The 61,287-nt window shown below is 30.0% G+C and overlaps 3 protein-coding genes and 2 pseudogenes across 3 annotated transcripts; 3 read left to right on the forward strand and 2 right to left on the reverse strand.

Moving 5' to 3' along the window:
- The window catches only part of LOC130981329 (cullin-associated NEDD8-dissociated protein 1-like), a 5,676-nt pseudogene extending 2,579 nt beyond the window's left edge, over nt 1-3,097 (reverse strand).
- Nucleotides 3,098-6,966: 3,869 nt separating this feature from the next.
- LOC130979997 (glutamine synthetase nodule isozyme) lies at nt 6,967-11,509 on the reverse strand. The gene is made up of 12 exons (XM_057903586.1): nt 11,282-11,509; nt 10,898-10,937; nt 10,649-10,752; nt 10,372-10,420; nt 10,132-10,238; nt 9,784-9,871; nt 8,849-8,977; nt 8,536-8,610; nt 8,382-8,435; nt 7,647-7,684; nt 7,401-7,560; nt 6,967-7,323 (listed from the first exon to the last, which is right to left on the reverse strand). The coding sequence occupies exons 1-12, from the start codon at nt 11,356-11,358 to the stop codon at nt 7,171-7,173; spliced, it is 1,074 nt and encodes a 357-aa protein (XP_057759569.1). The 5' UTR covers nt 11,359-11,509; the 3' UTR covers nt 6,967-7,170.
- Nucleotides 11,510-36,519: 25,010 nt separating this feature from the next.
- LOC130979513 (NF-X1-type zinc finger protein NFXL1) lies at nt 36,520-40,590 on the forward strand. Its single transcript, XM_057902971.1, has 2 exons — nt 36,520-36,666; nt 36,954-40,590. Exon 2 carries the CDS (start codon nt 36,985-36,987, stop codon nt 40,306-40,308), a length of 3,324 nt encoding a protein of 1,107 aa, XP_057758954.1. The 5' UTR covers nt 36,520-36,666; nt 36,954-36,984; the 3' UTR covers nt 40,309-40,590.
- Nucleotides 40,591-46,425: 5,835 nt separating this feature from the next.
- LOC130981868 (pentatricopeptide repeat-containing protein At1g62930, chloroplastic-like) lies at nt 46,426-49,753 on the forward strand (annotated as a pseudogene).
- A 2,796-nt stretch (nt 49,754-52,549) lies between these two features.
- LOC130981330 (mitogen-activated protein kinase kinase kinase 20-like) lies at nt 52,550-52,963 on the forward strand. The gene has a single exon (XM_057904926.1). The coding sequence runs from the start codon at nt 52,550-52,552 to the stop codon at nt 52,961-52,963; it is 414 nt and encodes a 137-aa protein (XP_057760909.1).
- Nucleotides 52,964-61,287: the final 8,324 nt, after the last annotated feature.

The following is a 61,287-nucleotide window of genomic DNA, read 5'->3' on the forward strand; positions in this document are numbered from 1 at the left end:
TAAAATCTAAACAATCAATTGCAAGCATCAATAACATAAATTGAAGAGAGCAATCATAAATATGAAATACCTCAAATTGTATTAAATAGAAAATTAAATCTAACATGAGAATTCATAAACTAAAGTGGATAAATAAATAAATTACCAAGAGAAGAGAAACTAAAGTCCTAGAATAAATAAGAATAGAAGGGAAACTAAATTAAAGTAGAGAAGAAGAAGAAAATTGAAAATAACTAAACCTAAGAATCCTAAAACCTAGAGAGATGAGAGAACCTATCTCTCTAGAAAAATACATCTAAAACCTCACTAATGTGTAAAAATGAATGAATGATTGAATGCCTCCATCTGTTCCACTCTGCAGCCTCTAATTTGGAATTTCGGGCCTGAAATTAGGTCAAAAAGGAGCCCAGAAATCGCCCCCAGCGTTTTCTGTGAATTGCAGCACGTGACGCTCCTCACGCGTACGCGTCGATGAGTGAAAATCCTTGTCACGTGTACACGTAGTTCATGCGTACGCGTCGCATGTATGATGCGCCAGTCATGCGTACGCATCATCCACGCGTGCGCGTCGCTGCCAGCTTCTCAAAACTTCACTTTCTTGTGTTCCTTCTGCTTTTGCATGCTTCCTTTCCATCCTCTAAGCCATTCCTGCCCTATAAACCCTAAAATCACTTAACACACATATCAAGAAATCGAATGGTAATAAGAGAGGATTAAAATTAGCAAATTTCAGGCTAAAGAAGCATGTTTTCAATCATAGCACAAAATTAGGAAGGAAAGTGTAAAACATGCAAATTCTATGAATAAATGTGAGAATAGTGGATAAAATTCACTCAATTAAGCACAAGGTAAACCGTAAAATAGCGTTTTATCACCCCACTTCTCAAAAAAGAGAGAGAGAGAGAGAGAGGCTTCCAATCTAGGTTTTGATTAATTTCAATGCAAGCTTCAAATATTTTCATACAATCAACAAATCATAAATCTTTACATTAGCAGAAAATAGTGTTTGCAGAATAGACTTAAGCAGCAAAAAAATTATGTAAAGCCAAAATGGCTTACCCCTGCAACAAGGAGCTTTTAATTAACGTCAGAGCTTGAGGAAGAACTTTGTTTCTGACAGCCAGACCAACACTAGGACTGAACCTCTTGTCACTCATTAACGTGCAGCAGAGTTCAAGGGCAAGAGCTGTTATATGTAAATCAGAATCACTAATTAGTCCCGAGAGTTCTACAATAATAACTTCATATGCATAAGAACCAATCATATCACCATAGGCAACTATGAGTGAATTTAAGGTTCCTAAGGTTGCCTGCCTTAGTGCTCGATTAGCTTTCCATAGAAATGCAGTCAACTTTGCTATTACATGCTCCAGAACACGACAGATCCACCCGAAGTGGAGAAGCAGCAATGACAGCAAATGCCTTGATAGCTGTAAGACGAGTTATCTCATTTCCCATTCGTTCAACAAGTATAGGAAGGCATGTTGGTAGTTCTTCATTTAGATTATCACCAAATGTTGACACAATGAGGCCAATGCAGGAGATGGCACACTCCTTAACCTCCTGATCCTGATCTTGGTTTATTATGCACGACATAATGCCATTATAAATGGGATGGATGTACGGTCTGAAATCAAATCTAGATCCCTCAATGCTTGGGCGGATAACACGTACAAGTTCTCTGCATACCCTCAAGGCCTCAGCAGTGACCTTATAATATCGCTCACCAACAGCTGATAGAACAGGAGCAAAAAGAGCCTTAATATATGGGTGAAAAACATCAGGAGAGTGTGAAGATAATACCAATCTAGTAAATATGAGAGCTTCAATATTCAAATTTGATGTAGATGATGTCATGTAATGCTTTTTCGATTCCTGGAATGAGTGACCCAATGTGGTCTGCAAGACAGTCTGGCAAGACAACCACCAATTCTTTTAGAACAGAAAATGCACCAACCTTTGTCTTGATAGATTTCTCACGCAACTACCTATTTATAGATTTGACAATCTTTGAAAATTCTTGCTTCAACAACCATCTAGGACTCGTTTCATTTGCATCAATCTGCCCTTTAGTTACATTGCCAATTTGACGCAAGAGCTCAATGAAAGTATTAAATACATCCATCTTGACATTTTCTTCTCTCTCTTTAAATCTGTCGATCAATTTGGGACAGGCCTCATCATATAGCTTTGAAAGCATTTCAGGGCGAGAAACAATCAATGCTGCTAGGCATTTGGCTGCTGCTCTTCGAACTTTTCAGCTGACATCTCAATTATATCTAAAACTTCTGTATCTTAATTCTTAATTGCTTTTGACACAATCAATCAAGTAATAGTACCATATCGGTTATATTAAAACAATGATTATTTTCTTGATGGAATCTAATGGAAAAAGAAGTAATGAGGTAATAATGTGCAAAAAGAAAGTAGAGAAGTGAAAGAAATTGATACCCATCTCTGGTGCATAGAGGGCAACGTCATTGTTCTGCTTTATGTACCTCTACATCAGTAAGAAAATTAAAATTCCATGGAACCAAAACCAAAATTAACAATCAAGTAGTGGCACAATCACAAAATTAACAATCGCAGGGAGTGGACCAAAATCAGAATTTGATGGAACCAAAACCAAAATCAAGAAGAGGGAAACCCTAAATTCGGTAATTTGACAATAGCACATCACAAGAAGAACCGAAATAGAACTTCCATGAAATTACTAGGAAGAAATAAGCAATAAAGAGCATCGAGTCAATTATCAAAGCCTCATGAAAGATGAAATGTTAGAAAAAATAATTAAGAGCGAATACAAAATCGAAATCGAAAACATTATTGAGAGATGATGTAATTAGAATAATTAGCATATAACAATCATTGAAGTTATTAGAACAAGAGGATATGAATTTAGTTACAGATCTAAAAATGAGAAGTTAGGACTCAAATTGAGAAACAGATCGAGGAGGCGAAGGCATGTTAATGGATAAGGAGAAGCTACCAGAACAAAAGCTCGTGGAAGGAGGAGAAGCTCGCAGGAGCAAAAACTGCGTTTTGCGAGGTGACGGCGGAAGCAGATTGTGTGGCGGCGGCGGATTAGTCCTCGCATCGTCTGAGGCGTGTTGCGGCAGCGAAGATAAGCGAACGAGAAGAGGAAGAGGATGAGAGAATGGCAATGATTGAAATTGGAAGAAAAATCCTAGCATTTCCCAACTTCTTTCGCTGTGAACAACTCCCCGGCATCATGATCCGCTACTCAGATCAGATGCATCTATAGTAACGAACCGCTCTTCCGCAAACCATAAGGTACAAGGTCTAGAACTTTTATTCTACTAGGGTTCTCTGAATCTGAAATCAAAAAGAAAAGGAAAAAAGTTAAAAACCAAAACTTTGAAAAATCAAAATCTAATTAATAATTTAAAAAAATGAAATATATTTTGTAATTATTTTGACGATGGTTAATGATATTCCAAAAAAAAAAAAAAGTAAGGAATCCATGGTCTAATTATTTTCGTTAACTCTAGATTAATATCTTAATATTAGGCAATAACTCATGCATTAATAACTTTTGAACAGATTTTGTCTCCGCATATCTTATTAACCTCAATACGTATTAGATTTACACTTTATTAACGTTTTTTAACACCAGTCGAAAGAATCTTTCATAAATATCGTAACAAAATCCACCACTTAAATAAAATCACCTCTTATATCTTCACTTCGTTAGAGTATCCGTCTATCCTTTATTTTGGACCAAAATAATCCGAAAGCTTAGCTCCTTTATCGATCAACAAATAATTAAGAAAAATAATATAATTCATTTGTTGATTGATTGTTTATCTTTCAATTCCGTTGGATAGTTTAATTTAGTTAATTGATCCTTTCTGTCTATCTTTGTTTTAGTATTGAGAATAAATCATTGAGAGGCCAGATGATAACAAATATCTAGCTTCTTCTGATATAATATAAGTCTATCTTTATTCATTTGGTTTTTCTTACTATTCACATGTGGAAAAGAGGGTGAACAAAGTGAAAATAAATAAAATAGTTTTCTTCAAGCAAAAAATAAAGCAATTAACTTTAAGATTTATTGGTGAACCATGCATAGGTACAAACACATAAAAAATTATTTTAGTTCGTTTTAGAAACTTTCCTCCAATCTTATGTAGCTAGCTAGTTAATGTAAAAAACAATTTGTTTAATTTTATTATTAGCTTGTTTATTGGGGATAGAAATAATATATATTTAATTATATTACATAAATATAAAAAAAAAATCAACTAAGGATCAACTATTTATATATAAATATATATTAGAATAAAAAGACCAAACATTCACTTTCATAATTAAATTTTATAAGCAATAATAATCAAACTATACAAATAATATAATCAGACATGATTTATACTTGTAATTTAATTTTATAAATAAATATAATCAAACTAGATTTATATTTATAATTAAAGTATGAATAAAAATACAAAAAAAATAGTGTTGGATAATTTTTTGTTTTCATAAAATATTTTATTATTCTATTGTGTAAAATTTGATTGTTTTATTATATAAAAAAAAGTATTTTAGAAAATATATAAAACGATATATATAAATGTATAATTGATTTTAATATTCACAGAATATTATATATTATCCAAAATAATTTAAAAAGAAATTAATATCATATGAAAAAGATATATAAATTTTATTATAATATATTTAAAATACTTGAATATTTTAAAAATAAATAAATAGAATCATTGTCCCATAATGAAAAGTGCAAAAGAACATTATTTGAGGTATATCTTCATTTATGGAAAGCCTAGAAGTGCATTCCAATTGGGGGTGGTTCATATGAGACGACCTTATAAGTGTAGAAATTCGCATTGGCTATCTTAGAGGTAGAGACATGGTGATAACAGAGATTAGAATATGTTCTGTTCTGCCAATAAATAACATACGGCATATTTAACTTGAGAGATCAGCCATTGGAGCTGTCTTTACTTTACTTTAATGGCCATAAACCAATCCAATGGAATTGAATTCTTATAAAGAGGATGAGATAAGACAAACATGTGCGATTTTGCAATGGATCATGCCCACATGCAAAATCTGACTCACTGACACACTTCCTTTATTTCCCCGATACAAATTATTGCTACATATATATCATCACATGACAATTGCACCCTTCTCAAATCTCAACCAAATTAATTATTACGCCAATTTACAACCTGCATATGTCCGTACGTTTTTGTAGAAGGATGCACTCTACACTACATATCAAAATTGTACATAAAGAACATAGATTTTTCTTTTACTATTTTTGATTGTACGAAAAAAATTTCTAGGGATTGAACTTGTTAATGGTACTATTTGATTTTACAAAAAGAAAAAAACTTTTCTGTATAATAGAAAATAACCACAAAACAAAATCTATACTCTGATGTCTTTATATAATTTTAATTTGTACTGTAAAATACATCGTACAAAATATTAATAAAATTTTAGTATAATAATATTGATTTTTATAATATTTTTTAAAATTTTAAGAATATAATAATATATTTTTTTATGTATTGACAATATATTTTTATATATCATATGTTTAATATTAAAATATATAATATACTTTTTGTATATTGTTATTTAAATATTAAAAATATAATATGTCTTCTGTAAATTGTTTGTTCTCAGAATTTTTAAAAATATAGTAAAATATAATAATTAAATATTACACTAAAATTTAGTCAATATTTTAAAAAATTATCCGCGCGCATATGTCACCCAATTTTCTAACGAAAATACATGCGAAGCTACCTTGAAAGAAAATGACAATTTCTTAGTGAACTGAGGTTGAAAAGTAAAGATTACTGGAAAAGTGCAATCTTTCCTATCACTCTTTCCTATAGCGTTTACCTAAGAAAATAGGTCCCTTTAGTTTTATATATGAAAACTTTATCGTTATTGAATAATTGATAGATACTTAGGAAATTAGTAAATCAGTTTTCAAATATTTATTTTGTTAGACAAATTAATTTTAGTGATCTAAATATTTTAAAAAATTTGAGAGACCATAATGTATTTGTTAAATAATAATAGAGATTAAAGCATGAGACGTATTCGTGTTATATTGTGTTTTAAGAGCCGTATTCTATCCGTACTAAACTATTTGAATTGCATTATTTGATGACATTATTGGAGGGAGATTATTCAAGACAACTCTTACTAGTTTCGTTACACATACAATATTATATTTTTTAACATCACAATTAAATAAATCCTCTAATTTTTATGTGATTATTAATTTAGTCTATAAATTCTTAAATTGTTCAAATTTTCCTTTTAATTTCAAACTACTAATCATATTAGTTCCTATGCTATGTGACATAACGTATTTCAATTAATTTAATTTTTTTGGATAAAATATTATTTTAGTCTCTAATATTTAGACTAAATTTTAAATTAGTCTCTACTATTTTAAACGTTTTATTTTAATTTCAAAAAGTTTTAAATTATCATATTATTAAATTTGACACGAACAATAAATATATAAGTAAAATTGGCTCTTTAACAATCACCAATATAAATAATTTTTCTTAGATTTTGGAGCATTAGAGGTTTTATACAAAAGGAGAATGAAGAGAAGAAAGTGTTATAAGAAAATTTTAGTTATATTTTTCTAACACACAAAAATAAAAAAATATGAAGTAACTAAAAATGTTAAGATTTACGTCACTCCTATTAATTATTTTATATCAAATTTAGGTGAAAAAATATTAAATTCTTAGCCATTTTAAGAATAAAAACATTAATAAAATTTCAGTTTTCATCTAAAAAATTTGAGTTTTTTTGTCTTTTAAAAATACTGAATTTTTAGCTAACAAACACAAATAAATCCGAAAGCCCAAAAGTGGCAACAAACTTGAGCGGTCCCCTTCTTGTTCCGAAAAAAGCAGCAACGCGTGATTAAATCTATGAAAATTGAGAAACGGGGAAGCAATTCATGTTATTAGCAATGATGATATGATAGTAATTATTGTCATCCAACAACAAAATGCACACACATGGTGCACAAAATGCTTTTGCATATAAAAAAAAAGAGAGACACTAAAATGATGGGATTAAACACAACATTTATGGGGGTTTTATATATGGTGGCGGTGGTGATGTGATGAAATTGACGATTCATGGCTTCCAGAGGATGGTGGTCTCCGCAATCATGGAAGTTACGACATAAGGGTCCATGTTAGAAGCTGGCCTTCTGTCCTCAAAGTAACCTTTTCCATTCTTCTCTGTGTCTCTTCCAACTCTTACTGATGCTCCACGGTTTGCCACTCCCTGTATCACACCCCAATAATTATAAATAATTGTTTTTAATTTAATAAGAGAATTTTTTAAAATGATGAAAAACTTACCCAAGAGAAGGTGTGGATGTCTGCAGTTTCATGTTTTCCAGTGAGGCGTCTCTCATTGCCTTCTCCATAGGCAGCAATGTGATCTTTGTGCTTCAATTTAAGCTTCTCAATCGCCTTCTTTATTACTTCATACCCTCCATCGTTTCTCATCGATTTTGTGCTGTCAAATAAATCAACACACATACCTAATTAATCTCAAAATTAATATCACATTAAAATACATAGGATATATTTATTGCTATGTACCTGTAGTTAGTGTGAGCACCCGCACCATTCCAGTCTCCCTGGTAACAATGAATTTAAAATTAAAAATTAAAAATAAATAACAAAAAGTAGGATGATAAATTAAAATATTCCTTATCATCTACGTGTTCACGTGGTTGGTTAAAAGCTTAAGAGGAATATTGTAGAGTTAAGGTTTTTTGTTAAAAAAAGAAAAACAAGTTGAAGCAGAAATAAAAGCAACTTGGCAATTATGGCAAATGCCGGAGAATCTTCTCTAAAATAAACCCATATTTTATTTTCTCTAAAGGCAATTTTTAAAGAATAAATTTTAAATTAGTCCCTAATAAATTTCAAGACATTTTAGTTTTTAATAAACTTTTATTACTTTACAAATTTGAAAAATTATTTTTATCATATTATAAATTTTATTATACTATAATTAGGTCCCTGCAAATATTATTATAAGATATATTAATTTTTTCTGTAGAGAGATTATTTCGTCTCAAGAACCTTTAAAGTAATAAAAGTTTGTTGAGCATGATTTAAAGCTATCTAATTAATTAGAGACTTTGTTGGTTTCTGTTGCGTGAAAAAAGTGAGCAACAAGATTCATTAAGATAAGATAAATGGATATGGGAGCATGAAAAATGTCGGTTTTTTCGGTAGGTTTGGAAATGGTGTTCTCTGTTTCTTAAATCTTAAGGTATTATTTAAATATATATATATATTTTGATATTTGTTATGGTCATTTCTCACCTGGATAGGCTTGGGATCAAATGAAACAACCACTCCAGCAATTTCCGTGATCCTCTGAAAAAAGAAACATATAATTAAACATTAATATATGTTCACTGATTTTCACTAATTAAAAAAAAATAAAAAAGAAAGAGTCCAATAAAGGTAAAATTACCTCAAGTATGTAGCGAGCAGCCCAAACCTCATCACCAGCAGAGATACCAACAGAAGGACCAACTTGGAATTCCCACTATAAATATTATTACAAAATTCACATATGTTATGATTATCACTAAAATATAGTAATATTTTACACCCTTGGGGTGCTTAGTGGCCAACAAGTATATCACAAAATCACAAATGAAATCCACATCATTGTTAACAAAGATCAACATCCAGATGTCACTTTGAAAAGATTAAATAATAATAATAATAATAATTTAATGAGAAAGAAGCAAGAAAGAAATGGGAACAAGAATGTTACATACCTGGCCAGGCATAACTTCTCCATTGATGCCACTAATGTTGATGCCAGCATAGATACAAGCCTTGTAATGTGCATCAACAATGTCACGACCATAGGCTTTATCGGCACCAATGCCACAGTAGTATGGCCCCTGTTTCATTTCATTTATTAATCATATTAATTCACTATAAAGGATTCCAGGAATCTGTTAACTCAATAAATATATCAACTTCGGTTACACAATTTTAATTTAATCACAACTGTACTACTTTAATATTTTTAGTGTACTATGATTATTTTAGGACTAAATTAATATTTGCATAGAAACTCGTTCGTATATCAGCAGTATTATATGTTAATACAGGTCATGTTTTAAAAAATTACTCGTAGTCAACATATTAATAATGAGTACAAACATAAATATATTATAATTATACTTTTCATGTGTGGTTTCAAGAATTGAGATTCCTACCGAACAATTTTTTATTGATTTCTTCTGGTTCATAGTATCAAACACTTTGATTATTTATACAGTAGTTAAAAAAATCAAATCAAGAATTAATTACAAAATTGTTTATCCAAGTATGCTTTTTAAATAATTAAATATTATAAATTCTTTTTTATATTGTGTAAAAAATAAAAAAGAGGTTGATAAACACTAATAAATTAAAATATATATGTGGTAGGTGAATGGTGATGTAATCTTTGCTCATAGTCATAGGTACTATTAATGACATAAATTAAGGAAAATTCAATTCACACATGAGTGGACAATTGCGTAAAAGACAAAACAAATTACTAAGAGTTAGCAATTTGAGGCAACATAAAATACAGAAATAGAGGCAACCCTGGCTTAAATTGAGACAAACTCAAAAAAAAAAGGAAAATTCAAAAAGGGTTATAAAAGTTCATCAAAAAAGGAGATTAAAAAATAAAAGGAAAAGAAAATTGGATTACCTGTGGTCCAGGGTAGCCACCAATTGGCCACCCAACTGGCCAGTTAATGTCTTTCTGTAACAAAGTATACTCTTGCTCAATACCATACCTGCCACCAAATTCTTACTCATTTTTAACATTTCATATATAAGGTGAGATATTATCTAAAAAAGGGTTTCAAGAACTTAAAAAGAAAATATCACTCAAGTGGCATGGGATTTGCATTTTTATTTTTTGTTTTTTAAATTTTGAGAAATAAAAAATAGTAACAATAATAAATTAATATTTTTTATTTTCACATCTTTTTTTTTTTTTGACAAAATTTTTAAAATAAAAAATACTGAAAAATAAATTACAAACTATATATACCATGGTTCTTCAGAGGCTACATCAGGGTGACTGAAGATCTTGGCAGCATTGTATCTCTTGTTTGTAGGGATTGGCTCTCCAGCTGGGGTGTATGCATCACAAATAACCTAAAAAATATAAAAATTTTATTTATTTTATTTTTCAACCACAAGGTTAATGAATAGTTGACCCAATAATTGGGAAAAAAATAAATTAAATTGAAACCAGCATTATTTACAAAATGAAGAAAAAGAGACTTACAAGAATATTCTCTCCCCTCCTGAATGGGTCCTTAAAGATGGCTTGTGGGCTTGTTCAACACAAAAAGCAAACCCCACTCATCAGTTTCTTGTGAAAATAAAATATCAACGGAAGGGTAGGAGTGTAAATAGAAAAGTAAAGTATTTTTTTTTATTTTAGTTTTTAGTCCTCCAAAAATTCTGACTTGCAAACACATCACAAGCTAACAAACAAAGAAAAACTAAAATCTAAAATTTAAATAAAATTAAATTTAAAAAAAAAGGGTCATGGATCATACTATAGGATGACTTCACTATCTTCACCAGGGGCTTGACCAGTGCTAGAACCGTCATAGTTCCATTTTGGAAGCTTTGAAGGATCACTCACTGGACCAGAGATTGTCTGTGTTTTTATTGAAACAGATAAAGAAATTAAGGTCAATTTTCACAAAGGAACAAATCAAAAGAATCACCATGAAAATTGATAGCTTTTCACACGTATCCACATGTGTGATTAAGCAACAAAAAATTAAAACTAAAAAGATTACCCTTGCTTTGCTTCTGATGTCCATGCCAGATCCACCAATCCTGTTTTTCACCGCATCAAAAGCATTAAATATTTATACCAAGAACAGAGCAAGAAGAACCAAAAGAGAAAGTTTACAAAAATATCCCTGCTTTTTATTATGTGTATGATGAATGATCTTTGATCCCATAAAATCATGGTACCAAAAGTAAGAAGAAGACGTTTCAAAAAATATGAATTCCTCCCAAAAAGGAGGTTCTGATTTTTATTTTTATTTTTTTGGGTAGAAACTTTGGTCAAAGATTTCATAAAACCAGAGTCCCCTGTTTTCAAGAGGAAAAAACAGAGCCCCCTGTTTGAAACAACAAATTAAAAGATGAAAGTAAGATGCACGAAAAAAGCGAACCATATGTATTCAGCAATGATCTTCTTGGTGCCGGATTCGGAGAGGTTGAGGTTGATGAGATCTGAGAGCAAAGACATGGTTGCTAAGAGTGTGAAAGAAACAAGAGTCGACGACTAAGAAGATGAAGAGTAAACTCTTTAACTCTGGTTTGTGTAGAGTGCAGTATTTCTAAACCCTCTCTTTATATAAAAATTTGGAGTTAAGTAAACAAACGGAGAGAGACGTGCGTTAATGTGTTTCAGATTTTTCTTTTCTTTTTTTTAACTCTTTTTTTAATTTAAATGATTATTTGAGTTTTTCAAATTTCTAATAAAAAATAAGTTTTGTTCACTTTCAAAAATAGAATCAAAATTACATGGTTGGTGGAATTTCGAGCACGAAACACAATAATTTCGCTTTTTAACTTTATCAAAGTTCAAAAATCTAACCCCAATGGAAACATTATCTCTTGGTATGGTAATTAATTTCTGTTAACTTCAATTTAGGGTTCAGAATTTTAATTTTTAATATTTATTGGTGAGTTTAATAGAAATATTAAAAAAGTTGGTATTCAACCTTTTTTTAATACTTTTTATTATAAAAAAATGGTTATTTCTAAAATTTAAACTCAAGTTTTTTTTAATTGAATTATAAATTATTTTTCATCTAAATTAATTTAATTTTGATTATTTTCATACACGTTTAATAAATACAAGAATAAATGATAAAATGTACGAATTACATAATAAAATATTTATTTTATGAAATATATAAAAAATTCAAAGATTCTATGATGTGAAGAATCTAGTTTAGATTAAATTAAATCTGTTTATGAAAGCGTGATTTAAGGTGGGTTGGAGTTGTACGATTACTTGAAATTATGAATGGTAGGTGCTGAGTGCAACTTGATGAGTTAGTCAAAAAGAGGTATCTTCAACTATAACCTTAAAATATTATTTGCCGCTGGTTTTCTTCTTCTTTTTAATTTTTAAAAAAAAGCCCAGCAACTTTGTTATAAGATTCTTGAGAACTGAAAAAATATTTAACATAAAACTGGTAAAACTTGAATTTTTTTCTAACAACTCTAAATTTGTTCTAATTCAAATAAATTTTTTTTAAATGTACCTAACGTTCTAGTAATTTTAATTATTAATTTCAATTAATATATATTTATTATAATTAAGATTAACAATTAAAATTATTAAAATATTAATATTCTAGATATATTTAAAAATCTTCCTAATTTATAAGTCAGTGTATTTTTATTTTAATTAAAAAACTATTAATTTGTTTAGTATACTTTAGATAGGATTAGAATATGTTTGGATAACACCATTTAAAATTTATTTTAATTTTATAAAATATAGTAATTCCGTTTTTAAAAAATATCAATAACAAAAATTATTTTTTTAAAAAATAATTATATTAGATATACACTAAAATTAATTACTAGTTTATTAAAATAGAATATACAATATAATATAAAATATATATTTATGTATAAATATATAGGAATTTGATTTTAGTATCCAAATAATATGGTTGTTTTTAAAATTGTTATCCGATATGATCATGTATTTAAAAATGTAATTTTTGTTGTTATACTTTTTAAAAATATAACTTTTATATTTAAAAAATCTATTAAAGACAATGCAAATACTAATGCATTCCAAGTAAAATAAAAAAAATATCACATTTCTTAGAAAATAAAAATTTTATTAAACACAAATATTAATACATTTCAAATAAAATTGAATATAATATTTCTTAGAAAATAATTTAAATAAAGTAACAAATTATGTATGATGGATAAATAAAAATTTTACCAATTAAGTCTTACTTAATAAGAATATTGGTAGATAAATATTTTATTAAATCATAACTTCCAATTTAAAATTAATGCACACAAAAGAAATTAAAAATACATAATAAATTATGTATGGTTTAATTATCCTTCCTTAAAAATCAACTTGTCATTAAAAAAGAGTTTTCAATATTAGCTTGATATTATTCAGACCAATAGACATATTTTATAAATTCACTTATTTTCCCACAAGATTCAAAATATTTGAGATGTGGCCCCAGAAAAAGCTAGGTTTCAAAACTTGGTCTCAATCCACCCGTTATTATTATTGTTAAAATCCAACGACCCACAATGTTTCGCTTATCTATATCAATTATCATGTGACATTCTCTTCCTATGTTTTATTTTCATAAGAAGAAGCTCACAGTATTTAATTTATTTATTATTTATTTATTTGTCACCATTAAATTGCTTCGTTCGGCGCACTTCGAGAATTGCGGTGGTGTCCGGCGAGGAACAAAGTCTCAAAATTGTAAGGAAACTCGTTATTTATCTCATTCTTATCTAATCAGTGTTATTATATTCTTTTCTTTCTTTTTTCCCTTTCTAGAATGAATTTATTCTGCTTTTTCAAAGATAATATTATTATTTCTATTTTAATAATATTAATTTGTATATCCACTCTTATTTGAATAATGTGGTTCTTTATGAACAATATTTGTACATTGTTAATTAGCATATTTTTATCATATTAATTAAAATAAATAAAAATAAAAGTATATTGTCAAAGATACGCAAAATATTTTTTTATTGAGATGGAAATCATGTCTTTTAGGATTATAGATTATAAAGGTGTTATTTTTAAATGTGAAACTTTTTTATTTAAAATGTGAAATTGAGATCCTTTGATATTTTTGGGAATAAAAATCGGACCATTCGATTCGTTAGAAAGAAAATTGGACCCTCCAATTTATAAATTTTTTTTTAAATCACAACAAATAAATTGGACCTTCCGATTTGATATTTAAAAAATTTTAAAAAACAACTTATAAGTTAATCAGATTTATCAATTACTGATTTTCATACCAAAATAAAAATATATGCACCACTAATAGAATTAAATTACACACTTTTTTTTCATAATAAAAATTTTTAGCCTCAAAGATAAATATGGTCATATGCACTCTTTTTTTTTATATATTTATATATTTATTATATGACCTTATTTATACTGAGGATGTACCTAATCTGAAATATCAAACATACAAAGTAAAAATATGGAATGATGATAATTGAAATATCTGAAACAGTGCTAATTATATATTACATTCTTCTCAAAATTTGATAAAGAAATACATATCGTAAAACTATTATTCCTATTCAAATTCATTATCTTCTACCTCTGGTTCACCATCCTCCTCTTCCGAAATAGTTTCCTGATCATCGACCCCGTCATCTTCTTGAAAATCGTCGTCCTTAGGTGGTAGTGTGTCGTCATCTATTTCAAGGTCAATGATGTCCTCATCTGTAACAACTGACTTAAGCGTGATCCGCTCACCGGTATCAACTACCATTTTTGAAGAAATTGGGCCATCAATTTGGTAGGGTTTCTGACCCTCTGTCCTATCATCAGACTCGATGTGGCCTATTAGCTTAGTCTTAACTATAATCACTCAATTAGACTTGGATGAATTCGAATAAGGAAAATAATATACTTATCATGGATTTTGAGGTAGAATAAAATTATCATAGTACCTATATTTTCTGGTTACATTAACTTCAGTGATATCATAGTCCTTGTACTTTTGTGTTCCTTGTCGCGAACTTAGATCATTCTATTCACATTTAAACACGGTCACCTTGTACGTAGTGCGAAAAAAATACTCTAATTCAATTATATTGTGCAACACACCAAACCAATCAGAATGACCCCACCTGAATTTCCATAAACCGAAATTCCAGTATTATCTGTTTTTTTTTCAATTGATCACTGTAAGGTATGAAACCGATATCGATTAACGTTGTATATCAGTAGCTAGTTCCCTTATTTATTGGGTCCCAGCTAAGTGCAACTAGTTTTAAATCTGTTGTGTTAGTTAAATGCACGCTGACGTATTCTCAGAACTATCATAAAAAATTGTTCAATGAGGTAATAGGATTTGCCTCCTGAAATAACCTATATGATATAATAGGATAAATAAATTTTGATTAGATTAAGAAATTATAATCTTACTAATTGCAATATTTACAAAGACTTAAAAAACTCACATGAGGTAGGATGAAATGTGATCATAGTTAAGTAACACATGCATATATGCGACATCGATTTCCTTCTGCTCTGTCTAGTAGTCACTGCCCACACCCATTGCAGCTTCTTTTAGACCAAAGATTGGGTATGTTGTTTCACTTGACGAGGATTCTCCCATATCATTGTTTCTTGCAATCATTGTTCTATGCGACTCAACATGAGACTTAAAATAGAATGAGCAAAATGTGGATGTTTTCTTAACTAGGAATGCTTTGTAGATGCTGCCTTCATTCCGAGCTTTGTTTTTCACAGTGCGCTTGAAAGAACTAATCATCCTCTCAAATGGATACATCCACCAAAATTGGACAAGTCCACATAATATTGCTTTGTATGATAGGTGGATTACTAAGTGTTCTATAACGTCAAAAAAGAATGGAAGAAATATCCTCTCTAGCTTACAAAGTATGATGTGAGTGTTCTTATCCATGATTTTGAGATCGTTAATGCTATATTTTGTAGCACATAACTCCCTAAAAAACTCACTTATTTCTGTGGTTTTCAGATGTTGGTTCAAAGTTCTCTGAACGCGACATGAAGCAAAGACTCCATGACGACGTGATAATCATGACTCTTTAACCTAACAAGTCTACCTTGTGACGTATTTGCACACCTGCTTAAGTTAAAGGCGTAACCATTAGAAAATCTTAATCCTCTAATCTAGTTACAAATATTTTGTCTCTGGTCCTTCGTTAAAGTGAACACCACCTTTGGTTTAGCCCACCGTCCGTTATCAAGTATCTTTAAGTTCAGATCTAGCCGCTTGCAAATGTTCACTTAGTCTAACCGTGCCTTATCGTTATCATTTGTTCGCTCATCGTCTATTACCGTGTGCATGATATTATCAAACACGTTTTTTTCAATGTGCATCACATCAAGAGAATGTCAAACCAAGTTGTCTTTCCAATAAGGCAACTCCCAAAATATACATTGTTTAGTCCAATTATGCTTGCTCCCTACCATATCGTGGAGGTCTCATACCTATCCTGTTATCAATTATCTTTGGAATTCTACTAATACGATGTCAAACTTGTCCACCACCCAACCTCACGGGTACCTCTTATTATTTAGTTGTATTATTTTTGAACGAGTCCTTTTTGCACCGAAAATGATTATCCATGTCGAAGAATCTTCGATGGCAATCAAACCATGAATTCTTACCGCCATTCGTCAACCAAAATGCCTTTAGTATCCTCCATACAAATGGGACATGCCATTCTGTCTTGAGTAGACCAACCTGACAACATCCCATATACAGAAAAGCTGTTAATGGTCTACATCAACATAGCACACAGAACTCCTTTAACATATCCTCCAAGGCCTGCAAGAAGATATCTATTTCGGCTTTGGATTATTGGGACCAGATATGTTGCAAGTTAGGAATATGTATGGGTCTTTCATGCACATTTCGTGACTCAGGTTATAAGGTGTCATGACTACAGACCAACAAGAGTATGCGTTATTGAAATTGAAATTCGTTGCGAACCCGTCAGAGCACAAAACTAGTCTAACGTTTCTTGGCTCGCTCGCACGTGTGGGATGGACCCGATCAAAATGCTTCTAGGTTCTCTGTGTGACGAATGCGTCATGATTCCATCATCTCTCTTGTTATTACTATGCTAGGTCATGTGAGTGGCCAAACTCATCGATGCATACAATCGTTTCTTGTGCATCCGTTTTATTAGAAATCTCTTTAACGGGCGTTTACCAATTTGTTATCTCTTGATTTGAAATCTCGGTGGTCTATAAAATCTGCATTCAGTTAGGTCTACATTTCTCTTCTAATAGAGCATACAACCATTCAAACAATAATCAATTTTTACCAAATTTAAACTCAATTTCAAAACTAGCTTCTTTGTTTCGTAATGGTTTCGAAGAATGCCAATGGTCCCGACATGTACCAATTCGTTGCAAAAGGTGACTCACTTATCAAAAGACTCTTGGGTATAATTTGACTCTGACTTAATACTCATCATTCTAACACATGTAAACAACTTCGAATGAATGTACCCCTTGAATAAAGGTTTAGAGGTAGATTCTAACAAATGATAAAATTTCTTTGCCTCCGGGGTTAGGCTCTTATTCAGCCTTTTCCAATTTCGTAACACCTGTTGCATCAAACACCATCTCGTTGTATCTCTCTTGGTTGCCATCCCAAGTTATTTCTTTCATATTTAGTTCTCTCACCACCCGAACTCTCGTTGATTGACAATCAGACCTATTCAAATTCTGAGGCAAACCGGTTAATTTCCTGCTCGTCCCCTTCTCTGTATTCCATCCACATCTAATACCCATCCTTGAACCCGTTATGGTAGAGGTGATGCGTTATATCCCCAGATCCTAACCACTTAGTCAGCCGACACTTTTCACATGGACACCTAGATACCCCTTCAGACCTAAACAATTTCATGTTGAAGACATGCGCAACAAACGCATCAACTCCCTCAAAGAATTCAGGTTTTAATTCCCTCGTCCACTATTATCCCTATCATACATCTATAGACGATAATTTGGAATCATATTGAAACACACCCTTATAATTTAATGAACAACACAAATTATTAATTTTTTTAGAAAATTCAGCAGAGTGTACCCTATAATTAGAATCTTTTGTCAAATATAATTATCATTTTCTAACAAACCAAACATGTTTTAAAATAAATTAAACGAAATTTTGGCAAAATTTTTCTTTAATTCAGAGACATCCATCAAATAAATATAACAATTTTCACAGGAAAAATAGCTGCAGGTATAAATTAGAACAAACACAAATTCAATAACACATGAAATCTTAACCGTTCTAGTGTGCAACTCTTTATAACTCCACAATTTTCTAACATACAAGGATTTCGAAAAGGCGCCTCTACGCGAACTTCTTCCACTTCCGTCCTAAAACACTATCCTAGAAAAAGTAAGTCTAACATAAAATTTAAACAATTGATTTAGTTAGAGATGAAAAATCTACATGAAACACTGATGCACAGAACACAAAAGAAGTGAAATCCAATTGATCTTGGAAAAATAACACAATTCTAATAAAAAAGAAAATTTATTAAACTCACAAGGTGAAACTAATTAATTCAACAAACTACACAAAGTGTTCTAAGAATGTCAAGCACTCTTAATCTCATCGTGCTTAAGCTACCTTAACTTAATTTAACTTCTATTTACATTAAGTTAACATAACAAATCCTAATCACAAACTTCATTACCTTAAATTAATTAATAATTCAATAATAAAATACATATCAAAACCTTAAACTCACAAAAAAATTTGAAAAATTAAAAATTAAACTCACAAAAAAATTTGAAAAAATTAAAAACCATAAACCAAACCCTAATAACAAATTTCATTACCCTAATTTAATCAATAATTTAGTAAAATACCTAACAAAATTCTAAATTCACAAAAAAATGAAAAAACCCTAAAAAAAACTATCCCAAATTCTAATCACAAACTTTATTACAATAATTTAATCAATAATTTCATAAACTACTTAATAAAAAAATCTTAAACTCACATAAAAATTTAAAAAAATAAAAATATGCCAAAATTACCTCTCATTGCGAATGTAGGATGGTGGAAGCATGCTAGTAACAGGGAGCAGCAGTGACGGCGACAATGTCACTATCACCGACGGTAGTGACCACGAACGCAAAGAGCGGTAGCATTCCCGACGGTTCCGGCAGTGACCGACAGCTCCAGCGGCGAGAATGTCCAGTCGCAGCGAAGGCTCCAGCGGGTGACGGTGACGCCAATAGCTCCAGGGCCGACGTGAGAACACGAGAGAGAGAGAGAGAGAGAGAGAGAGTGAGTGAGTGAGAGAGAGAGAGAGAGAGAGAGAGAGAGAAAGAGAGGGAAGTGAGAGAATGAGTTCGCAGAAGTGAGAAGAGGGGGTTTGCATGCGTTTGAATTCTATCCCAATATTGCCGTTGGATTTATTGGCAGAACATTCTAATGATAAATTTTGTAAACACAGCGTTTCACTAAAGCGAGTTACCGTCGACAAAATTCGACAGTAAATCAGCCGGTAAAGTTGGCACCACTAAAATAATATTTTGCGTCACTTATTAATGTCAAATTTGGAGTCGGAACATAAATCCAACAGTAATCAATTTAAAATGGATCCTGCTAGGGAGACAATGGATTATTTATACAATGTGTACAATGGGCTATTGAGTTATAAAATGAACATCCTCTATACTATCTAGAATAACCATCCGAGTACTAGGGATAATAAACATCTTCTCAAAAAATTAAACTAATTTTGGAATTCACCAAGAATCGAACTCTCGAGCTTTCGGATCTAGCGCTCTAATACCATGTCATGATACCACTCATCCCAAAAGTTTCAGTTGATGGAAAAATGTAACACTAATGATTATATCTCTAATACTCCATAAATCTCCATTGTACACATTGTATAAATATTTCATTGGCTCCTCATACTTTTCCATTTAAAATATCAAATCTGACCCATATCAAATACAAAAATTAATATTAAATCTGACGATGTTCAGTGTATTTTTTATAGTGCTTGTAAACAACTTTTTTTCAAAGAACCACTCTAAAAATAGATACTTTTCTTTTTCCTTCATCCTTACAACCAGTATGCTCTGCACCTCCTCCTCCTCTATCCTATCTCCCTCTTCTTTGATCGTAAATCATCGAGAGGCCTGCCAATTCTTTTAGTAAGTTGATTGGTGTAGGGATTTTTAGTTTGAACCTTCCACCAGTTTCATAATAGCCGTATTAGAATTAAGATTCTCTTATTGATTATCTTCTCTCATTCCCACTTGGTCAGCTCGCAGCCACCCCCGCCCCCTTTTCTCTTCTTTTACATTGTCATTTATAGCTAAAAGAGGAATTGAAAACCCTAGAAAACTATTTTACAGTGAATCCAAGCAGAAGGAAATTGAAAAGCAGAGGATTATAGAATAGAGAAGATTTCTTGAGAAAAATGAAAACAATGAGTTCTATTGAAAAATGTAAAATCAAAAGAGCTCTAAAATCCCAAATCTGCATTTCTTACACCTATTTATAATTCTTTAAGTATTCACTAAACAGTTCTCTCAATACTCCCCCTCAAATTGAGGCACGATTTGTCTCGAAGTCGCAGTTTGAACATGTATTTCTGAAACGAACTTAGGGACAATGGTTTAGTTAAAGAATCGGCCACCTGATCTTGAGAGGGTATATTAACAACATAGAGAGATTTTCTATGATGTATACCTTCATTTGCAAGAAAATCAGTGAAAGCACGTGACATAAATTCCATTCCCAAATCCATTTGTAAAGCCTTTATTTTCTGTCTAGTTTGATTTTCTATAAATGTTTTATAATTCTAAAAATCTACTAAAGACGAGATTTATTTGTGAGTAAGAAAATGCATGTGTATTTAGAATGTGCATCAACAAAAGAAATATAATATCTAAATCCACTTCTTGATATTACAGGAGCAGGTCCCCAGATATCCACAAAAACAAGTTCTAAAGGTGTCATATACATAGTATCATTTAAAGAAAAATGTAATTTATGCATTTAGCTAAAGGACAGATTTTACATACATGATTAGCAACAGAATAATAACTAAAATGTAAAGTAATTTTATTCATAACATCCATTACAGTTTTAAGAGAATTATGGCCCAACCGTTTATGTCATAAATTCACAGTGTTATTTTGATTACATTTGGAAACAGGATATGCACTAAAATATAAAGACTGATTAGCTAGCTGTGTAGTAGTAGTATAAGCACTAGAATACTGAGATCTATAACTAGACAGGTTATCACTAGACAGGTTATCAGGGATCTGTACTGAGGTATTAGACAAATTTTTTGGTACTTGAAGATTATCAAAAGAGTAAGTGCCATTTCTAGACATGCCTTGTAGGAGAAGTTCTCTGGTATCCTGATCATGAATAGCACAATAATCAGGCCAAAATTCAAAGTAGACATGATTATCAGCTGCGAATTTAGAAACACTCAATAGATTTTGAGTAATTTGTGGTACAAGAAGTAAGTTCTTTAAACGAAAAGCAATATTTGAGGAGGAATAAAAAAGAATTGAAGAACCAGAATGAGTAATTGGAATACCTGACTCATTACCTACAAAGAACTGATCATTATATGAAGGATTTGGTGATGTTGTGAGGAGATTTCCTGGATCTGAAGTGACATGATTACTCGCTCCTGTGTCCGGTAGCCAAGAAGCTTCACTTACTGAAGAGAAATGGGTAAGATATGCCCTAGGTTGATGAAAATTGGAGGATGGAGGGGGTGGTTGTGTATTACTATATGGAATTTGCATTGGGGTAGAGTTGGTTGTGGAATTAGGCTAAAAAGCAGGATCAAAACGATGGAAGCAGTTCCACACAATATGTCCTTGCCTTCCACATAATTGGCATTAAGGACGATTTTGGGTGTATCCAAAACGTTCTCCACGATTATTGCGGCCACCACGGCCTCTTCGAAAGCCTCCACCTCTTTGATATTCAAACGATGAGGAGGATTGAGCATAATGAGCTACAGGCATACCTACATCAGGTTTCTTGAACCTGTCCAGCATATCATCAAACGCAAGCAGATAAGATTCAGCCTCTGCAACCTTGAAGGTTCCAAGCCTTGACATTACCAAACCAATGTATACAGTGTAATCTTCATTAAGACCATCAATTATTATTGCTTGTATGTGATCTGAGTCAAGTACCTCATAGCCGAGAGCAAAAAGGGCGTCGACCACATTCCGAATCTTGTTCAGAAAATCAGAAACATTTTCATTTTTTTTGCATGATTTGAGTTGGGATTTCAAACTCTGAATTCGTGAAGTGGAATCATCTTCAAAGTATTTTTCAATTCTTTCCCAAACTTCATAAAATTGTGAAAGATGAATTACCTTGTTCTTAATGCTAGTAGTCATCGATTCTATAAGCCAAGTAGTGAGAGTTAAATCTTGTAATTTCCATGTCTTGTACTTTGCCGATTCATAAATTGTTTTGGTCGCTTTATCAGTCACGAACTGCGGCAGAATCTTGGAGCTGTATAGCTGGTTTTTCATGGAGAGGTTCTGAATTATTAACATGGTCGTGTGTTTCCATGTGCTATAATTGTCTTGAGTGAGTTTGTTTGAGATAGGTGAGAAGGTCTTTTTGGAAGAGTCAGAGAGAATAATCTCCATGATAAAGATGAGCAAAATTATAGGCTTTGGATACCATAAAAGAGGAATTGAAAACCCTAAAAAACTATTTTACAGTGAACCTAAGCAGAAGGAAATTGAGAAGCAAAAGATTATAAAATAGAAAAGATTTCTTAAAAAAATAAAAACAATAAGTTCTATTAAAAAATGTAAAATTAAAAAAACTCTAAAATCCCAAATCTACATTCTTCAAACCTATTTATAATTCTTTTAAGTATTCATTAAACAGTTCTCTCAATAATAGCATCTTGTAACTGATTTTTGCAAATTTTTTATTCGTGACCTATGAATTTACAATCATTACAAAAGTTCCTGATTTTCTCATATTTCAACTTTACCTCTATCACCTTTTGATCCGGACAAGCTATTTTAATAACATCATATTGTTATGGACTATTGAGCGATGGGGGTTGTGCCTTTTTTATGCTTTATTTTTAATTTCTTAATACTATAGTATAAATGTGATTTTGACCGGTCAAACTGCAACACCTAACAATAAAATGGCGTAAATCACATTCCATACTAAAAACGGGCTGATGTTTAATTTACTGAAATCACATATTCTTTGAGAATATATATATATATATATATATATATATATGTGTGTGTGTGTGTTTGTATATTTAAGTTTAATTAATATAAAAATATCAAAATATTTTTTTACCAGATTTATGTAATTGATATCTTTTAACATTATGAAAGTAAGTGTTTATGTTATCATAGTAATTCGATATAAATTTAAAGAAAAAAACAAAACTTACTTTATTTAATCTTTATTAATTCTAATAATAATTAATAAATATTAAATAAAATAAATTCTAATTTTTTATTAATTTTTTGTTATCAAATATTTTTATAAAAATAATAGTTCATATAAATTAGATTCTAATTACTTTTTATACTAATTAATGTTCTCATTTGATTTTCAATATTTCAATGATTAAACATGCTTGTGATGGCCTCATTATTAGGGCTAGTCAGTTCGAATTCGACTCGTTAATAATTCGATAAACTAAACTCGTGAGTTGGTGAGCTAAGTTTGAATCTGAAATTGAGCTCATAAATTAAATGAGCTGAGCTTAAACTCAGCTCATTAGCTCGTGTGCCGGCCCGATTATATATATACACATATTTTATATGCATTTAAATTATACTTTTAATATTTTATATATATATATATATATATGAAATAGTAATATTTAATTATATATATATTAATAATTTTAATTATTTAAAATTTATTTTTTATATATATAATTTTATTATAAAATATAAATAAAAAAATTTATAATTTATTGATAGATAAATAATATATAAAATTGATCTTTTTAAATATTTTTTAAAATATATAAGTTGTAATTTATTGACATAAAATTATAGATTATATTCCTATTATTTGAGTTAGTTCGTGAACTTTTGATGAGTCAAACTTAAACTTAAAAAATAAGCTCGATTATTAATAAATCGAATCATAATCTAAACTTAAACTTAATCTAATTCAATTCAATTTGACTCACTTCTAATCCTATTCATCATGGTCCATCTTCTAGGAGTGTTGTTCCTCTTTGAATGTGGTGAAAGGAAAAACATGCCTCTCAGAGTCTCACTTCTTCTTTACCGAAGTATTTAGTTTGTGATTTGAGAGAACTCTACTTCTTTGTGGCTCCCTTTAATTTATTGGACTAAACAGGGACGGATCTACTTGTCCTAGTGTGGGGGGCAATTGTTCCAGTTGATTTTTTTTCAAAATTAATAACAAATATATGTGTATAGATTATTATTGCTGTTATAATAATAATTTATTTGTCCTCATGCTTCAAAAAAAATTAATGCATAAGAAACATTTATTAGGGCTTCACACAGATTAGATCGAATCGGATATAACTTAAAATTTTATTCGATTTATACTGCATTCATTGGATCAGACCGGATATGATATCTACATTTTTTAGGTCGAATCTGATTCGATCCGATCTGCATACTTGCGAATTGGATCGGATCGGATATCGGGTATATTCGCATAATTAAAAAAAAAAACTATTTTAAGAATTTGTTTGGCTATTTTTACCAAAAAAAATCCAAAAAATTCATTTTTCACCTGTTTAACCTTATTTACTTCTAAAATATTATCAATAAAAATTCTCTTGAATAACAAAAATAAAATAATAACATAAGATTTAAATTTAATTACTCTAAGTTGAAATATAACATAAAAAATTAAAAATAAGATACCATAAAATTCATAAAATAACACACTAAAATTCATATCACATTAGAGTTTACTTTTTTAAATTATGCTATTTATATATATGAGATGTGCGGATATGCGAATTTGCGGATCGAATCCGCGGATATCACTGCCAAATCTGCAATCCGACCCTATTATAGTACGGATCGGATAATATCCGCAAAATTCGCATCGGATGCAGATAATTAATTATCGCGGATATGCGGATATTATTCGACCATGTGCAGCCCTATCATTTATATTATTAGATATTAATATAATGATAAAAATTATTATATCATATAAATTTAAAACAAATAATAACTAATAATAATTTAATTATTTAATTACCTAAAGTTAAGCTTAACCTTTTAAATATAAATGAGATTATTAATATATTAATATTTTTTATAATATATATCATATATTTACTTTTTATTGTTTTGTTTAATTTCATTTTGTTTATACATTTAATATTATTTTCATCGAATTTTTTTTATCGTAATATTACAAAGTATCAGCTTTGTAATTAAATATCAAAAAATTAATTGAATCTTTGCTTGATAGAAAAAAAATATTTTATCTATACCTATATATATAAAGAGAATTGTGGTTCTTTGATTTGAATTTTTTTTCTCACAAATTTGTTGTCCCACTCTCACATAATTTTAGTCAAAATTCAGACATCAAAATAAAAAATAATAAAAATTCTAAATTAGTTCATTCAAGTTATACTCTTTATAAATTTTTTCGTTATTGAGTTATTATTCTTTTTTGTATCATATAAAAAATAATCAATAAAAATATAATGTGATGAATATTAGATATTCTTAACTAAGCACTAGTATTAATAATAAATGTACTACTCATATAATATTACTAAAATATTAAAATAAAAAAAATTTAAATTAATATATTTTTAGATGTATTAATTATATTTATTTATTAAAAATTTGATTAATTAATATACTCCAAAATTTAAATATCTAAATATATTAATGTTAACAGTTTTTATTATTTTACTATATTATTTTGTCCCCACTTCAAAAAAATTTTAGATTTATCACTGAACTAACTCATCATTGAAAAAACTCCAACCATTGTATGTTTAGTATTGACTTAAATACAAGACAAATGTTAAGAGAAACTGTTTATTATCTATTTTTAAAAAAAATATATTTTATATATTAACAATAAAAAAGTTAAATATAAATTTTTGTATAGTCAATAAGAATAATTATTGAGAGTTCTAATTCATTCTCTAATTATCTTTTTTTATATTTAAATAAATAAAAATTTTAATAAATATGTTATTTTTTAAAAGCATAACAAATAAAAAATAAAAACTCTTCTATTTAAAAATAAAAAAATAAATTAGGAATATCAACCATACTCACCCCCTCAATATCTACATTATAACAATAATGATAAGCTCTAATTAATAGTGAATATGATCATGATTGCGATTGAAAGAAGGTGGAGTGTAAAAGAGTTGGAGTAGTAGGTAAAGGACATGCATAAGGGACAATTCAAAAGAAAGAAACAATTTGACCAAAAAAAGAAAAAAAAAAAAAGAAGAAGAAAGAAACGATACTCAAATCTTATAGGTACCCATCATCGGCCAGCAAATACCAAAGAGAAGCCAACCCTAAAATAAAGTTTGGTGGTTGGGGCATATAATATATAGTATATTGATATCTACTATTCAATGTTTATAGTATCTACTTAATTGGCATATAATGCCAGCCACGGATAAAGTTTATACTAACATTATTTAATTTTGTTTTATAGAAGAAATTTAGTAGAATTCTTGTCAACAGGTTCGTTAACAAACCAACTATCTTCGATTTGGTCGAGTAATTAGTCCATTTGTCTATTTAAATAAATAATAAAAATTTAAATTCTGTCATATATATTATTATTTATTAGCCAATAATAATAAATACTTAAACTAAATTTAAATTTATAATAAATTAATTATTATCTTATCAAACTAAAAAATACCATAAACAATCAAGCTTAATAATACTGCTAAAAATACTTTAGTTTAATATTTAATTTTTCAACTCTCTTAATCCTTCTTTGTTTTATACAATGGATACTTTTCATACATCATTGATTAAAAAAATATCCTTAATTATTTCTAAATCTTAAATTTATAATCTTTAACTAAAATATAAAATATTTATTATATCAACTAATTTCATATTTATTATTATATGCTTAATAGATAAAAGATAATTATATTACGTGTATATTAAAATCAGTTATTAAAATTAGTTATTAATATAAAATATATATTAAAAATAAATTAAATAATATATATATTTATATATAAATATATAATACCTGATTTTAATAACTAATTTTAGTGTATAAATAATATTTTTTTTAAAATTAACATTAATACAGCATGCAAACAAGCTTAGAGGCTATATACCTATGAAGAGAATGGCCAAGGATAACAACCTCTAACAGAATAGAAAAGGTAGAACAACTATAACTATAAAAACAGAAACAACAAACTGTCATAAATCATAACAAAGTTATCACATACAATAACCATTTTTCATTTCATTTCATTTATTTATTTATTAACCATTACCGCAGTTCTGCCTCAGTTCATCACTGTTTTGTTCATATATGTCTCCATACGGTTCATTCAAGTTACTCAATAACGCTAACACTTGTATATTGCAACTACGGTCTACGGTACTTTTAAATGAGTTTAACACGTCATCAATTAACTTGATTCACAAAAATACTAAATGAATAAAAAAATTCAGCTATAAAATCATTCATTAATTATATTTTGGACTTAACAAAGTTTTATATTTTTTTCAAAAAAAGTTGTTTTTTAATCTTTTGAATATATTTCAAAAGTTGTAATAATTTTATTTGGTAAAATAAAATAACTGTTTGGTTTTATTAAATGCAAACTACAACATTAGTATTTAATAAAATAAAAAATTATGTACACACAAAAATTAAAACTAATTATAAATTTGTATATAAATATATATATTATTTAGTTTATTTTTAAAATATATTTTAATATGTATTATATATACAAGTGGTTAATTAATTAATAATAACTAATTTTTGGGGTATACACATAACAATAAATAGCATGATTGTTAATAAAATTAGTTTAAAAATCCCAATGAGATATATATGTAGAAAAAGGTATTTTTTATTTTTTATTCTTAATATATAAAATTATATTCGATTTTTTAATTTTTAAAGAGTATAATATAATCTTAAAACGTATAGATACTTTCAAAAATATTTTTTATTTTCTAAACATAAAGTAAAATGTTTATTCTTTTAAAAGTATATATAAATATCTCTCTAATAAATTTTTATCAAATCCACTTTTAATAGATTGAGAAAAAAATAAATTAATATTTTATTTAATGTTTTTAAATTGGAATACTAAACGTATAAGTATTTTTGTAGTTAAATTTAATTAAGTTGGCACAAATTTAATAAAAAAAATATGTATGCATTATCACTTTTCTTTTTTTGTTCAGCACCAAATTTTTACCGGAGAACATAGAAATTTATTAACATAATTTTATGGATAGTACAAAAATTTTTGTACATAGCAACAATTTTATTGATATACCATAACATTTTTACACATAGCACATAAATGATTACTTATAGCACATAAATTTTTATTACAAATATATTTTGTTGGTTTGGATGAGTCATTGTGATCCTTAAAAAATTTATGTGTCGTTGATCAAACATTTGTGTACGGTATATATTTTTGTTGGTTGGATATCAATGTTTTCGATATGTAATTTTTTAAAAAATTTTGTACTATTATCAAATTTTTTATATTATATACTAAAATTTTTATATTGTATATTTTTTGAATTTTCGTGGAAGGTATAATTTTTTGTTGGTTATATGCTGTTAATCAAAATTTCTATACACTATTTTTCTGAATATATATTAGAGAAAAAAAATAAAAAAGACGTCGCTAATGATGATGACAGTGAAGGAAGATGAGAAGAAAAAAAAAAAGAAAAAAAAGACGACAACATTAAAAAAGCAGTGTGCAGTAGAAGAAGATTAAAATTGTTATTGAAAAAAATAAAAAAAGACTAGTTAAAGAAAAACGTGTGTATTTTACTTGGTTAAAACTTGGTCAGTACTCAGTAAAATTATTTGATCGCATAATTTTATTGGTTTCTATTTTCTAAATATATAAATTTTAAAAGGAATAATTTTCTAATTTTTTTTATTATTATTACAACCCCGTCAATGAAGCTATATTTATGAGGCCGCAAATTACATACACTGAATTACTGAAATCAGATTCAGGTGTGTGTATATTACTTTTTTTAGTATTTTAGTTTCTTATTGTACTGGTGAACGTTTCCGTCAAGAAAAAGAAGGAATATTTCACCACTAAAAAATAACCATACATAATAAAATGAAGGACGATGAAAACCTACGCCGCACAACATGTCAAGATCGGATTATTCATCAGTTCCTCACCAATTAGTTTTATCCAATCTCACCAAAAACAGAAAAAAAAAAGAGATCAGTTATATCCATTGGCGTACACCACGCCACGTATATATAACTAATATTCCTTCAAAAGCGAGCGTTGTAGTTATTATTATTATTATTATAATTTATTATTTTAAAATAATTTTTAATCCGATAAATTAAAATTTTTTTATTATAAATTTAAATTTTATTTATTATTAGTCAATAAATTATTATATATATAAAAAAATATTTAAAATTTTTTATTTATATAAAAATAAACTAATTATTTGATCTCCCTTTATCCAGCATCTAACTCTAAAATGAGGAGTTTAATAAAAAAGTAATGCTATTCGTCAACACAATTTATTGTTTTTTTTTTATCAGTAATTAGTCGATAATATTTAACATTATTAACTAAAAATATAATATTAAACTATTAAACGAACTAAACATACTAGACTGCTAAAGGTACTAGTCAATATAAATTAAAATTACTGATTTTCAAATTTTTATCATTTAAAAATACTTAATCGAAATTCTTCATTACATGTTCAGAGAGCTAAATTAAGCTAGCCATCACGGCATGCAGATTAATTATACAAAAATAATATCGATCACTTTCGTTTGATGCATGCAGATTAATAATTTGGTAGATAGAATTTGTCTAGAGTGGGTCTTCTCTAAGGGGTTTTGGACTTTTAACTAACACATTTGAATTTGGCCTTTGGCTCTTGCAAATTGCAAATTACAATGCATGCATTTGATATTTGCCTCCTTTAGCATCAACAAATAATTTCTAATTGCATCTCTTGTCCTTGTTAATGTGATCATGGCGTGTGAAGCCATGACTCGTGAGCAATTATTAATAATCACAGATAATCAAAGTAATTAATAGTATATAATATAATTATTGAGTCTTGACTCTTTGAGAGATGAACCAATTGCAATCTTGCTCAGGGTCTTCGAAAGGGTGTAATATTAACAATACGTCATTTTTTTGCTCTAAAATATCATAAGTCAAATAAAAAACAATTTACATACAAAATTAAGGTATATTAAAGATATAATGAGTAAGTAACTAGAACTATATTTTAAAGAATTTCTCAAACTAAAGATGAACTCATCATCAGATCCTTCTGACTTTAATTTATATGAAGCCGCATCTAGTTTTTAATTAGTTTCTCAACAAAATGGGCGTGCCCAAATGCATCATCTTTTGCTTAAGAAGTTCAAGAATATTGCATATAATGCTCAAAATTATATATGTTATTTTACACATTTTTAAATAAAATAATCAATTATTAAAACGATAAAAAAATTGTAAAAGTAGAATCTAATTTTTTTTTTTGTGAATACTAAATCTGTATATTCTTGTATAGTAGTTGATTAACAACTGATGTTTATATTCATATAACCAGCCATTATTATAATAAGCAAGTTATACTATATATATTACTAATTTTCAACATAAAATAATCCAAAATGAGTAAATATTATTGTTGAAGTTATTAGTTTTGAAAAAAGTTTGGGAGCTAGTAATTTTTATTTATATTAGCCAGCACTGTATTTATATATACTGGCACTTTGTTGGTGTATTTAGATCTTAATTTCTTTTGTCATCGATAATTTATTAGCTAATTAATTAACTGCGGACTGAAAATAATAAATTAAACATAAACCTGGCCTATGTCATCAATGACTAACTTGATTTATTTATTTATTAAAACACAATGGAAAAAACTTTGTTCCAAGTTGTGTTAAAACAAGAAAAATATGAAGGAGAAAACAAGCACATAAGAAAAATGAATACATAGTGACACAACTTGTGCCACTCATGCAGCTTTGGATGCTTGCAATGAATATGTATGGCAAAAAAGTGTACCTTTCTATTTAATTTGTTTATTATTTCCAAAAGCCCAATGGAATCAGATAAAACATAAGTTATCACAGCTTAATTTCTTGTAGACAGTGATACCATTTTTTAATAAATTAGTTGCATATAACAATATAATACGTACAACATATTATAATCCATTATAGTTCTATCTATATGACCTGTCCAATGTTGTTTCAATAAGTAAATGAACCCTCCTATTATAGTTGGGACCACAACAATGGCATCTTAGCTAGCTCTTGAACCTGAAAATTTATTTTATATATCCTCCAATGTTGCATTCCCCTCCCCCACTATTTGATTTTAATTAAACCAAACAAAAGAGAAGAAGAAGATCGAAGAGGAGGAGGATAATCCTATATCCACATGAAGTTAGCATTTTAGGTTTTGAACCGTACCCTATACTGACATTAACATAAAAGTTATTGTGGACAAATTAATGCCACAAAGCTATATATGACGTTTTCTGTATGTGCATTTTAGAATCGCTTATCTTGGACAACATCGTTAATGAATTGAAGACAATTTCTTTCACGATCTTATTAGGCAGACAATGACTTTTATAAATAATGTAAATAATGAATTATAGAATTAATTCAATAAAGTAAAAAAACACTTTACTCTTAAATTACTTCCTAAATCTTAATATTAAAATAACCATCTGCATACTTAATGAATTGAACATCCAGTCATTATTAACTGCGGTGAATAAATCGAATCAAATAAGTAACCATCCAATTAAAAATAATGAATATAATCATCTGTATATCTATTAATAAATTGAATATTCGACATATTCATTGTTTAATATATAAAGGTATAAACCTTTAACTTCGTTGCTAATAAATTTTAAATTGAATGAACGAATTTTTATTAGAAAAATGTGGAGAATCTTAACTTATCTTTCTAATTATCTTTTTTATTTTCAAATAAAAAGGTTTTGAATTTTCATATTTTAATATTTTAAATTTATTATTCATTAAAAGAATAACTAAAAAACGAATTAGAGCTCTCAATTATTTTTTATTTTAAAATATTTGAGCTAAATAATTCCATCATAAACAAATTAATTAATTTTATAATGATATTTTTATATTCGCTCTTTGCAATCTCACTGTAAATTTAAGAAAAATGTAACTTATTCTTTAAAGTTTATTCTTTAATTAGTCTTTAAATTTAATTACTTTATTATATTATTATTTTAATTTTTATTTAATCATATTTTTTATATTTTAAAAAATACTAATATTTTTGTTTAACTTAAATTTTAAAAATACAAATGCTTAATACCGATGAATAATTACCTTTCCATATTTTATATTTTTTAGGAAGTTAGCCATTTAAGTTATTTTATTTTTATGTGTGATTACTAGTATTTGTAATTGTGTTTTAATTTTCTTCATTATTATATACTGTTTTAATTTTTTATTTTTTATTATCGACGGAAGTTTGACATTTCTTATTCATAAACTCTGCGACTTCAATTTTTTCTATTTCTTAGTTTCATGAAGAAAGTGTACTATCTATGCATTAATGTAAGTTGATATTCAACATTACATTAATATTTCAAAGCGTTGCTAGTATGTCTCGTATGATTATTTTGTTTGTATTTTTTTATTGTTGAGTTTAGAGAACTAAATTATGATTAAGATGATGATTAAATATTATTAGATTATTTATTTGTATGATTTTATTGTGTTTGTGTGTAAAAAATTAATTAATTTACATTGACCCAATAAACAAATGAGCAAGTTCATTTCAGCTATTACATCAACTTAATCCAAAATTAAGTGGCTAAAATTTGAGAAAGAAAAGCCAAATCCAATCATAAGTCCATGAACCAAGTATGATGAATTAAAGAAAGGAACCCAAAAAAATCACAAAGCATCATACGGATTTTCTCATTCTTGGTAATTGAAACTTCATAATTTAATTCAATTAATTTCTTGAGACTTCCACTAAAAACCATCACAAGAAAGAAAGAAAAGCCACAAGGTTACAAGTACTGTTCTAAAAAATATGAAAAAGGTGAACTAATGAAATTAATGGTGCTTTGCTGAAAATCTACGGTCAAGAAACAATTTGGAGCTAAAGTAAGAATGCACGGCTCAAATTCAAGATTTTTAAAGAAAAAAGTTGAAAGAGAAGATTGAAGATACGATTGGATGTCACTGCTTCTATCCTCTTTTTCCTCTATGAACGTCGCTGTTGCATCTGTGTATTGGGAGAGGAGAACCAACATGTGCTGAAAAAGGGTTTCAAACCCTATAAGCTTCACTCCTCTATAATAGGGGTAAACGATCAAGGATTGAGCAAGGAGTGAGAGCACACGTTTGGGTTCCCATAACTCTTTGAACTATTTATTCTTCTCCTTCATAACTATCATTGAATATTTCTTTTTCTCAGTGTAGCCTGTATATGTTTCATTAGTAAAAGGCAAAATGTGAGGTTTTGTAAAAAAAAAAAAAACGCCAATGAGTGAAAAAAGGTAAAGAGTTAAAGAAAAAGTCATAGTTACCTCAGAAATTATTTAATTTGTATGTATTTCTGTTTCGTTGTCATGATCCTGAGGGAATTTTCTTCCAAGTTGGTTAGCACTTTACTGTTGAAAGTTAGGGTGAATCCTAGTCAAGTTTAGATTGAATTAGAATCTGGACTTGTCCCATATAGGATTGTGGTAGATCATAGGAAGAATTAGTGAATGTAATCTTGTTGAAAGATAGTGAAATTCCGTTACTATTATAATGGAGACTGGATGTAGGTTACATTGTACTAAGTAGCTGAACCAGGATACATCTTTATGTTACTCCTTCTTCTTCTCTACTTCACTTCTGTCTCTGTTACTCAGAAGATAAAATGAAAATGTCTCTCAATTCGTTACGAGACAAAAAGTAAAAATATCTTCTAAATTTTTTTAAAAAAGCAAAAGTTATATTTAGCAGAAAAAAAATTAAGATTCAACCTCCTTCTCTTAACTACTGATAACCATTATTTATTATTGTACATATATTCATAAGATATCTAAAATAATAAGATAATACACAAAATGTTTTAGTATACATCTAAAATTCGTTTAAATATGTGTTTATATTTTTTTTATATAAATAATTTTTAATATATTTAAATAATAAGATAACACATAAAACAGTTTTAGTACACATTTAAAATTCGTTAAATTTGTATTTATATTTTCTTAACATAAATAGTTTTTAACACAAATATAAGAAAAAATGGATTCTCTTTTGCGATTTTGGTTTCAGGAACAACTCAATATATATGCACTTCTTTTGTAATAAAGTCAAAGAACCGAATTGTTAAACAAGTTTTTTGAATCACACACATAAAACTAATAAAATAGTATTCTCCCTATACAGTATACTCAAAGAATGTATTTAATAAATCTTTTTTTGGTCGGGAAAAACATTTACAGTTTAAAAACATAACTAATGCTTAACTTGCACCCAAAAATACAATAGGTGGGATTCCAATTTTCAAGATCCAAGGCATTAAGTCCATCACTTTTGCCATTAGACAAAAAATGTTCTTGTTGTATTAACTGTTAATAATTTTTTTGAGAATTATTCTCCATACTTTTTCATATAAGTCATATAAGTTATTTATATTTACGCTGTTTTTACGTTTTTTTTTGTTTTTTTTTTCTTCTTATTCTTTTTCCGTACTTCCTCTTTCTCTTTCTCTTCTTCTTCTTCGTAATTTTTCTCTCTCGTTATCGTCGTCATCAACACCACCTCTTCATCCTTCTTTTTTTTTTTATTGAAATTTCTTCTCCTCTTTTCGTTTTCTCTTTCTCTTTCATCAAAATCACCAGAAAAAACGAAGAAACATTATTCAAGGTACTGTTTTACTATTCTTTTAGATTTTTTTAGATTGTTTCTACCATGTGGCTCATCCTTAACCAGTAAAATATTAAAATATTTTAAGAAGAAATATACTGTCTCCCTCCTATATTGGGTGTATTTCTTAAATCCTTTGGGTGTATTTCTGTAATTCTTTGGGTGTATTTCTATAATCGTTTGGTTTATTTCTGTAACTGTTTGGGTGTATTTCTGTAATCTTTTGGATGTATTTCTGTAATCGTTTGGGTGCATTTTTGTAATTGTTCGGGTGTATTTCTGAAGTTCCATCATCTTCAAAACAATTTCAAAACTTGATTTCAGAAACTATGAAAATCGAAAAAAAACAGAAGGAGATCGAAGGCAAAGAGAAAACGCACGAAGGAGATCGAACAAATTTGACAAGAAACTCGAAAAAGAAAACGAAGATGAAACACGCGAAGATGGTTCACTGACGCGCATGTTAGATTTGGCCCAACTTATAAAACTTGTAAGCCAAAATAACTTGTATGTATAGCACTTCTCTTTTTTTTTTGATGCCAAAATGATTAAAGAAAGAAAGAGAAAAACAAAACAAACAAAAAAAAAATTAGGCAAAGAGAGTCCAAGACACAGGAGCAAGTCCCCCACCGTTAAATCTTCCCAACACTATGTCCAAAAAAAAAAAAAAAACTCCCCAAGGTTCATTCTATTCCAATTGTGCAACATTATTAGCTAATTTAGCTTCAGCAAACTTGGCTAGAGCATCAGCAACACAATTAGCAGTCCTTTGAATCAATTTCACTTTAGTTTTCCATCTCCAACTTAAGACTTCCAGAATTTTAGACACCAACTCATGATCTATGCTTCCAGCATCGGAGTTTTTCTCATTAATAAAAATATACAAGTGATATCTCTACACTCCACTTTTCAGACAAAAATTAAACTTTTCATAATTGCGAAAATATATTATTAAAAATCTGTAATTAAATTATAATTGATACATTCTTTATAAATTTCAATGTTGTCAACTATTACTTTCATATTTTAATAATAATATTATATTTTTTATTCTATTATTTAAATTATAATTTATTAGAATTTTATATATTTATTTAATTACTATTGGATTAAACAATTGAACTACTGATCCATCGAGTGATGTAGTAGTTTGACTAAATCCATGCTGGTTTAATTTTTGAAAAAACTATGATATCTTGTTTTTGGTATTCAAAACTATGATATATATATTGTCAATGCTTTTCTTTATGAGGCCCAAAATCTGAGCCCAATGGTTATTTATCGGAAAGTAACAATAGGGAGTTGAATTATTATAACAGGGCCTACTATGTTTTATTACACTTTCAAGGAAAGTTCTGAGATTTGACTTTTCTTGAGGCCCAAGTATTGAAGTCATGACCTCACATGAGAAGCCGAAAAACGTTGAAAACCTTCCTTTCTCATCCAACCGACTCCGAAAAACTCTTGACTATATAAACAAACAAACGCACACCAAAGTGAAGGGAAGGAAAACACTCTTCCTTGCACAAAATCCACACATACAGGCACACCCAAACGACACACACCACATCGTCGTTTCATCCTCCCTCTTCTCCCTCTTCTCCCTCCATCGCCAGGTATCCTTCTGATTCATTTTGTTGCCATCACTTTCTTATTGTTCCCGTTTTTATGGTTTCTGTTAGTTTCTTAGGTTTCGAATTTTTAATCTTCAATTCTTGATGATTATTTCATTTTCTGGTTGGGGCTTGATTTTTTATTTGATGATAATGATAATTATGTGATGTATTAGTTGGGGAATTAGTGGGATTATTGGTTGAGGGTTGAATCTATTTGTCTATCATTTGGTTGATTTGATTTGTGAAATGTATAGAATAGATTGGATTGAGATAGTTTGTGATTTCAGTGTTAGGGGTGGAAGGAATTATTGTGAAGAAATGAGCGTTCAAGCTCAGAGAGACCGGAGGAGTAGGTCCAGAGTTCCGCCGCAAGGTGGTCCACGTCAAGAATGGGTTCCCAGAGGATCATCTACCACTACTGCTGTTCAACCATCAAATTTGCAATCTGATCAAACTGCTGATTCTGCTGGTAGTTCCAGTAATGGTGCTGTTCCTGTTGCTGCTGCCACCGCCCCTGTTTCCACTGCCCCGCCTGCGGGGGTTCGCCATAATAGAAGCAATCACGGGGCTGTGAATCAGAGGAGGGAAGTGGAGAAAGGGAGGAGTAGTGGGAATCAGGCTGGGAAGGGGTTGAAGATGAGGGACTCTAGTTTGCCACAGTTGGTGCAGGAGATTCAGGAGAAGCTCATGAAAGGGACTGTGGAATGCATGATTTGTTATGAAATGGTACGGAGGTCTGCCCTTGTTTGGTCTTGTTCGAGCTGCTACTCTATCTTTCACCTCAACTGCATCAAGAAGTGGGCTCGTGCGCCTACGTCGATTGATTTGTCAGCTGAGAAGAATCAAGGCTTTAACTGGCGGTGTCCTGGTTGTCAATCGGTGCAGCTTACTTCGTCAAAGGAGATTCGGTATGTTTGCTTTTGTGGGAAAAGGGTGGACCCTCCATCTGATTTGTATTTGACACCACATTCGTGTGGAGAACCATGTGGGAAGCCTCTTGAGAAGGAGGTGTTCTCTAATGGTGGGAGTAAGGAAGATCGTTGCCCTCATGTTTGTGTCTTGCAATGCCATCCTGGTCCTTGTCCTCCATGTAAAGCATTTGCCCCTCCGCGCTTATGTCCATGTGGGAAGAAGACAATTACCACCCGTTGTTTTGATAGGCAATCTGTTCTTACATGTGGCCAGCGGTGTGAGAAGCTTCTCGAGTGTGGGCGTCACCGATGTGAACGCATTTGTCATGTCGGAGCTTGTGATCCATGTCAGGTTTTGATCAATGCCTCTTGCTTTTGTAGTAAGAAGGTAGAGGTTCTTCCATGTGGGGACATGACTATGAAGGGTGAATTCACATCTGAAGCTGGAGTTTTTACCTGTGGTTCCAATTGTGGAAGGAAACTTAGTTGTGGTAATCACATGTGCAATGAGATTTGTCATCCAGGAAGTTGCGGGGAGTGTGATTTGTTACCAAGGCGTGTTAACACATGCTGCTGTGGGAAAACAAAATTGGATGAGGAACGCAAAAGTTGTTTGGACCCAATACCTACCTGCTCACAAGTTTGTGCCAAATCACTTCCTTGTGGCACACATCATTGTAAAGAGGTGTGTCATGTTGGGGATTGTCCTCCATGCTTGGTTCTTGTGTCCCAGAAGTGCCGTTGTGGTTCAACATCCCGCATCGTGGAATGCTATAAGACAACAGCGGAGAATGAGAAGTTTACTTGTGAAAAGCCTTGTGGAAGAAAAAAGAATTGTGGAAGACATCGGTGTAGTGAACGGTGTTGTCTACTTTCTAATCCCAATAACAATTTAAGTAGTGAATGGGATCCACACTTCTGTTCGATGCCATGTGAAAAGAAGCTAAGATGTGGCCAGCATGCTTGTGAATCACTATGTCACAGTGGCCATTGCCCACCTTGTCTTGAAACCATCTTTACAGATCTGACATGTGCTTGTGGTAGGACTTCAATCCCTCCTCCACTCCCTTGTGGTACGCCACCTCCTTCATGCCAGCTTCCATGTTCAGTTCCTCAGCCTTGTGGCCATATAGCCTTGCACAGTTGCCACTTTGGAGACTGCCCTCCTTGTTCAGTTCCTGTAGCAAAAGAATGTATTGGTGGGCATGTTGTTCTTAGGAACATTCCTTGTGGTTCAAAGGACATTAGATGCAATAAGCTATGTGGGAAGACCAGACAATGTGGCTTACATGCATGTGGGAGAACTTGTCACCCCCCTCCTTGTGATAATCTATCTTGCAGTGTGCAAGGGCTACCAGCGCCTTGTGGGCAAACGTGTGGAGCTCCTAGAAGAGACTGTCGTCATACATGTACAGCTCCGTGTCACCCGTCCACTCCATGCCCAGACGTAAGATGTGAGTTTCCTGTTACAATTACCTGTTCTTGTGGCCGTATAACTGCAAATGTTCCATGTGATGCTGGTGTCAGCAGTAGTAATTATAATGCTGATGCTGTACATGAAGCTTCCATCACTCAAAAATTGCCTATCCCACTACAACCAGTTGATCCAAATGGCAAAAAAGTTCCCCTTGGACAAAGAAAGCTGATGTGCGATGATGAATGTGCTAAGTTAGAGCGCAAGAGGGTTCTTGCTGATGCTTTTGATATTACTACTCCAAATCTTGATTCTCTCCATTTTGGCGACAATTCTGTTGATTTGATTTCTGATTTGTACCGGCGTGATCCTAAATGGGTTATTTCTGTTGAGGAGAGATGCAAATTTTTAGTGCTTGGCAAAAGCAGAAGCACAACTCATGGTTTAAAGGTCCATGTTTTCTGTCCTATGCTGAAGGAGAAAAGAGATGCAGTGAGGGTAATTGCAGATAGATGGAAGCTTGCTGTGAGTGCTGCTGGTTGGGAGCCAAAGCGTTTTATCGTAATTCATGTTACCTCAAAATCAAAAGCCCCAACCCGTGTGCTAGGGGTTAAGGGTACTCCAACTATAAGTGCACCCCTTCCTCCTGCATTTGATCACATGGTAGACATGGACCCTAGGCTTGTTGTTTCATTCCCTGACTTACCAAGGGAGGCTGATATTAGTGCTTTGGTGTTGAGATTTGGTGGCGAGTGTGAGCTTGTTTGGCTGAATGACAAAAATGCCTTGGCTGTTTTTCATGACCCTGCTCGAGCTGCAACGGCAATGAGGAGGTTAGATCATGGTACATTTTATCAGGGAGCTGTTTCGGTTGTGCCCAATGTTGGGGCAACTACCACATCTTCAACTACAGGTGCCTGGGGAGCGGGGACAACGAAAGAAGGAGCACTATCTGTGTTGAAAGGTAATGCATGGAAGAAAGCTGTGGTCCAAGAGTCCAGTTGGAGAGAAGATTCTTGGGGCGATGAAGAATGGACTACTGGATCTGCTAATGTCCAGCAATCTGCTTGGAAAAAAGAAGCACCAATAGCTGCTTCTTTTAACCGTTGGAATTTATTAGACCATGAGTCAGGTCAAAGTTCATCTTCTACAAATGTGAAAAAAGCAGAAGCTTCTGGGAAAAACACTGAAAGCAGTGCTGTCTTGAGGTTGGAGTCTCATGCAGCTGGTTCAAATGAACAAGGGAAACTTGGTGGGAACTTGGATGCAACTGAAGCTTCTGAAGTAGTAGATGATTGGGAGAAGGCTTATGAATGAGATGAATAAAAAGTATGGATAGGAAGCAAAAAAAATTTTATTCTGTAGAATCTTTTTTTTTTCTTAAAAAAAATTATTCCAAAAGTAGACATTGATTACACGGTCTCTCTGCCTTGTGTTTTTTAATCAATTTTTGGCAGAGAGGAGCCATATTCCATTTAGGTCAATTCTCTTTAGTTCAAAGTGAATGTAACCCCATACCCAGATGAGGTATGAGGATGTAGACAATAGACTATTTCATTTTGTCAAGGCAACGCTCTTACGGAAGTGCATTGAGAATAAGTCTTCATCTTATTTTGGTTGAATTATCGAAAATATATCAAGTTTTGATATGAAAACGGAAAACCATTATTAATATCATTCTCAATTACTAATTTGTTTGTTTAAGCTGGAAGACTTATTATGACCAATTTATGGTTTATTTGTCTGCTTAAAGAAAGATAGATGATTGTATGAAATGTAGCAGCTACATAACAAAAAACCAGTTTGCCATTTCTCCAAATCATTTGCTGATGGAAAAATCTGCAATTGTGATTTCAGGTAATTAAAGTGTTCCCTTTAACTGGTAGGGTTAAGACCAAGGTAAGAAAGATTTAGCATATTTAGCTCTCGTGCTGTAATTGGTAATTAGTTGCTCCAATTGATGTGTTTGAGAGTGGTTGGAATCTATGTTACAAGGAACACGTTCATACCTTTGGTAATGTTCAATATGATTTTATTTTCTCTTTGATGCTAGCTAGGCACGGATAAAACAAATATTTTGGGGTTCATGTTCATGATCCGTTCAACAAGTGGCTATGGAGTTTTCTTGATATGTGATTTTTGTTTATGATGTTTGATAATTCCTGAAATTTATTGGACCATTGAGGGGACCATGTAAATCCATTCGAGTTGAATTGCGTTGAGCTGGGCAAGACCGAATTAAAGAACAAATCTGATAGCTAGGTAGCTTTATTTTATTTTATTTTTTTTTTCATTTTTATGAGGTTTTTCTTGTGCTGAGACAAATTATTATGCAATATGAGCCAATTGTAGCATCATATGTAATGAAATACATAATGGTCAACGATCACTGCTATATATGGCTCCAGAATCTATGGAAATTAGTTTCTTTAGGAGGAAGGAAAAAATGGATGTTTATTTTATGTATCTTGTACTTTCCAAATGTGATGGGTCAGATTTGATTGTTAGAAGTATAGTTGAATTCTTGTGATAATAGTTTATCTCTTGTCTCTCTAAATTTGTTATGCTGTTCTGTTATTGGCATGTTTTCAAGACTCCAAGCTTCAGGTGAGCTTTTCTAACATTGAAGTTTGTTTTTTGAAGTGTAAAATTTTATTAATATCTCACCACCTATTTGATCGCTTTTGTGGAGCTTATGGGGTGCTTGGCTTAGGAAGCTAGGAACAACTTGGGTGTTTTGGTGCTTCCAAAAGGTACGAAGGATATCTTAATTTATCTTGGTTAAGGGTATAAAGAAGGAAAGAGATAGGAGTAGATGGATAATAGCTTTTCAACCTTGTGTTCTATTTGGATAGCTGTTGAAACCTTTGAGAAGAGTTTCAGGTTTTATGATTTTTCAACTGGTATTATACAATGCATGTGTTTTGTGATTTGTGTTCTGTTAAAATTTTATTGTAGTGACTTTTGGTAAATGACTTCATATGTGCTCTATATACTGTAATTTTGAAGATAGATCATGTGCATGTATTCCTCTTTAACAAATGTGAAACTGAGACAACATACATGAAATACAAATGTGGAGGTAACATTAATCTGTTTATTACTATTATTGTTAAGATGAGATTTTAAGTACTGGAGCTGTGACACAGCTGGAGAAATTTTATTATTCATTATTATTACAAGATGTGCAGTGAAGCCAAGTATTCCATGAACTAGATAATTAAACTAAATATTTTGGAACAAACGACCATTCTAATTCTGAAAAGTTCTTGATGTTTTCATCCTTCATCTGCATTTGCTAATACTTGAAGTTGATGATCAGTTTGAAAGTTAAATTTAATAATAATAAAAAACTAACTGAACATACTTGTAATGATTGCCTTCTTTAATTTTAAAGCCCTATATATGCCCAAAATTATCTTCTATGTTTAATATGTGACCTTTTTCCAGCACATCTTCATCTATACTTTACAGATTGGATCTTCACTTCAAATATGATTTCATATGACCAATGAATTAGTTTGAAGGTAAAATGTCTAGGTGTAAAGTTAGGAGTTAGCAATGATTTTCTATGCTTTTTTAAACTCCCTTGCTTCATATCCTTTTCTTTCATGTTCACTATGATTAATTGTAGGTTGATTTTGAATTTTTGATCTAATGCTTTGAGTTGTCTGAATTTCTGATATTCTTCAAAGCAGTATCTTTTGCTCCATGTATTTAGTGAGGCCAATATCTTTTGTTATGGGCATTTTGTTTGACTTTCTATTACACTAGAATAGTCTTATTTGAAATATTCATAGAAATTGCAACTTCAAAGCCTTGGTATGACGTTGAACCTCTATGATTTTAGGATTTTTCAGAGCTATGGGTTATGTTTGTATGACCCTTTGCGCCCCTTTGTTTTTTTGTGGTTCTTAGTGTGATCTTTTCCCGGTTTCATTTCTTCGAAGGCCTAAATGGTTGCCTCGTGTTTTCAGTTTTTCACTCTCAGCTGTCTGATGTTGTATAGAGTCTGATCAGAGTCTTTGCCTCGAGCTCGCTTTTCTTCCTAGTTCCTATCAATGATGTTTGTCTCCGGCTTTGTTCTCTTGTCTTCTCGCTATCACTCTTGCGCTTTTCTTATGGCCCTGTTTCTTAATCCTAATCCTCTGCTTGCTTTTTTTTTTGTTTATGGGGTGGTGTTGTTTTGCCTTACCATTTGTTTCTTACTTTTATCAAGCTGGTGATGACTATTGAGGCGACAACTCATTGTGGTACGTGAATTAGATTCTTAAACTTCAAAGTTTGAATGTTCTTCATATTGATTCTTAAACCTTTACGTATTTATAATACAACTTTTAGCTGATATTTTTCTCTTGGAGGAACCCTGCTATTAAAAGTTTAGATTTATTTCATGTATGTCACTGTATTTATCACTTTTAAGTTTTTCTGTTTTATTAAGACTTGCATTGGCTTTGTTATGGTCAATGATTGGCATAATTTGAGTGAACTGTTGAACTTGTAAAAAGCCTTTTGATTTTAAGGTGGAATGATGTCTGATTATTTGTTCTGTAAGATCTTATGATGATGAGATACAATTCAGCATGAATTAAACGTTAGAAGAGAAGGATTTTGATATGAAACTATTGGTGCGTTTCTCTTGGTATGATAATTAAAATATTGGTCCATAAAAAGACATAATACTATGGTTTTTCACAAGCTTATATTTATTAAATGGTTGATCACATTTTGTTTTCATATCTTATGTTTAAGTTTATTCATCACCATAACGTTTATCTTGGTGATAAGCGTTTGATCTAATTCATTACAAAGAATGCAGGATAAAAAGTAGAAACTCCTATATGAATTAAAATGAAAAATGTAGAAACTATTTAATCATCATTCATCTTTGCGTATTTGAGGATTATGCCTCGTTCATTAGAAATCTTGGGTAGGATTTTCTTTTGTCTCTCAGCACTCATACTTCTTTGCCTAGATCCATCACCAAATCCAAATATATATACACACTTGGTATCTCTTTTAAAATATGACTTCTTTATAGTTTATACATGACGATTACCTGTTAAGTCACAAATTATCACACCAAAGAATTAAAAATCATCCGATGCATTTGTCCATAACAAAATGTGTTTTATATACACTAATAAACATGGTATACATAGACATGTAAATATGCATTTTGTACATTTGTTATTATAAAATAATATTCACTTGTCTATATATTGGAGGAAAGAAAAAGAATGAGAAGAAAAAATGATGGAAATTATTGTGGTGGAGAACAAAAAATAGGAGTAAAAAATTTGGCATCAAAGGCTTGGTCATTCATCCAATTCTATTGTTAAAGCTGTGATGCAATTTTTTGGTAATATTCCTTTCAATATTAATAAGAATGATTTCTCTTTCTGTAATGACTGCTGTCTCCCTAAAATGCACACATTGCCTTTTGTTGATTCTAATACCAAGTATAATTCTCTTTTAGAATTATTGAATTAGTGTACCGTAGGGTCTTTGGGGTCAGGCTGTTTTCTTCTCCTTGATAGCTTTATCGAAAAGGAGTTGGAATCGGACGATGTTAGAAAATAGATAAGTTATACAAAATGTTGATAAATAATGAGTCTATTTCTTAATATTTATGGTTTGGAAGTTTGAATAAACTTTATTATTAACAGTAGTTTTGTTGTTATATGTGTTTTAGATGTTATAGTTCCTTTTTATATTTTAATTTTCTTTTTTTTCTTTTATAATCCTATTTTCAGTATATGATCAAATAAATAATTGATCGGAAATTAGGATACCTAAATAGGCTAACACAAGTGGTAGTTATTTAATTTGTTAAAAAATAATGCTCTAGGTTTAATCCTTAAGAACTAAATGTATGGTGTATGCTAATGTTTTGTGGCAAATTTTTCAAAAAGGTTCTAGCCAAGAAGTTAACACCAAAAGTAATTAAATAGAACAAACTGATTACAAAATATTCTAAATTTTCTAAACCATAAATTTTAAAATTATCCGTCGGACACTATATTTCTCGAAAGGTAACATATCCTTTGTTGTTATTATTATTATATTTAGTTATTCTATTAATATTTATAATTTTATTAAATTTTTATAATTTAAAAATTTGTAATTGAATCTAATACTAGTTTAAAACTTTGAGAAAAAGACAAATAGGTCTCTAACTTTTTGTCTCGTAGACATTTTCGTCCCTAATTATTGAAAAATACTTTTAAATCCGTAACCTTCACAAAACTTGGACGAATTAGTCCTTCGATCTAAATGCTTTCGTCAACCCAACGAAAAAGGCTGACGTGGCTCCCGTAATACTTGTACACGCGTACGTGTCGCCATGAATTCAGCAAATCCTCATTTTTTCATGAATTCTCTACTTTATATGTCTTTTTTCCATTTTCTTTAAGTCATTCTTGTCTTCAAAACTTTAAATCACTCAAACAAACATAGGGATAATAGTCAAATTAGTCCCTAAAAATAAGGCATTTTTGAAATTCGTCCCTCAAATATTTTTTCAATCAAATTGATCCTTCAAAAATTACAAATTAATTATATATGTCCTTCAATTACTCCACTCATAATTTTCGTCAACGATTGATGATGTGAAATGTTAACTAATAGCATACATGACACATAATATGTTCAATTAGACGTTGACTAAATATGTTTATGAAAATCTATCAATTTAGTCATTAGGTCATATTAGAAATATGATTTTTGTAATTGAAAAAAAAATGACTAAATTAATAAATTTTTATAAATATATTTGGTTAATATCTAATTAGGCATATAAGGTATTATATATGTTATCAATTAACGTTTTACAACATCAGTTTTTTAAAAAAATTGTTAATGGAGTGACTGGAGGACAAATATGACTAATTCCCAATCTTTGAAAAACCAATTTGATTGAAAAAATCTTTCACGGATGAATTTAAAAAATGTCTTATTTTTTAGGGACTAATTTGACTATTAATCCATCAAACATATTAAGGTATCGAATGGAAAAAAAAAATGTTTGTTTGAGTGATTTAAAATTTTGAAGACAAGAATAATTTGAAAGAAATGGAAAAAAAACATGCAAAATGAAGAATTCGGTGAGGATTTATTAAATTCATGACGACGTGTAGATGTGTATCACGCGTACGTGTGACAAGTATTATAGAAATCACGTCAAACTTTTTCGTTAAATCGACAAAAGTATTTAGACAGATGAATTGATCCATCCAAATTTTGTAGTAAAAAACTTAAAAATATTTTTCGATAACTAAGAACAAAAATGTCCATTGGACAAAACGTGATGCACTTGTTTATTCTTTTCTCAAAAAGCTTTCAAGTAGATCGTGTCTTTTTTATTTTTTTTCTGTTAAAAAAATACTATTTCCGCAGAGTTAGCAAACTCCCTCAAACTCAGACAACAGCGGAAGTGCGAATCTCTAAAATGTTGTCATCCTCAACCTCAAGGATCACTCTCATTTTTAGGTATTCACTTCTCCAACTCCCTAATTTTGTTTCCTTCCCTTCCTCTTCATCCCTTCACTCTCATTCTACTCGCCAAGTTGATGAAGCTGTTGATTCCTTCACTCGCATGCTCTCTATGCGTCGCCCTCCATCCATCATCCAATTCACCAAGATTTTGGGATCTCTTGCCAAGACCAACCATTTCCCCACCGCCATTTCCCTTTTTAAGCAATTGCAAGCCAAAGGAATCGCTCCCGACTTATTTACTTTGAGCATCGTAATTAATTGTTGTTGCGGCATGGGTCGTATGACGCTTGCTTTCTCTGTATTGGCCAAGATTTTCAGAATGGATTATCAACCTAATACGGTAACATTGACAACAATCCTGAAAGGTCTCTGTCTCTCTAGTAGTGTTGAAAAAGCAGTGCGCTTTCATGACAGAGTGCTGGCTCATGGATTTCACTTTAATCAAGTCACTTATGGGACCTTGATCAATGGCCTCTGTAAGACCGGACACACATCAGCTGCTATTCAAGTGTTGAGAAAGATCCCACGGTATGGCATTGATCCTAGTGTCTTCATGTACAGCGCAATTATTGATAGCCTCTGCAAGGATACACTTGTAAGTCAGGCTTTTCATTTATTCTCTGAGATGCTTGCTAAGGGAATTTCTCCTAATGTTATCACATACAATTCTCTCATTTTTGGATTGTGTCTTGAGAGTCAATATAAGGAAGCCATCGATTTGTTAAGTGATATGGTGCTTAGAAACATTACTCCAAATGTTCGTACCTATAGTATTTTGATCGATGGGCTATGCAAGGAGGGAAAGATCAAAGATGCTAAGAATGTGTTGGCTGTGATGACAAAACATGGTGTGAAACCAGATGTCGTTACTTATAACTGCTTAATGGACGGGTATTGTTTGGTTAATCAGGTAAATAAGGCAAAATATATATTCAACACAATGGCCGAGAGTAGAGCGTTTCCTAATGTTCAGAGTTACAATATCATGATTAATGGCTTTTGTAAGAGTAAAATGATCGATGACGCCTTGAATCTCTTCGAAGAGATGCGTCGCAAGAACTTGGTTCCTGACACGGTAACTTACAGTACTCTAATTGATGGCTTGGGAAAGTCAAGGAGAATCCATTGCGCCTTGGAGCTTCTTGAAAAGATGCATGATCGAGGTCAACCCGCTGATGTAGTCACTTATAATTCGTTGTTGGATGGGATGTTCAAAAACCAACAACCTAACGAGGCATTTATGTTATTCAATCAAATGAAAGAGTGTGTCATTGATCCAGATATATACACTTACAATATACTTATAGATGGCCTATGCAAAGGTGGAAGACTTATAGATGCAAAAGAGATTTTTCAAGATCTTTCCGTTAAAGGCTATCGTCCAAATGTGAGGACATACAATATTATGATCAATGGGCTCTGCAAAGAGGGCTTGTTTGAAGAAGCATTGGCACTCTTGTCAAAAATGGAAGCACTGGTTGCTTACCAAATGCTGTGACTTTTGAAACTGTTATTCGTGCTTTGTTTGAAAAAGATGAGAATGACATGGCGGAGAAACTACTTCGGAAAATGGTTGCTAGACAGCTAGAGGCTTATTGAATTGATAAAAGAAGTAAGATACATCAACTCAAATTGAAATTACATCTCATTGTTGCTAAATATGTATCATAGTTTTGTAAATTCTGTGTCTGTTGGGTCAGAGGACTTTGGCGATGCCATAACATTAATTAATTTTGCACTTTCGATTTGCAATTGCTATCATCCTTTTTAATTCTACTACTTTATTGATTCTTTAGATGATATTCCTAGTTATAGCTTACAGATTTAGCGTTTAAGATCTCTTTATAGCAATAGAGTGTTCTTTACTGTTATTCTATGAGATCATATATTTATCATGCTACAAACTAAGCAAAACTAAAAAGATTGAACATTTTGTGTTGTTGTTTGTTCTCTGCTATTTTGCCGTGCAACTTATTTTTCCTTATCTTTGTAGGTACCGTATATAAATCAAACTAATTCGTATGACTGTTTTATCATATAAGCAACCATGAACTATTGTTTATTGGATTGGATCCTCCAGGAATTGTCGTAAAAGGAAATTTAAGTACCTGTTAAGGATTTATTCTTAAGCTATATGGTTTTCCATTTCCATCTTAAAATTAAACCCACCTTCTAAAATGCATGTCCCCTCTTTTCATCATCCTGAGCAACATCGAGTTAAGGTTAATATGGTTCAGTTGTCTCAAAATTTTTGGCCATTTACTTAATTATTGCTACTCAGTTGTAATGCTTGGAAATCGCTCCTGCTGAAAATATGTACATTATGAAGTACTTTTCCAGAGGATGTTTTTTCTCTTAATTCTTAGATAAATTACCTCATTATTTCTTGTCCAATATCCTGTGTAGACATTATTCCATTGTCTCTGACTCTCTGATTATTAGCATTTTAAAAAAACTCTTACTGGCTTGGAGTTTCATTGCGTGTTGTTGTGACGGAGGTGTTAAAAGTGAAACAATACAGAACTCTTTGAAATTGAATTTGATTTTATTTGGTGAATTTCTTTGCATTTATTTATTATTTTGATTAATGTTGTTCTGGAAGGATTACTTTTAATGACTCTGAAGTCTGAACTTTATATTTGCTATGCAGAGGAAGATACTGTTGAGATGGCCTCCGATACTGTAAGATTCTGTTTTCTTTTATTGCGATGTAGTTTCATTAAGCAAATTATTGCCATAATCAGTGAAACTCAGTTGATGTGACATATATCTCTTGAATCTACAGGCCCGAGGAATAAACCATTTGCACAACTGCACTCCAGTGATTGTACACCATGATTTGAAGTCACTAAATCTTCTTGTTGATAAAAATTGGGTTGTGAAGGTGTCAACTATAATTGTCATGATTGAATTTTCTTGATAGCATGCTGATAGATACCTGTAGATATGGTTTAATTGTTTTTTTTTTCGCCCTTTCTTTTTTCTTTCTTATAGTTATGTGATTTTGGCTTATCGAGAATGAAGCACAGTACATTCCTTTCTTCCAGATCAACTGCAGGAACAGTAAGCTGTCATGATCCTCATTTCTAAGCTCAAATACTGTGTCATACCCTCTGCCTTCTGAATTATTCGTTCTTTCATGTTCTTGTTCTATATTTTGCTGCATAATTTTTATGTTCGTTGTGCTTTATATTCTTCTGAAGATATACAAACATACACAAATGGAGGCATTTGCTATTATCTTTTAACAAAAAATTTGGGAAACCAGGAGCTTCTTGCCGTTTAAAAATTCATTATGTTTGGCATGTTATATTAATCCTGTTGGGATGATGAATACCTAAATAGGCTAACACAAGTGGTAATTATTTGATTTGGTTAAAGATAATGTTCTAGGTTTGATCCTTAAGAACTAAATGTATGCCATATGCTAATGTTTTGTGGCAAATTTCTCAAAAGGGTTCTAGCCAAGAAGTTAAAACCAAAAGCAATGACACAAAACAAACTGATTAAAAAGATAGTGTCATAAAACAAAAATTACGTATTTATTTTAATTTTTTTCTTTCTTGATATTTTTTCTGTTATAGAAGCACATACAAATGCACCAAAGTATTAGACGTTAGAAAGCATAATTTTTCAATCGACATTTTTATCTATAATTATACCTCATTTGCGAATTGAAAAAGGAGGAGGAGAAAAGCAGATGAAATGAAAGAAAGTTAGATGATATATTCAACCGGGCTAAAAACGAAGCTTATCTCCTTCTTGTATGCACATTTGGAATTTGGAAATATTAAGCTACTAGTTATATAGAATGCACCTCAATATAATTTTCATAGGCAAGATACTTAACATTGTAAAATGATCATTCACTCTAAGAATGGTGGGAATAAACTAAACCTGCCAAAGGGAATGTAGAGAGCTCCAAACTGAATTGGCTTGTACCTTAAACATAGGAAATGACCAAACTTTGCATAATAAATACACAAGGATATGACCATAGTAATAAATGGAGAAATAGCAGTTCAACATTGTTGGAATGCTTTTTATCTTCAAAATCAGAATTTAAAATACCAAGACAACTGACTTTTCTACCATAGCATAATGTCAAATGACACAAGTACTTACATGCTCACCATTCCAATGCACATTTTAATGCTTCACCTTAGCAGCTTTCAATCTCTTCAGGGTTCAGACTTCCTTCATGTATTGCTGAAATTCAAATGGAATATCGAAATTAGGCTTGCAAAGAAAATAGCTAGTATCATATCAGCTAAACCATAGTAAGCACATGACGACCTAAAATTATAAACTAGAAATAAAAAATTTATTTTATCTAATAAATGTCAAATAGTTGCATGTTTTAATCAACAAACAAAGAATTTATTAAAGTACCATTCGTTAATGAAATGTTTGAGCAATAAGGTATCAATTGTTAAACTAGATGTGAAGTTTAAGAACTTAATACAGTTTTCAAAGCTTGACAATCCTGCAAAATTCACAAGCATGATAGATTTTTTTTAAGTAACAATATTACAAACGTACGTCTAAACTGATGCAATTAACTTGAATGCATTAGAAAATATGTTTTCCAAAAGGGAGACCTAAGCTGTGGCTAAAAAGATTCCTGATGCAATTAACTTGAGACATTGTGACTAGCTACCAACTACCAAGCATTGAATTGCAGTTTCAATATTTCAGCTATGGAGAACAGTTAATGAACCAAACTTAAGCTGTTATTTGCTTCAGCGTATACACATCAATACCTGGTAAAGGCAGAAACACCATTTTGTCATTAAGTACATCTATATAATTCCTTCCCAAATCAAGTTATTATAACTTCTTTTTCAACAAAAATGGTAAAACTAAATTTCAGAGAGGTAAAGAAAAATTATACCAACCTGAAGAAAAATTAGAAACCACCTCTTCTGATTATGTTTATTTGGTTTTGAAAATTAAAATACTAATCGCAATTAATCGTATTAATATAATAAAATGAGTACATTTAGTTTTGTTAAATTAAATTAAATAGTTAATTTAACTTTTTGGATAATCAAACTAGACACATAAATACTATGAAATAAAGACAAAGATTCTAATATTAAATTATCTCTATTTCATAACCGTTTTTAACTAACCAAATCTTATAAACCTCAAGAAAGTAGGGATGGAGATATATATTTCATTTTTTTTATTTGGGTTTGAAAATTAAAATTTGTTCTCTAGTTTAAATTATTTCTACAGTCTTTATATTTTTTATTATGAAAACTAAATATTATCTTTCTGTTAATGAAATCCTATGAAGCACCATGTTCGCGTGTCTGTCGTGTCCAACTGTATCTTAATAAAATATAAAATTTCTTTTTCTGGATACGCTTGGACACATTTAAATATCATCATGTGTTGACGTGTCCAACTTTATTCTTAACATGTATTCTTGAAATAAATTTAGAAATAGTATATATTATTAAATATTAATTAAAACAAAATATATTTTAAATACTTTATATAATAAAAATAAGATATTAAAAATAATTAAAAAATTAATTTATATTTTAATATCAATAAAATATTAAAATATCATTACGATTTATCTAAAAAATACTATATATATATATATATATATATATATATATATATATATATATATATATATATATGCGTGTCCCGTGCCTTATAAGATTTTAAGTGTCTGCATGTCCCGTGTCGTATCTCATATCCGTGTCAAATCTAATCATTGAATTTTGAAAAAATAACAATAATACCTAGGTACCTTCATTTTAAAAATTATCTTCCTATATATTATCCTAATATATAGCAAAGCTTTATTTAAACTTGGTTTTATAGATATTTATAAGATCATAAACAATACTAAAAACACAAAAGACAAATTTTATATAATTTTCAGTGATACAACTAATTAATATAAATAGCTCAAGCTAAGGTAAGAGTCCAAAGAAGTAGCCTGCAGGTATTCAAAATTTTATATATTGATAAATAATATTATTTGATTATTATATATAACATTTGATGTTGATACATGAGTAAGAAAAATTAATGAAAGATGAATAGCTTACAATGGAAGAAACTGAAAGCCTTGGGAGCGGGTTCTTATGACATTGTTTATCTTGTAATTGTTGTTGATACACAAACACACTATCAGAGCTTCATTGCTGTGAAGAGCTCCATTCTCAGATTGGCATTCTCACTGAAGAAAGAACAACAGATTTTTAAATCATTGTGCAAAGGTGAAAGCGGTGGTTGCAAAGAAATCATTCGATGCTTTGAAACTGAGACCACGGTAGAGCATGGACGTTACTTTTACAATCTTCTATTTGAGTATGCTCCTCACGGTTCTTTGGATGACTTGATCCACAAGAAACCTCTCCCAGAGACCGACGTGAGTGTCTATGCACACATGATTGTTAAAGGGCTTTCACATATTCATCGCAAAGGAGAAGAAAGTGTTGATGAATAATGAGTTTGTTCCTTAACATTTATGGTTTGTAAGATTTAATAAACTATGTTAATAACAGTAGTTTTTTTTTTTTTGCTATTTGTGCTTCAGATGTTATCAGTTCATTTTTTTGTTTCAATTTTCTTTTTCTTTCTTCCTTTTATAATCCTGCTTTCAGTATATGATCAAATAAATAATTGATTGGAAACTAAGATACCTAAATAGGCTAACACAAGTGGTAGTTATTTGACTTATTTAAAGATAATGTCCTAGGTTTGATCCTTAAGAACTAAATGTATGGCGTATGCAATGTTTTGTGGCTAATTTCTTATTTACCGAAAGATAAATTGAGAGATGTTACGTGATTTATATTTTTTTAACTAAAATTATTGACCGTTTAATATTTAAATACCGTTTGAGTATACTGAAAATATCTCATATGAAGTAAATTAAAGATACATCTCTTTACCATTAAAATTTGGTGCAATGCAAATTAAGTTCAACACTTGATTCATTACTTTAATTTACATGAGTGTTACTTGTATTTCAGAGAGAACAAGAAAAAAAATCTTTATGCTGAACATTGAACTGCATTCCAACAGAATTGATGCATGCCTAGTTCATCTCCTCATACAAGTTACCAAATAGAATAGACCCTAATTATCAAGTCTCTGTTTAAAATTGCTACCTTGGTTAAGGCCTAATCCTAACTGGTTTTAACAGCATGACAAAAACATGCCCTGGATTATTATCACTAGTGATGTTGTCTTGACTAGAATTCTCAGCAACATCATCAATTGGTAAAACTTGTGTAAAAAAGTTTGTGTCCATGAAAGGATGTGAATTGAGAGGGAGGGTTTGGACTCATTAATGAAATTGTATTTCCAACATGTCTTTCTTCTTCTTTTCCTTCTATAACATATTCTCCTTCTAAATTCTAACCATTGAAAATACAAGAATGATTTCTCTTTCTGTAATGACTAGCTGATGTATGGGGAACCACCCCTGTGACTTTTAGATCAGGTTTTAAATATTGTGTCAGCTTTGTGTGCCTTCAGTCGCTATACATGTCTATATTCGTTACATTCTAAAAAAGCACAAGTTTTGCAAGTTTTTGTTCAAGACAAGACAACTCCTTGGACGAAAGCATCGAAATATAGGCTTCTAGCTTCAGCCAAGTTACCTCAACACTATTGGGAGGATGCCTTTTTGACAGCACCATTCCTCATTAATCGTCTTCTCACCTTAGGAATTAACTATTGCTTTATCAAAAGGGTGGTGTTTAAGGCAATTTGATTTTAGTAATATCTTTCTAAATGGTGACTTAAATGAAAATGTGTTTATGATTCAACCACTAGGTTTTGAGACAGCAAATTCATCCCTTGTCTGTAAGTTGAATACCAAGCTGAGAATGATCCTTTCCCCTACTCCTGTTGACCCTTCTTTGTTTACCAGATTTACTAACTCTTTTACTATTTTTCTTTTAATCTCATTATTTTCAAGTCTTCGTTCATTATTTTCTTTGAACTGGAAATACACAAGTTATCTTATTCAGAACTTCATGTATCTTAACAAAAATATGTTAAAGATCTTTTGAATAAAGCTGGCATGTTGCCAACACTTATGTTCTCTACACTTAAATTGACTACTGCAGGATCAAACTTGTTTGAAGATGCAACTCTATAGTTGGAGGACTTCAATATGCAACCTTAACACATCTTGAAATTGCCTTTGCTGTATGCACAAACCTCTTCAATAAGAGTAAGCATTTTGAGGTAAGAGACAAGGTCAACAAAAAGCAGTTATTTGTAGTTCATGTTCCTCCACCTCTCAAGTTGCTGATATTCTTACTTTACAAGCTTTGATTACTTTTGAAGCAAACTCAGACTTCAATCCTGAGAGCCTTGAGTTTGAAGGGGGTAGTTAAGGATACAACATCTTCAAAAGAGAAAACAGAATCAAGAGAGAGTCTTGGAAGTTAGTTCTTGATTTTTATTGAACCCTGTTGCACTACCTGTAACTATATATAGATGTGCAGCCTCTTGTATAATATAATGAAGTGATATACACAATTCAAGTCATATTTCATTTGTCCTCTCATATTTTCTACAACTCTTCTCTGCTCATTCTTTCTTGTTCATTCAGTTTTTTGTTACCTAAGTAAATTCAAACAAAAAGTATTGATACTATCCATAAGCCAAAATGAGAATATTTATTGGTGTTAAAAAAAATTAATTTTTTTAATAGAATATATTTTGATAGAACTATTTAGTTTAAAATATATAGTAAATACTGTATTATATACAAATATTTTAGTCTTCACTCATTAATATTATAATTGGTTTTCAAATTTTATTATAATCATTAAAAACTTCTAAATAAATATTATATTTATCCGTGTTGTTAAAAATTAATTTAGTGTTAATATGATAATTTTATATAGAACTTAAAAAACTCAGATGTCATTAGTTTACTTTACTACTTTGATATTTTTTTATATATAATTTTCATAATTTTATAAAATAAATTAAAAGTTTAGTCAACAAATCGGATATTGAATATTAAAATTTAAACTCTTAATATGAACTAGCATCTTCTATAATATACTTTTTTTTATATAATTGAATAATTAATGTGAGAAATAATGAAATTGATGATAGCTAGATTAATTATATGGATATTATTTACTATGATATTCTAAATGTGATTACATAGATAGATTCTTTTTTGTATGTTGTTACAAACTAAATTTAGTCTTGAGATAGCATACCTAATGTATGCCTAACATAACATAATGTGCTCCATAATCGAATTGAATTATACATACATAGCATAATGTCCACCCTCAATCAAATTAAATTAACATATGCAAATTCTTTAGTGTGAATGAGAAACTGAAATCATTCTTTGTATGTTAATTACTAATGTAAAAATTTTTTTTATGTCATATTACATAATAAAAAACAATTTCTCATATTTATTTAATAATAAACAAAAAAATAAGTTCAGCAGCAGACACAAAATACATGATTGAAAAACTTCTAAATCTACACATCTCTGAGTATGTTCACCTTAAAACTCAAATGGATATATTAATATAACCATGAATATACAAACATTCCTAATTTGTAACTTGTAGGAAGAAAAAAAATTTCTCTATCCAAAACCAAACTTAAAATCAGTTTGTCTCGCAGGACTATGAAAAATTTGAAATAGAATCTTCTATAACGGAAAGGGCCGAGACTAATTATAGTCCACATGTTTCCAACACCAAAAAGTTTGATCTCCTTACATAAAGCAGCAGAAATGTACTACACAAAAAAAAAAAGAATAAATAATTAACTGTGCTATATGTGGATAAATTTGAAAAATTGCTTCTAATATCAAATACAAAAAAAAATAGAGCTTTAAAATTATTATAATCACCATTTTAGTAGATTGTAATTTATTTTTCTTCATAACAATTCTGTGCTCAACATGTACACCATTCCTTAAACAATTCATGAGAAAAAATAGAGTTATTTAAAAAAAAAGTTAATGATGATTAAAATGATACATAGGTTGGAGTGTTTCTATTGAAAACAAATAGATAAGAGATTAGTTGACTACTATTGTATATTAGTTTGATCATTAGAATGACTGTCATCATTATCTAAGTATGTTAAATCAATGCTATGTTGTTGTTCATAGCTGTCCTCGTCAGTTGAATCAGTTAAAACAACGCTATACTGCTAATCGTGCTTAAGGTTATAACAAAAGTTAAAGTTTCATTCTATCTCATAAATATAACAATCATCGAGTACATCCTTAACATATGTATTAGGTACAAGAACTAGAAATCCAATCTAAACCTATTGTTTACCTCGATAAAGAATAAATTAGAACAAACATACCTAATCTCAATTTTAGTCCCCCTAGACTTTCCATTCAGACTTACAGTTAAACAGTTGTTATCTTTGTCTATGAAATACACTAAAGTACCAAAAAAATCATGAGGGAAAGCCCTTTCACTTTAAAAAAGGAATGAAAATAACAGCAGAATGTAAATGAGAAACACTATAACTCTTCATTAAGAATTAAAAAAAATAAATTAATAAAAGATAAATTTTAACATGTCCGCTGTATAATAAAAAAGGACTAAATCTCAATTTTGGTCCCTGACATTCACGCGATTACCTATTTTGGTTTTCGAAATTCAAAATTACTTATACTGGTCCTCCAAATTTAAGTCCAGGCACCTATGTGGTCCCTCGATCTTTTTCGGCGATAACTAGACAAATAGAATGCCAAAATGGCACCCTCCTTACGCTGGATGACAAGTAAACGACGTCGTTTATCCTTGGCATCCAAATAAGTCAGAAATGTCGTCGCTTTGTATATGAAGGGAGAAGAAACGATAGAGACCCAAAATAAAGTATTCTTCTTCTTCTTTACCTCTACTATTTTTCATTTCTGACTTGTTTAGGCGCCAAGGGTAAACGACGTCGTTTATTCATCATCCAGCGTGGCAAAAAGAGTGTCATCTCAGCACTCCGTTTGCCTAATCATCGCTGAAAAGAATCGAAGGACTATATTGGTACCTGAACTTGAATCTGAAGAATTAATCTAGGTAATTTTAAATTTCGAGAACCAAATTGAATAACCACATGAATCTCAAAAACCAAAATAGAAATTTAGTCATAAAAAAGAGAATACCTTATCTTGATCATAAATGATCAGAAGGTCATAAAAGCAATAGAGAACAATAAAGATCCAATAAGCATGATGAAGGAATAAATACAAACAAAAGCTGATGAAAAGACAAATAGAATTAAACATGAAATGAGTGAATAGTTAGAATGAGGATGCACAAATGAGGGATGCAAAAGAGAGAACACCTTCAAAAACCCATCCTTCATGCCTCCTCCTTGAAGACAGGTCAGCACTCCACTAAGGTGTTATCTTCTTCAGATAATGAAAATGTATTTTTTATGAAAATACAAAATGAATAATGTTTCATTTAAAAAAAAACAAAATTTATTAATTTTATAGAAATATTAGTCCTCTAAAAAAAATTATTGCTTCCATGATTTATAATCTTAATTGTCTTTATAACACTAAAGAATTAAATGATAAATATGTATTTTTTTAAATATTAATAAATATATTGCAGTAATAAAAATAAAGAAAGAGTATATTATAATATTTGTGTCATGCGTAACTTATTAAACTGATTATGTATGAAGAAAAAAATAACTAATTAGGAGGATGATGTATTATTTGCATAGAAAGAACAGTACTTCAACAAAAAAATGATTACAGTTATTATTTAATATTTTTTTATTTAAAAACTAAGAGAATAATTAAAAGAATGAATTAAATTTTTAATTTTTTCTTTAAATGAAATAAAATTTTTAAATATTCATGTTGTCAATAAAAAAGAAAGTTAAATAAAAATCATATTAAATTACTTGGTGCAAAGTCTTATCAAGTGTTTAATCATAAAACATATTACAATTAGATTTTATTACAAAATTTATGCATTAATTTTCAACTTTCAATTGGGACCTAGGATTTCACATTAGATTAGATTGAAAGAAAATATAATTTTATAAGACATAAACTTTATTACTTAGTACATACATAAGCCATATTACTTAGTGTGCATATTCCTTAGTGCACACACACACGCACACGGAGTATAGAAACATATAAGGTAGCTACATAACTAATGAAGTAATTTGTTTATTTAAAAAAAATAATAATTATAGCATTTATACACCATAAGGATTCAAATAAAATGAAACTACATAATAAAAATAAACACAAAAAATATGGTGTTCAATTCTAATAATAATTAGATTTAAATTAAACCATCAACACTTGTATCAATAATTAACTTAATATAGCAACAATGTACTAAAATATTTTATAAATTTTAGAATGAATATAAAATTTTTATTAAAGGAGAGAGTTATTTTAATGGGAGTTGACACTTGTCAACTAACTCCATAAAAAATTAAGATCAATTAAATTATCAATTGGTAGAGAGGATAGAGTGGTGTGAAAATTTAATAAAAAAAATGTATTTTTTTATTAATTTTTTTATGTAGGTGTTGCAGACAAAGACTATTTCGAAAGAAGTCACAAGTTATAGCTTCTTATTTGGTTTGTCTTAGTGAAAATGGTGAATACTAAAGAGAGATCGAGTATATTAAGAGTCATTCATAAAAGTGATAATATTCTGTGTAAAAAAATGTAGAATTTGTTCATCATTTGTTTTTTGCTGTAAGTTTATCTGAAAGGTGTGGTGTTCGTAGTTGAAATATTTTGGTAGAACTTGGATTGTTTCGAGTACGATCAAAGAACTGTTTGAGAGTTAGACACGAGTGCCTGGCAAAAAACATAAATAGAAAAAACGATTGATTGATTTCTTTACAGTAATGTTGATTGGAACACAATATGAAAATTTTCAAGAATAAAGAGGGTTGCGTCGAAAACGTTAAAATGAGAAAGTTTTTTGAATTACAAAAAATGGTGTGAACCTTATGAGAATGATTTATTTGATTGTTGATGAAAATATTAGAGATGATGACAATAAATTGATTATTTTTGTGTCCCTTTTACTTTGTTATATGTATTTTATTTCTAAGTCGTTTTATTTTAGTGTATTGAGCTTTTTTTGCTCTTTATTAAAAAAAAATTCTATACCATCTCTTGTCCTGCAAAATCTCATTTATATTAAACACTGAGTGTATCTATCTCTCTCTAATGACCTGACCTACATGAATTGACAGATAATAAGCTGTTGAAAGATACACCAAAAATCAAATTAACAAAAAAAAAGTAGTAAAAACGAAGCATCTGCGATACATTTTCATTTATGAACGTACAAAGAATATAAAAAAATCATGAATCTTTTTAGCCATATCATAAGAGAATAATTACTCCTGAATGAACTAGATGACTAGAGAAAACATGACAAAATTAGTGAATAAATATAAAATTATATCAAATAAAATGGGATTTCCTACAGAAGATTTTAATAATATTGAGAGTACCATGAGAATAATAATCATATGTTCTAAAATACTTTCTTATATCATATTTGGGGTATACTCCTTAGACATTGATCCAATAGTTTGAATCTCAATCTATTTTTTTTTTTTTTGATATGGCTGTGTAAAACACGTGTTCATTCTCTAGTACATTTATAAAACAAACCTTACATTTTAAACCATCATTAAATGACCAATTTATTACTTTGGTATGTGAAAAATGGTTGATACAAAAATATCATCACAATTCATAATTGTACCAACATCACCAAAAGATCTAAATGGTTAAAACAGAGAGAACCACCAATCAATACTTAAAAATTGAACTTTTTATTTGATTTCCTCAAAATAATGATACTTAATTCACTTCTTAACCTTCAATATTTTTCTTCCCACATTTTTATTAATAGCAATGCGAAAACAAAGAAGGCAAAAATAATTGCCAATGGAAAAAGTTTTGAGAAATTGATTCTAGAGGCACTGCTTGAATATAATAATTTACAATTCATGTTTATTCTCATGGTTGCGGAACTAAAATTAAGTTTATACATTATACTTGCCTTATTAAACACAATTTTGTCAAAAAGTGGAGATGCTTCTTTATGTTTAATTTCCTGCAACCAATTTTAGAGTTACATTTTTAGAATACTGCAATGCTTACTCAAGAATGATAATACTTTGGATAAAATGTGTTTGATTCAGATTAAGAATCTCAAATTTCATAGACTTTTAAAAAATCCATGACATTTCATTGTGGGTTTGTCATTCTCAAGTAGCTGTTTATAAATTATAATAACATTGTACTTACTATGAGTAAGCAAAGTTGAATAATACTAGTATAGAAAAAATTTTCCTAAAATAAAAGTAATTAAAATAAAAAATACACTATACTGAATGTAAATCTTCAACTCTACTATCATTAACACTAAAAATTGATATTTAATGCTTAGTTAACATGTAAGTTGAGTACATATATATGGTGCATCCTATATTTGTCCCTAAACACTAGGAAAACATAAAATTTGAATACAAATTTATGTAGGTGATTGTTCTCATACTCCAACATTTGTGATAAAATTCATATTCTATTTATGTGTATTAATACAATATAGACATATGCCATCATTAATCCCAGTCAATTAATAATTAAATAATTTAAAAAAATTAAAATTTAATATATTTCAAAAATATATTAAATATTATTTGTATACAAATACGAATACATATATACCTTAATCATATATGATTAATTATGGTTAATGTTGTAAAATAAATAAATAAAGAAGATAAATAAAGAAGTATAAGAAA

This window comes from Arachis stenosperma, chromosome 5, assembly GCF_014773155.1.
Source record: "Arachis stenosperma cultivar V10309 chromosome 5, arast.V10309.gnm1.PFL2, whole genome shotgun sequence".
NCBI classification, from domain to species: domain Eukaryota; kingdom Viridiplantae; phylum Streptophyta; class Magnoliopsida; order Fabales; family Fabaceae; genus Arachis; species Arachis stenosperma.

What these genes read in the sequence shown, in the direction of transcription:
- LOC130979997 (XM_057903586.1), bottom strand. Translation starts at nt 11,358, where the DNA reads ATGTCTTTGCTCTCAGATCTCATCAACCTCAACCTCTCCGAATCCGGC. An exon ending in GTAGCCTCTGAAGAACCATG is followed by an intron (nt 9,872 to 10,131) that starts GTATATATAGTT and finishes ATTTGGTGGCAG; the next exon opens with GTATGGTATTGAGCAAGAGT. An exon ending in ACATCCACACCTTCTCTTGG is followed by an intron (nt 7,324 to 7,400) that starts GTAAGTTTTTCA and finishes GGTGTGATACAG; the next exon opens with GGAGTGGCAAACCGTGGAGC.
- LOC130979513 (XM_057902971.1), top strand. Translation starts at nt 36,985, where the DNA reads ATGAGCGTTCAAGCTCAGAGAGACCGGAGGAGTAGGTCCAGAGTTCCG.
- LOC130981330 (XM_057904926.1), top strand. Translation starts at nt 52,550, where the DNA reads ATGAATAGCTTACAATGGAAGAAACTGAAAGCCTTGGGAGCGGGTTCT.